Raw genomic sequence first — 72,089 nt, forward strand, 5'->3', positions numbered from 1 at the left:
GATTACAAGTGACTTTTGTTTATTTTTAGAGGATTCCACTTGAAGAAAAAGGACTGAATTTATTTTTGAGCCTACCCTTGCATTAATAAAATTGCACTACTTCTTAAAAATCTTTATTGCAACGTTAAAAGCTTGCACCAAAAGAAAAGACTCAAATGAGCTCTTTGTGATTTTCATATTGTGATATTTTTGCACTAATTGTACTAATTTACATTTTGTGTAACGTTCAAGAATAATGTGCCCATTGTGCAGGGCCGGACTGGCCATAGGGCAGACCGGGCATTTGCCCGGTGGGCCGGGCCGCCTCAGGGCTCGAGTGGGTGTGCCGTGACTGCCGGCCGGGTATGGCCTAATCACACCCCTGTGTGACTGCTCCGCCTCCTGCCAGCCCACAGACACATAGAGATACTGACTGTGACTGCTCCGCCTCCTGTGCTCCGCCTCCGTGCTCTGCCTCCCATCTTCCGGCGGCCGGCAGCGTAACGTCGCTCACTCTGACGTCACGCGCCTGCTCTGCCTTCATTAATAAAGTGGGAGGAGCATGCGCGTGCGGCGTTACGTAGTGAGTGACGTCACGTCACGTTACGCTGCCGCCGGCCGCCTAGTTTGAACTTGAAGAGCGGGACTGGACTGGAGCCACCCACCAGCTGCCACCTGCCCACTGACTGTCCAAGGGCCTTGGACCAAGGTAGTAAGTTAGTGATGATAGTGATTGATAGATTATTAGATAGTAACTTATGTAAGTGAGCTATTGAGCTTGTAAATAAACTTGTGCAAAGTATATGAGTAGTTAGTAACTACTCATATACTTTGCACAAGTTTATTTACAAGCTCAATAGCTCACTTACATAAGGAACGGCGGGGTCTGTCTTACAATAGGGAGGGACACTGTTATGGGGGGGGGAGATATCTGTGGATCATGTGGATGATGACACATATATATAGCACAAGATGCTTGCGCTGCCATATATGTGTGTCATCCACAGATCCCCCCGGCCACCCATAACAGTGTCATCCACAGATGCCGCCATAACAGTGCCATGCAATCCACAGATATCCCTTTAACAGTCTATTAAGGGGATATCTGTGGATGACACTGTTATGGGGTGGGGTCTGTGGATGACGCACTGTTAATAACAGTGCATCATCCACAGATGCCCCCATAACAGTGCGTCATCCACTGATGCCCCCATAATAGTGTCATCCACAGATGCCCCATTAATAGTGTAATTCACAGATCCCCCATAACAGTACGTCATCCACAGGTCCCCCATAACAGTGTGTCATCCACAGATTCCCCCATAACAGTGTGTCATCCACAGGTCCCCCATAACAGTGTCCGTCATCCACAGATTCCCCCATAACAGTGTGTCATCCACAGATTCCCCCATAACAGTGTGTCATCCACAGATTCCCCCATAACAGTGTGTCATCCACAGATTCCCCCATAACAGTGTGTCATCCACAGATTCCCCCATAACAGTGTCTCATCCACAGGTCCCCCATAACAGTGTGTCATCCACAGGTCCCCCATAACAGTGTGTCATCCACAGGTCCCCCATAACAGTGTGTCATCCACAGATCCCCCATAACAGTGCGTCATCCACAGATCCCCCCATAACAGTGTGTCATCCACAGATTCCCCCATAACAGTGTGTCATCCACAGATTCCCCCATAACAGTGTGTCATCCACAGATTCCCCCATAACAGTGTGTCATCCACAGGTCCCCCATAACAGTGTGTCATCCACAGATCCCCCATAACAGTGTGTCATCCACAGATTCCCCCATAACAGTGTGTCATCCACAGATTCCCCCATAACAGTGTGTCATCCACAGGTCCCCCATAACAGTGTGTCATCCACAGATCCCCCATAACAGTGTGTCATCCACAGATCCCCCATAACAGTGTGTCATCCACAGATTCCCCCATAACAGTGTGTCATCCACAGATTCCCCCATAACAGTGTGTCATCCACAGGTCCCCCATAACAGTGTGTCATACTGTCATCCACAGATCCCCCATAACAGTGCGCCTGCGCACTGAGGAGAGACAGAAAGGAGGGCACATAATCAGTGGAAGCAAGCAGAGGACGGCACAGCAGACGACTGAATCGCTTCTTTTGTAAGTAAATTGTTTTATTATAAATGTAGTTTAATGTTTTTGTCTTTTATTATAGTCTGGCTTTTGCTTGGTTATGTATGATGCTTTTTGATAATAAGTAAATGTAGTGGTGCTATAATGTGGACCCCAGGCCTCTCTGATGTCCTGCAGGCTGGCGCTGTGGCAGCGTACAGTCGGTCAGGCAGCAGAAAGGCTCTGGGGCGGTCATTGTGCTCTGGAACTTTTCCCTTCACAGCCACTGCTCTCTCTCTCTCGTACAGTGCAGACTCCGCAAGAGGCTTTCCGTTTGCTCTCCGTCCTCTTAAAAGTCTATGGGAATCAAAACGGATCCATCTGGTTCCTGTTATGCAAGACGGAAAACAAAGTCCGTCTTGCATAAGGGGACCCAGACTGATCCGTTATGCTTTCTCATAAACTTCTATTAGGACAGAGCAAAACGGAATGCCTCTTAGGGTCCATTCACACGTCCGTTGTTTCTTTCCTGATCTGTTACGTTTTTTGCGGAACAGATCTGGACCCATTCATTTTCAATGGGTCCTGAAAAAAATCGGACAGCTCAATGTCAGATTTTTTTTCAGGACCCATTGAAAATGAATGGGTACAGAACTGGTCCAGATCTGTTCCGCAAAAAACGGAACAGATCAGGAAAGAAACAACGGACGTGTGAATGGACCCTTAAAGGTTTCCGTTTTGCATTCCATCTGGCCATTCCGTTATATTCCGTTTGAAACTGAACCTATAACGGAATGGCATAACGCAGATGTAAACCCACCCTGTACGGAATAGGTGGTATTTGCCAGAGTTGCTGGAGAACTGTGAGTGCAATTTCGGGGGCACTGACCTGTACAGGGTGGAGGATGGGGAGGTTGAGATCCACTGAGGATATTATAAGACTTTTCTGTAGCTTCCTATATTGTTGCAAAGCTTGTGTGTTGGCTGAAGCCTTCCTATCTTACTGGTGGCTGGCCCTGCCCATCAATTGTGCTTCCGGGTTTGGCTCCGCCCCTAGACTGCAAGGGGGTGGGGCCTGTCGGGGGTCATGTGATTGGGCTGCTCAGTCAAAAATGCCCGGGCCTATTTTTTGTCCCAGTCCGGCCCTGCCATTGTGTGTATTCTCTTTCAGGTGCCGCAATGTGACCCTCTTGCACTAGTTGTGACAATTGCACTTAACCTCTTCAGGACACATGACGTACCGGTACGTCATGTATGGTTCCGATCACTGCCGCCCGGCGGGCGGTGATCGTAACCCGGTGCCTGCTCAAATCATTGAGCAGGCACCTTGGCTAGATGCACCGGGGGGGTCCTGTGACCCCCCATGTCGGCGATCGCAGCAAACCGCAGGTCAATTCAGACCTGCGGTTTGCTGCGCTTTCTGCAGTTTCTGACCCCTGCGGTCCCTGACCGCGGGGATCAGAAACTTTAAAATGCGGGAAATGTAGATTTTTCACCCCCCCCCGCACCCCCGAATGATTTTTATGACGACGGGTGGTGCAGGGGGGGTGGTGCGGGAGGCGGGTGGTGCGGCAGGCGGGATCGCGATCCCCCGCCCGCTTCCTCTTGAATATTCATTGGTGTGCAGTGGGTATACCAGAGTGTCAGCACATTGCTGACACTCTGGTATAAATGGCTGACATCTGTGCTGCGATATCAGCCGTTTAACCCTTTCCATACTGCGGTCCGTACAGATAAATCACATATCTGGTGTACGCAGCCTAGGTTCTATCAATGCCATGCAGGCACAGGACCTTTATCGAATACATACTGCTTTAAGTGAAGCCAGAATTTTACCGACGACTTCCAGGTCACAAAGCAGATGCTGAAAATGCCTCACCGTTACAATCAGATTCCACTTCTTATATTACCACTAATGTTATATTAGGGTTTTATTGGTTATGCAATCACCTAATGTCATTTTTAAAGCAGATCTAAAGATTGTGGTTATATTGTGATTTCCATATTTATCATAAATGATAAACCAGTGATGTAAGGCTGTATTCACATTAGCCTTTGAATGTGGCCATCACATTAAATCTTTTATCAGCTGAACCTGCCAATTTCCATGCGTTAAGCCAACCATCTAATGTGTATGCAGCCTCTTGACTTTCCCCTAATGACTAATGTTGGGAGAAATAAGGATTGGGAACATTGGATTTCAACTGTCAATCGTTTTGTTCTCCCCTCTCCTCATTGGCTACTTATGCATTCTTGGCCAAGCTAACAATGCATATGTATGGGAGGATAGGGAGAGATAACTGTTGGCTGAATGATCCTTCAGCCGACATTAGAACTCAACAGAGTTACATCACACATATACAGTATAGTACAGTGATGCCCAACCTACGGGCTGTGGGCCAAATGCGGCCCGCGAAGCCGTGTCATGCCGCCTGCTCAGTGAACGAACTTTATCAGCGCAAAGCGATGCTGCCTGTGCCTGCAATCTCCCGCCTCCTAGCTAATTTATTCACTGCACTTGCATCTGTGAAATTGAAGAGAAGCTCCGTAATCTCGCACAGGAGCACTGGCAGAGGCCTTGAAGTGTGCATGCACGGTCTATCCTATAATCCATGTACCAGTTTAGTAGCTCTTCTCTGAACTCTCTCCAAAGTATCAATATCCTTCTGGAGATATGGTCTCCAGTACTGAGCGCAATACTCCAAATGAGGTCTCACTAGTGCTCTGTAGAGCGGCATGAGCACCTCCCTCTTTCTACTGGTAATTCCTCTCCCTATACACCCAAGCATTCTGCTAGCATTTCCTGCTGCTCTATGACATTGTTCGCCTACCTTTAAGTCTTCTGAAATAATGACCCATAAATCCCTTTCCTCAGATACTGAGGTTAGGACTGTATCACTGATTTTATATTCTGCTGGGTTTTTACGCCCCAGGTGCATTATCTTGCACTTATCAACATTAAATTTTAGTTGCCAGATTTTTGCCCATTCCTCTAGTTTTCCTAAATCCTTTTACATTTGGTGTATCCCTCCAGGAACATCAACCCTGTTACAAATCTGTGTGTCATCAGCAAAAAGACACACCTTACTATCGAGGCTTTCTGCAATTTTGCTGATAAACATATTAAACAATATGTGTCCCAGAACAGATCCCTGAGGTACCCCACTGGTAACAAGACCTTGGTCTGAATATACTCCATTGACTACAACCCTCTGTTGCCTGTCCCTCAGCCACTGCCTAATCAATTCACCAATATGGGAGTCCAAGTCCAAAGACTGCAATTTATTGATAAGCCTTCTATGTGGGACAGTATCAAAAGCCTTACTAAAGTCTAGATAAGCGATGTCTACTGCACCTCCTCCATCTATTATTTTAGTCACCCAATCAAAAAAATCTATAAGATTAGTTTGACATGATCTCCCTGAAGTAAAGCCATGCTGTTTTTCATCTTTCAATCCATGGGATTTTAGATGTTCCACAATCCTCTCCTTAAGTATGGTTTCCATTAATTTCCCCACTATTGATGTCAGGCTTACTGGCCTATAGTTGCCCGATTCCTCCCTACTACCTTTCTTGTGAATGGGCACAACATTTGCTAATTTCCAATCTTCTGGGACGACTCCTGTTGCCAGTGATTGGTTAAATAAATATGTTAATGGTTTTGCTAGTTCGCCGCTGAGCTCTTTTAATAGCTTTGGGTGTATCCCATCAGGCCCCTGTGACTTATTTGTATTCATTTTAGACAGCTGACTTAGAACCTCTTCCTCTGTAAAGACATGCATCAAAAGATTAATTAGTCTTCTTTCCTAACTGAGGTCCCTTTCCTTAATTTTCTTTTGTAAAAACTGAACAGAGGTATTCATTGAGGCAGTCAGCTAGTTCTTTATCTTCTTCCATATACCTTCATTCTTTTGTTTTTAATTTGGTAATTCCTTGTTTTAGTTTCCTTTTTTCAATCATGTATCTGAAGAATGTCTTATCGCCTTTATTCCCTGACTGAGCTAATTTCTCTTCTGCCTCTGCTTTAGAAGCTCTTATAACTTGTTTGGCCTCTCTCTGCCTAATCTTATAAATTTGCCTGTCATCCTCGTTTTTTATTTATTTATAATTCCTAAATGCTATCTTTTTGTTTTTAATGATTTTGGCCACTTCTGCTGAGTACCACAGTGGTCTCTTCCTTTTTTTGTTTTTACTGACAAGCCTATAGCAATTTTCTGTTGCCTTCAATAGTGCCACTTTTAAGTAGTCAAATTTCTCCTGGACTCCAATGAAACTGTTCCAATCTGATAGGGACTCGTATACCACTAATCTAATTTTAGAAAAGTCAGTTTTTCTAAAATCTAAAACCTTTGTTTTTGTGTGGTGTGACTGTACTTTTAGTAAACCACACTGACTGGTGATCACTAGATCCCAAGCTTTCCCCTACAGTGATATCATATACCAAATTCCCATTTGTGAACAATAAATCTAAAATGGCCTCCTTCCGGGTTGGCGCCTCAACTGCTTGCTGTAGAGATAATCCCAGTAGGGAATTTAGAATATCTGTACTCCTGGCAGAACTAGCTATTTTGGTCTTCCAGTTTACATCTGGAAGATTGAAGTCTCCCATAATGATAACTTCCCCCTTCAATGTCATTTTAGCTATTTCCTTAACTAGTAGATCATCTAATTATTTGACTTGGCTAGGTGGTCTATATATCTCACCTACACAAGTTACCTTATGATTATCAAGCTGCAAGGTAACCCAAACTGACTCTAAATTGTTCTCACTAACTTGTATCAAATTAGATTTTATGCTATCTTTCACATACAGGGCCACCCCTCCCCCACCTTGCCTTCTCTGTCTTTCCTGTATAGAGAGAACCCTGGTATTGATATATCCCAGTCATTACTCCCCTTGAACCACGTCTCAGTAACAGCCACTACATCTATATTCTCAGATGCCATTATAGCTTCAAGTTCATTGATCTTATTCCCTAAACTGCGAGCATTTGTAGACATGAGCTTGTCATTTCTTAACCTTTGTGCTACTGGCATCTTCTGGCATTGTTCCGTAGTTGGACTGCTGGATTATCACTCTTTTGCCCCCCTTTCCTAGTTTAAATACTCCTTAGCAAATACTTGGAACTGTAGCAAACTGGTATGGCTGTAATTCGAAGTGGATGGTACACTGGTTAATAAACCCACACATTTTTGGGGGATCCTCCTCATAGCATAAAGGAAGTGATAGGCATTAACCATTTCTTCCAGTGGGTGTAAATTGAGAGGGAGGAATTGGTACTGTAGTTGTGATTGCAGTACTGTTGCTGTAGTGGTCAGGACATTTAGGCAGGCAGATACATTGTGCATATAAGTCAATAATTGCTCCTGGGTGGCATGCTGTCGAGCCAATTCTTGAAATATCTCTGGTAGACTCATCAGAGATAGTTCAGTGGGTTCCATGGACTGAGCTGTTACAGGCAATGAGTATGGATCCACTGCACCAACCAACCGGTTTGACATTGGGTTGTTATCCTGGCAAACCCCTTGTATTCACCCTTTAAACCTTATTCAGCAATCTGCTCTTCACTGCAGAGACACCAGTGCGAAGCAGTGAGGGATCAGGCAATACTTGAAGTCAGGAAATAGGCCGAGGTCAGGGCAGGCAGTGTTCCTGCAAATCCGTGAATCCAGTCTGAGGTCAAGGTAGGCAGCAAAGGGTCAATATGGATAACAGCCTGTGGTCAGGACCTTCTGCTGGTCAGAGTCAATAAATATGCAGATGTTGGTACACAGACAGACAAACAAAATAGCACACCTTCTAGCAATCTAGTAAACCTTAAGCTCAGGCATCCTCTTATAGGTGAAGTAGCCTTAAATACCTAAAGTGACCAGCCATTGGCTGGAAGAAAACGAATGCTCTCACTGGCCCTTTAAGAGCCAGTAAGTGTGCGCACCTTAGAGACTAGCTGGAAGGCCTTCACAGAGAAGCACAGTCCACAACCTGTGGAAGAAATGTGGGACGTGTGAGTTGCGAAAATTATACTTTGATAGATCCTTGTTCTTTAAATAAAACAGGTCGCCCACTCACACCTGTCTGTCATTACATTGACTAAAAACACCTGTCTCTAATTTCACCTTCAAATTATCTGCTGATCCAAAAGGTTCACATACTTTTGCCACTTACAAACTTGGTATTGGATCATTTTCCTCAACAAAGTAACGACCAAGTCTAATATTTTTGACTCATTTGTTTTGGTTTGGTTATCTTTATCTAATTTTAGGACTTGTGTGAAAATCTGATATAGTTTTAGGTCAAATATATTCAGAAATATACAAAAATGGTTCACAAACAATCAAGCACCACTGTATATTACTATTCCAATAGAGTCCACTGGGGCATATTAATATTGTAATCGGCACAGATGGAGACATTACTACTGTATGGAGACATAAAGGGCAATATTGCTACTACATGGGGAAACAAAGGGACTTACTGTATGGGTATACACAGGGGGCATTACTGTTGGGGCACAAAAACAGACATTACAGTTGTATAGGGATGCAAAGAGGGTATTACAGGGACTTTAGCTTGGGTGTAACTACCAGGGCAACAAACACAACAGTGGCTGTGGGGTCCAACGATTAATGTGGCCCATTTCTACTGAGACATATAAGGCTGTTAGTAATGACATTAAATAATGGAAATTTACTGTGGCTCCATTCTAAGTTTAGACTCTTAGTTGACACTTTTTTTTGCATTATCCATTTACTGCAGCATTTTGGTTATTCCTCATCTGTGACATCGTCGTATACAGTCAGCATGATGACCATTCTTGTGTGCATTATCTTTCTTCTGTAACATCACTGTGTTTGTTATCCTTATTTTGTGACATCACTGTTTATTTCCCCTGCACTGTGACGTATCTGTGTTTATTGTGAAGAGAAAGATACAGAGGTGGCAGTGGCATACTGCCAATATAGGCAGACCACGCAACTGTTATGGGGCCCGCGGCACAGGGGGTCCCGGAGTGCATGGAAGGCCCTACCCCCTACCTATATCTGACATGTCTGCTCTGCTAGTTTATTCATAATTTACTCCCCACTGGTGTTCTGTTCCTAAGTTGCTATGCTCAGTCATGGCCCCCCTCTGACTCCGCCCACCCGTGGACACCCGATTCAAACCCCTCCCTTTCTGACCTGCTGTCTATGATCCAGGCTCCTTCCCAGGCACTGTGTCTGCTGCATTGCACACTAGCCAATCAGCATTTAGCAGGGCAAAGATCCTGCTGCTGATTGGCCAGTGTATCACTGACAGGCAGCAGTAGCAGAGCAGCAGCTCAAGCACACACAGAACTTTGAGAGCGGGCCCGGAGTGGTAGTTGTCCTCTGCGCTCACGTGCTGCCCGCCACCTGCCTCAACTCGAGTTTCAAGTCCCTGGCCCGGACTAAAGAAGCACTGCGGCTCCTCCGTTCACTAAACACATAGCAGACCCTGCCAGAATAAACAGTACTGCCCCTGTAGTGTGCCACAGGCAAGCCAGCCGCCCAAGTTATGGGTATTCTTTATGGCGGGAGGGCATCAGCAAACAGAGTTCCTGTAGGGTTGGGGGGGGGGGGGGCTGTAGGATTATAGAGGACTCAGGACAGTGTGAACCCTCCCCCATGAACTCTGCTTGCTGATAGAGGACAGTGTATCCTGCAGCACATCCCCACTCAGTCACCTTGCAGGGGGAAGGGGGAATATGATTGGTGGCTATGCACCAGCAGCAAGGAGTTAAAGGGGTTATCCAACCCCTATAATACCTCTCAAAATGCCAGGCACCTTACTTACCTTACTCCCCGACATATGCTTCGCTCCTGATGCTTGCAAAGCCACCACTGCATCCCCCCCGTCACATGGATGAAAACATCCAGCAATGTGGGGGGCAGTCAATAGAAGGCCACGATGGGAACAAGCCTCCCTAGTATTGCAGGTAACGCTAGGGAGCCTAATTTTCGACACGGCCTGCTATCGGCTGCACCCTCCCACCGGGCATAAGTATTATCTGTATGCAGTGCCCGGGCATTTTGGGAGGCATAATAGGGGTTAGATAACCCCTTTAACCCTTTGGATACCAGAGCTTTTTTTGCATTTTCATTTTCTATTTTCCCTATTTTTCTTGAGCCATAATTTTTTTTTTCCCGTTCACAGGGCTTATTTTTTGCAGGACAAGTTGTACTTTAATATGGCATACAATGTAGTGGAAAGTGGCCAAAAAAATTCCAAATAGTGTGGAATTGGCAAATGGGGGTGTAGCAGGGGATGAACCAGGAAAGGAGGTGGTATGGGCTAGGGGTGGGTAGTGGTGGAGTTAGGGGGCCCAATTCCGATTCTTGCTATGGGGGCCCAATGATTTCTACATACTATGCGTTTCAGAGGCGTACCACTTTTTAATATCCAGTATAGCGCCCTATACTTCCTTTTTATTTTCTGAACTCTCTATGATCACTGCTTTTATTATTTCAGTGCTAGAAGACAAACCTAGCAAAAAGCAGGATAAACAGGGTGCTGCACTGGATACTATACTTAAAAGTTATTTTATTAAAATAAATAAAACAATAAGAACAAGCGACGCGTTTCTGCTGAAAACCACCTCCTTCCTTGTGTGAATGGACCCTAAAGAAAAGCATAGCAGCGTTCTTTAAGAAACAGCACCTCTGTTCACTGTGTTGCAGGTCAGCTCTATTCACTTGCAGCAACAGTTTTATTCTCAATGCTTGTGGTTGTTTTGACCCGTCATATGGGACATTAGTGGGATACAACCAGTTACGCATATACACTAATTGCTATGTACCTAGAATCTGGGTCATATTGACAACCCCTTAAAGAAAGGCTCCAGACTAGAGCGAGTTAAAATGTTGCAGGGGTTAATAAAAGAGAGTTCACTTGGACTGCTGCCTGGCTCTCCATTTATTTGCTTTAAAGAGACTTTTGGATTAAGCACTACAACGCGTGTACCTTAATTAATTTAGGCTTTTGCTCCTGTGCTGCTTATTTCTTGATCAACCCATATTTCCTATTTTTATCATCCTTTTACAATTTCACTATAGATATAATATAAAACCACAAAGTATTATACACTAGTGTATGTTATAGAGATGAGAGAACTTGAAATTAGTTTCCTGTCTGATTCGTCAAAAATCTTTCAAAAAATGTAAATCGATTTTACACAAATCAAAGTTGCTCCAATTGCCCTAAAAATTGGTATATAGCACTGTGAGGTCTCCCCGGACTTTACGTTATCTCTTGTTAAATTTTTATTTGCCCTTTCTTTCCTCCCATTTTTTCTTGAATGCAATGACAGCAATAGAAAATAATGTTAGAGTGAGAAGCTTCGAGGAGGCAGTTGTGTTGCAGAACAGTTCTTAAGTAGAGATGAGCGAACTTCTGTTTTAAGTTCGGCGTCTAAAGTTCGGCTTCCGGTTAGCGGAGAATCCCGATCTGGAACCGGATATGGATTCCGACTTCCGTTGTGGTCCGTGGTAGCGGAATCAATAATCGGCCATTATTGATTCCGCTACCACGGACCACAACGGAAGTCGGAATCCATATCCGGTTCCAGATCGGGATTCTCCGCTAACCCGCCCCCGAACTTTAGACGCCGAACTTAAAACAGAAGTTCGCTCATCTCTATTCTTAAGTAAATCCATTGAAAATCAATCAGAATAGTTCTTGCAATGAACTGGCAGATGTTCACAAACATACTTTCCATAGATGTGCTGCACAGGTAGTTGATAGACCAAAGTGTCTCTTTAAAGTAGTCTTCCTTACTCTGCACTTCGCTAGCTGACTTGCACACATAAGCATACAATCATGAGGCCTATACTTTAGGGCGACCTATTGTCGCTGGGGTAGGGTCAGCGACTGAACCCATCTCTAGGTACATTGATTGGCTGCTGAGGCACTTGCTCAAAGGCACCCCCACATACCTTAAGGAAACCGGGGACTTCCTCCACGCCCTCGATAATTTCGAGTGGCGGGAGGAATTCCGCCTTGTGTCCTTGGATGTGGAAAGTTTGTATACGAGAATCCCTCATGATCTGGGATTGAAGGCCATCAGTTTGGTCTTGAGTCGTTCTGACAAGGGCCCTGTGTTCGCTAGATTCATACAGGAATCTTTGGATTTGGTGCTTACCAATAATGTGTTTCAATTCGATCGGCAGTGGTACCGCCAGATACTAGGTACAGCAATGGGCACACCGGTGTCGTGCACTTTTGCGAACCTGTATCTGGCGGTATTTGAAGAGATATATGTCTTTTCACTGGGCAACCCTTTCATGAGACATATTCACCTCTATCTGCGCTATGTGGACGATGTGTTTCTGGTCTGGTCGGGCAGCGAGGATTCGTGTAGACAGTTTGTGCATCATTTAAATAGTACGAACCACATGAATATGAGATTTACTCTCAATTTCGGCGGTGATTCCCTTGATTTTTTGGATGTAAGAGTTACCATAGATAATGGCATTCTCCATACTACAGGATACCGCAAGCCGACTGCAACAAACTCGCTGCTCCATCAGACCAGCTTCCATCCTTCTGCGGTGAAGGAAGCTGTCCCGTTTGGACAGTTTATCCGTCTCCGCAGAATTAATAGCACGGATGAGGGCTATTTTAGTCTGGCCCACCAACTTAAGGAGAGGCTTTTGGAGAGGGGTTACCCTCGGAGAGACGTAATTGATGCCTTGTACCGTGCCAGCCATTATGCACGTCAAAATCTCCTTATTGACAGGACAAAAGAAAGCAACAACGACAGATTTGCGTTTGTGTTTAAATTTTGCCCGGCGGCAGGCATAGTGAGACAAGCTGTGTTAAATAATTGGGACCTCCTTAAAGGCGAGTCTGTTTTAGGGGAGTTGGCTTCCAGAAAACCCCTTATTACTTTTAAAAAATGTCACACTTTGAGAGATAAATTGGACCACAGTGTGGTGAGGCAGTCTAGACAAAGTAATTGGTTGCAAAGTAGGAAACCGCAGGGAAATTATAAGTGTGGAATGTGCTCTTTTTGCCCCCACAATTCACAGAGAAAAACGTTATGCCTGGGAGGCGTCACTTATAAGGTCAAAGACTTTATTACCTGCCGTACTTCGTACGTAGTCTATGTCATGATGTGTGTCTGTCAGAGGATTTACATCGGTAAGACCATTAGACCTCTTTTTGAAAGAGTGCGGGAACATTTGAGTTCCATCACAACAGGACGAGGCTCTCTCCGCCTGATTGATCACGTCCGTGCAGTCCATGGTGGTGATCCATCGAGCCTCTCCTTTGCCGGCATAGAGGTCGTGGGACCCATCCCTAGGGGTGGTGACTGTCACCGCCTCTTGCTGCCGCAGGAGGCTCAATGGATCATTAAAACTTGTGCCATGGGTCTGCACGGCCTCAATGATAAAATTGACATGGCAGTATTCCTATGAAGTTGTCTAGCCTTTATCCGTCTTCATAATTGTTTGTAAAATGTAACTGCATTGTAGTCATTTGAGACTGTCTTGTCCATATACCTTGTAGTGCTCTTTGGATTGTGCATATTGTATCCTTTTCCTTGTTTTTAATTACATAGTTGCGCACCTGTGGAGCGTTCTCTGGTTACCTCAGTGATGATCGGGTGCCCGCCCATATAAAGTACGGCTGTGCGTGCCTATGTTGACAGTGGTCCGAGGAAGTGCAAGTCATGCGCGAAACGGCCGTCACCGCCTACTCACACTGAAAGGCCATTCCGCTCCCCAGCCTGTGAACGACCAGCAAAGAAATAAAGTCTTGAAGTTCCCTGACGCAGTGGTGAGTGCCGCGATTTATTTTATCTACGTCTATGTGATTTCAAGTTATTACTTGCCGCATCCTCGCTGAGCACCACGCTAACCTGCTATACTTGCTGGGCCCCGGGTTTGTGATATCGGGCAGTGCCGGGGTGAATGTGAGATGAGAGCAGCAGTGCCGCTGATCTTTCATCTCCTTATCTTGTGCATCACAAGTTAATAAAAACTAGTTCACTTGGACTGCTGCCTGGTTCTCCATTTATTTGCTTTAAAGAGACTTTTGGATTAAGCTCTACAACGCGTGTACCTTCATTCATTTTGGCTTTTGCTCCTGTGCTGTTTATTTCTTGATCAACCCATATTTCCTCTTTTTATCATCCTTTCACAATTTCACTATAGATATAATATAAAACCACAAAGTATTATACACTAGTCGTGAATGTTATAGAGATGAGAGAACTTGAAATTAGTTTCCTGTCTGATTCGTCAAAAATCTTTCCAAAAATTTAAATCGATGCTACACAAATCAAAGTTGCTCCAATTGCCCTTAAAATTGGTATGTAGCACTGTGAGGTCTCCCTGGACTTTACGTTATCTCTTGTTAAAAAAATGTTTTGCCCTTTCTTTCTTCCCATTTATTCTTGAATGCAATGACAGCAATAGAAAATAATGTTAGAGTGAAAAGCATTGAGGAGGCAGTTGAAAATCAATCAGAACAGTTCTTGCAATGGACTGGCAGATGTTCACAAACATACTTTCCATAGATGTGCTGCACAGGTAGTTGATAGACCAAAGTGTCTTTTTAAAGTAGTGAAGCAACCAGCAGAACAGTTCCTGTTCTCTCTTCATACACGTTCACATAGTGTGCAGTCTGACATTCATAAACCATTCCTGTCTTCCAAATAAGAGGACTGTTTTCTGTAGTTTATCTTGTTTATTGGTTAACAGGATTGTGAATTGATGTGATCAATTGTGTGGTAAAACTATAAGAATACAAATAACATTTATAAGTATAAAGCATAGAACAGCATGTATTATAACATCACATAAACACTGGGTACTGTGGCAATGTGAACATTGAGGTGTTGTTTGCACCAGGAGCGTGTCACCAAGGGGCCTGGCCTTGGTGGAGTAAAAGCCCTAGTCCAGGTGTCCACTAAAGTAGTTGGGGGACACCATATAGATAGTGTAGCTGGTTCAGCTATTTCAGGGTGGGCTTTTACTGGGAACGGGCAATGTGTTGGGTGGGTGCCTGTTCCCCATGCTTCAGTCCGGGACTTAGGGCATGCCCACGTCAAGGGATTCCATTTAATCTGGTTTCTGCAATTGGGTGTGTCTCACTTTGGAGTGTTGTGTGAAGCAGAGTACTGGTGAGGCTCTGTGTGAGTGGTCTCAGCCGGGTGGGCTGAGGGGCCTCGGGGCTAGGCGATAGCCTGAACTTTGGGGGACGCTGTGACGCCTGTGAAACAAGGATCACAAGGCCAGAGTCAGGAGGACTACTGGGCCACAATTCCCAAAAAGGTATTGAAGTGTCATAGCCTGGAGGTTGCTGGGCTGTATGGCTGAGGAAAGCCGCATTTGTGTTCCATGTGTGAACAGGGCTCTCTAGGTGAGTCAGGGATACGCTTATGTGTTTAGTTAGAGCCTAGCCGGGCAAGGGTTTGTTATTTTGTGTGGATGTCACAAGTGATAAGTTGAAGCTGCGACTTCATAACCTGTTTTGCTGAAACGTCCGGAAAAAAACACGAGTTTGGACATTCTACCCTTGTCTGGTGAAGTAATTTGTGATGGCGACCCCCTAAAAGTAAACGATCCCTTACAGTACCTATACATAGGAATGCATGTCTAGCTAACATCTAATAACAACTTCCCTAAGTAACATTTATACCTAGCTAAAACAGCACTGCATAACATACTGTCCCTGAAGCAAAGGTAGATGTCACTCACTAGATATACTTGCACAAGGATGGTGGAGTTTAAGAAGGAGAACTGCATGGAACAGCTCTGTTGATGTCCTGTAGTCTGTATATAGACTGGAGACTGGCTTCTCCTTCCCAGAATGTCTTGCACTACCCACGATACCTAGCATCTCCCACAAAGCAATAATCTTTATTAACAAGAAAACAAGGTGCAATACATTTTAAAATGTGTTGCTGTACTTACAGTGCACGTCCACAAAAGCCACCTTGGCATGCAGAGATTCCTTCACATGTGCCCAATCCGCTTCAGTGTGCATTCAGCTAATTACTGAATACATGTGCTATAGAACCAATAGAGTTATCTCTATTAGGCTTTCTCTACAACCTTCTCTCTCTTGCATCTGGCCTGCTTCTGTAGTTGTTCCGGCCTCTTCCTGGCTGGTACTTTGCTCAAGGAGTGGCTGAAATACCAGCTTCACATCTGTTCTGTTCACTGACTGGACACCAAGAATTCCAACTAAAATAGATCAGAACAGTTCTTGCAATGGACTGGCAGATGTTCACAAACATACTTTCGACAGATGTGCTGCACAGGTAGTTGATAGACCAAAGTGTCTCTTTAAAGTAGTCTTCCTTACTCTGCACTTCACTAGCTGACTTGCACACATAAGCATCCAATCATGGGGCGTATACTTTAGGCAATGCGATGCAACCAGCAGAACAGTTCCCCATAGTGGCAGGCACAAACTCTGCAATTTTTTAAATGTGTTGCTGTACTTACAGTACACGTCCACAAAAGCCACCTTGGGATGCAGAGATTCATTCATTTGTGATGAATCCCCTTCGGTGTGCATTCAGCCAATTACTGAACACATGTGCTGTAGAACCAATGAGTCTTTTTCAGACAAGTTATCTCTATTGGACTTTCTCTACAACCCTCTCTAGCTTACATCTGGCCGGCTTCTGTAGTTGTTCTGGCCTCTTTCTGGCTGGTACCTTGGTCAAGGAGTGGCTGAAATACCAGCTTTACATCTTTGCATCTTTTCTGTTCACTGACTTGACACCAATTAACTGCACCCACTTCCCTGACTGACTTGAACTGACTAGAATGTTCTCTCCTCTCCAAATATAGAGGGTGACACCAGCCCCATCAAGTGGTGGCCTTTAATATAGCGAATTATTACGTTGTGCATTCAAAATACAGTAAATGCATGTTTTACACAAAAGCACATTCTTTTGTACTTTGCAGTGTACCATGAATCCAGTGCAGGATGCTGCAAATGCAATGTTTGCAGTACGGAAAAATGTCCTTCTTTGAACTGTGCGTTCAACAACACAGGTATAACAATGCAATTTGTGCGGGGAAATGTCTTAGAACTACATGGTCTGATGCAGTAATGTGTTCACTTTCAGTAACACGGGTATGACAATGCAATGTTTGCTGTAAAATGTCTTTGATTTATGTGTTTATTAATACGGGTGTAAAAATGGCATTATTGCAGTATTGCTTTTGCTGTAACTACTCGTTGTCTTGAAGCAATATGCAAGGAGTTTAATAACATAGCATGGCTATAAAAAATGTCATTGCAGTATTGTTTTTTGCTATAACTACCTGTTAACTTATGAGAGCAATATGAAACACATTTAATAGCATACCACGGGTATAAAAATGTCACTATTGCAGCATTGCTTTTGCTGAAACTACCTTTTAACTTGCAGCAATATGAAATTCATTGGATAACACATCAGGGGTATAAATATGGCATTATTGCTTTTGCTGTAACTATCCGTTATGCTGCAATATAATGCAATGTGTTTAATAACACTGGTATCATGCACTGAAATGGATTTTAGAAGAAAATAAAAATGTGCAATTGCTCAGAATTTGCAGCAGAATGCTATTGGGGTGCCTGCTGGCAATAAAGCTTATAAACTGAGTTTTTTTTTTTAAGTTTTATGTTCATATACAGGAAAATAGGTTTATTTTTCTTGCAGGGAGTTTTGTAATGCAGAAGTAGCTGCCAGGATACAACTGGGCGACAGTCCTCACTCTCTCAAAGCTTTCCCGGATCAAATTCCCTAAAATCTACCCAATGACATCTTTCTGTTCTCTCCCTTTAGTGTTCGTATCACACTAAATTAGTGACTTGTGCCTGCAGTGGCTTTTTGTCAGACACTGCCACATGACACCCTTCCAGGTCGGAAGCTAAACATAGAATTCTGTTCTCTGACATTCTCAGCAAAATACCTAACCCAATTCTGCCCCTGATTGCCCCCCCCCCCCATTCTTCTCTTTCCCTCATGATTTTCTCCACCAATATTCACAGTAAATTGGCTTTGGGAGCAGTTTTTACATGATTCGTCAAAAACTAATTAAACCACTTCGGATTCGCTTTGCGGACAAATTATTGCAAACTTCTTAAATCTGATTTGTTTAGAATCAAATCACTTGTCTGTAGTATGTTGGTATAATTTGCAAATTAAATTACTGCATCATATGTGTGTCCTTGTAGTGAGTAATATTTGGATGCTGAATATTATTTGACTTCTACATTGTATTTTAATGTGGGCTATATACAATACATATGACAAGGCATTACATGGCAGTATTTTTTTTTGTGCCATTATTTGGGCACTGACTCGCTATATTGGGTGGTCATTATTTGGCATTATACTCAGGTATAAATGAATGAGCGATTCCTGTTTTGCATGTTGCTTAGGGCTCCAAAGATAAATATACCAACTGTGTAACTAGTTCAGCTGCAAATGGGCCCTGGAGGGAAGGGGGACCCAGTGTCAGTGAGCTTTAATAATTATGGGGCACAATTATTAAGACCAGCGTTTTGGATGCTAGGATATGCTCCCATTGTCTTATAGGTGCGGGTCCCACTGCTGGGACCCACACCTACAGTACAGACCAAGAGTTTGGACACACCTTCTCATTCAAAGAGTTTTCTTTATTTTCATGACTATGACAATTGTAGATTTACACTGAAAGCATCAAAACTATGAATTAACACATGTGGAATTATATACATAACAAAAAAGTGTGAAACAACTGAAAATATGTCATATTCTAGGTTCTTCAAAGTAGCCACCTTTTGCTTTGATTACTGCTTTGCACACTCTTGGCGTTCTCTTGATGAGCTTCAAGAGTTAGTCACCTGAAATGGTCTTCCAACAGTCTTGAAGGAGTTCCCAGAGATACTTAGCATTTGTTGGCCCTTTTGCCTTCACTCTGCGGTCCAGCTCACCCCAAACCATCTCGATTGGGTTCAGGTCCGGTGACTGTGGAGGCCAGGTCATCTGGCGCAGCACCCCATCACTCTCCTTCATGGTCAAATAGCCCTTACACAGCCTGGAGGTCTGTTTGGGGTCATCGTCCTGTTGAAAAATAAATGATGGTCCAACTAAACGCAAACCGGATGGAATAGCATGCCGCTGCAAGATGCTGTGGTAGCCATGCTGGTTCAGTATGCATTCAATTTTGAATAAATCCCCAACAGTGTCACCAGCAAAGCACCCGCACACCATCACACCTCCTCCTCCATGCTTCACGGTGGGAACCAGGCATGTAGAGTCCATCCGTTCACCTTTTCTGCGTCGCACAAAGACACGGTGGTTGGAACCAAAGATCTCAAATTTGGACTCATCAGACTAAAGCACAGATTTCCACTGGTCTAATGTCCATTCCTTGTGTTCTTTAGCCCAAACAAGTCTCTTCTGCTTGTTGCCTGTCCTTAGCAGTGGTTTCCTAGCAGATATTCTACCATGAAGGCCTGATTCACACAGTCTCCTCTTAACAGTTGTTCTAGAGATGTGTCTGCTGCTAGAACTCTGTGTGGCATTGACCTGGTCTCTAATCTGAGCTGCTGTTAACCTGCGATTTCTGAGGCTGGTGACTCGGATGAACTTATTCTCCGCAGCAGAGGTGACTCTTGGTCTTCCTTTCATTCCTGTTCTCGATATAGGTGCGGGTCCCAATGGTGGGATTCGCACCTATAATACAATATATTATAAAGCGATATGCCCCCATTGTCTGTCATGAGACAACCCCTTTAATAAAGCCCCATAGCTGGTGGAGAATTTGCCACAATTATGAAGAGGCGCCGGCCTCTCATTACATCAGAGCATCCAGCGCCATTTCTACATATAAGACAGCTTCCTAAAACAGAAATTAGTGACATGCTCTGTCCACTACATACTTTAAAAGGGTTGTCCCACAAAAAAAAAAAAAAAATACATTTTTTCAAACCAGCACCTGGACCTGACAATTTCTGTAACTGCATGTAATTAAAAATGTAGCATAGCCACGGAGTTATTCAATAAAATCATTCTGTATAGCGCTACCTGCTGTTTGTTCTTTCACTTATTTCTCTGTCCACCTCACTGAGGTGGACGCACATGCTCTGTTCCATCCTTCAAATGTCACTAACTCTATCCTGTGTGTGAATCTGTGACAGTTATAGGGAGAGAGCTGCAGCTGAAAGGACATGCCCATAAGCTGTGATAGGGAGAGCAGCAAGAGAAAAACCATGCCCTTCTGAGCTGCAAGCTTGGGTAAGTCTAGCAAAGGAATTGGAGCACTGATTGGGGAGATCTCTGGATCCGTGTGAGGTACAGGGTTGGTTCTTCTAGCTTTGTTAGAAAGAGATTGTGATGTACTGTGTAATTTAATTTTTTTACATTATTTATGGGATAACCCCTTTAAGCTGGCACCAGAGCTATACCCAAACAGTTGATTAGCGGTAGTGTGGGGTGTTAGACTCCCACTGGGTAGATGGTGAAGGCTTATCCTAAGGGTACTTTCACACTAGCGTTTTTCTTTTCCAGGGCTGAGTTCCGTCCTAGGGGCTCAAATCCGGAAAAGAACTGATCATTTTTACCCTAATGCATTCTGAATGGAGAGTCCGTCCCTCAGGATGCATCAGGATGTCTTCTGTTCAGTCTTTTTGACAGATCAGGCTTTTCAGAAAACCGTAGAATGCAGTATTTTTACCTCCGGCCAAAAATCCTGAACACTTTGACTGAACACCGGATCCGGCCTTTTTCCCATTGACTTGCATTAACGCCGGATCCGGCGCCGTGTGTTCAGTCAAACCGGATCCGGCTTTTGCATGTTAAACCCGAAAAATAGGAAAAAAAAGTTAAAGTCCATAAATGGCGGATCCGTTTTTTCCAATGCATTTTTCCATTGTGATCGAAAGCCTGATCAGGATTCAAATGTAATCAGTTTTCACACGTTTTTCCAGATCCGGCGGGCAGTTCCGGTGTCGGAATTGAACGCCGGATTCAAACAAGGCTAGTGTGAAAGTAGCCTAAGAAGAGGCCTTCATTTAGTAAATCTGGATAACCCCTTTAACACCATTAGACAATCGCCCCCCTCCCTCTCTCTCTTAAACGTAGAAAGTAAGAGTTTGGAGCGTGGGAGTAGGATTAACTTTCTACTATTTGGATCTCAGACAGGAGCCTGCCCCATCGTTCACTTAAAGGAGCTGCCTCATAGATGCTGGAGCTCAAACTGGCAAAAAGATTCACCCGTGCAGGACAGACTGACGGAAGGAGGGGGAAGAGAGAGACAGTGGAGGAGGTGCAGTCCCTGCTTTTCCTCTGTCGCTTCGTGCTGTCAGGAGAAGCTGCTGCGTTTAGTGATTCCTCCTCTGTGCCCCCCTGGCCACTGCTGCAGCTGAATACAGGATTCACGGGTGAGTATCTATAGTCTGCTGTATGCTGCCTTAACTACTGAAGTTACCAAATGGGAGAAAAATGCATGTAAATGGAGATACTGAGGGGCAGCACGGTGGCTCACTGGTTAGCGCTGGTGCCTTGCAGCAATGGGGCATGGAATTTGCATGGAGTTTGTATGTTCTTCCAGTTTTTTCATGGGCTTCCTCTGGTTTCCTTCCACACTCCAAAGACATACTGATAGAGAACTTAGATTGTGTGCCTCATTGGGCACAGCTTGATGCTAATGGCTATAAAGCCCAACGCAATATAATAGAGCTCTATAAGCGCATACAAAAATATAAAAAAAATATTAACTGCTAGCTGAAAAAGATGTGTACAGCCAGCATCTAAACAATGGGTATAGCATGGTCATTTTCATAAATCCTATATATTATGTAGATAGTATATGAGATTTGAATGTCTCCCTTGACTGTTATGAGTACGTCTAAATAGGGTTCTCTTATATGGGCCGATGACAGGTCAATAATCAGCTATATATAAGTTGATCAACGCTTGTTTAAAGGGCCTTTCACATGAGCTGATGCAAAGTGAAAGGTGATGAATGATCGTTGTTACGATCATCCGTCACCCATTCAGTTTGAATACTGTTGGCAGCATATCCTTCTTTACACAAGGTAATATGCTGGATTTTTGGTACTGCCTCAAAGATATGATCATCTAAGCCATCAACTCACTACTTTAGTGCGCTTCAAAGGGTTAACTTGCACTGTCATTTATGCTGTTCTGTGCGCGTATAGTGTTGAATTGCATTTTTTATGTGTATTGTAATATATCCTGTTCATTTGCACTGTTATTACACTATAGCTGCACTGCACTGTGGGAAGGGTTAAGGCACAGCCAGCTTATACTGAGAGACTTTATGAGGAAAAAACCTGAAAAAACACTGACATTCTGAGTGTCTGATTTACCTCTGTTGTTTATGTCTGAAGACTTGTTTATGAAAAAGGAGGGCAGGACACCTAGTTCAGTGAGCAACGGGTGCACGTCTCCAAGGGAGTGGTAAGTTCCCCTACAGGGATCAGATGATCAGGAATACTCGAAAAAAATCAGGTGGAGACAGCACATGCTCAAGTGGAGCTTTTATTCCAGATGCAGCATTTAGGCCAGTGAGGCCTTTTTCAAGCTGCTTAAAAGTGGCCGAAACATTGCATCTGGAATAAAAACTCCACTTGACAAAACCAGATTTTTTTTTCCAGTATTCCTGAAGACTTGTTTATGTCTAGAAAAACTCCTTAGTCATTCACATAGACTTTCACTTAAGCTCTGTATAAGTCTATGATAAACAGAAAGTGTAACACTGTTTCTGTTTAGGCTGTGCTTCTCCACTCCACCCCTCCCACTAGAAGGCTCTAGTTAATTTAAAAACTGTATATAATAAGAGCAGTCAGAGCCCTTTGTTGTCTGCAGATAGAAACCAGTGCTTAGTAGGAGAGTGCCAGACTGCAAGAGTGACCGTAAGAAGACACTGAGATGGGGATGCTGAGCCACAGACCCCGGGTTACCAGTCCATTTAACAGAGAGACAGCCGAACAACTTAGCAACAGACCCTGGGTCTCCAGCCTTTGGCCAGGGTACCAGGCTTCTGAGAAAGAGGGACAGCTAGCTCAGGCGATTCCTCAGTGTCAAACCTTCTTCTTCCAGGTTGGAGACTGGAGAATTCAGCTTAGTGCATTGCCTGTATTGTTTCGCACTTGAGTTCCTCCAGTAAAGAAGCACAGTCGTTAACTGCTGACCCTGACTCTTGGACTTATTTCTTATTGGGGTGCACCACACCTTACAATCCCTTCCGGAGAGCAGCACTGCATGGTGACACCTTGATGGTTTCTGAGCACCCAGCATAGCATTGGGGCCTCCCCAAACACTGCCACCGCAGTAACAGATTTGGTCATGCAATTGCTTACCTTATGCACATCTTAACCAATGCTTTTTCTTTTTCAGTTTCAATTCTCCTGACCTGTTTTCTCCATGTAAAGCAACCACTTACATTGGTTTTCATCCTGTGCAGTATGTAGAATATCCTGTTACTGCATCCAGAGGATAGGTCATCAGTTAAAAATAGTCAGAAAACTCCTTTAATTTCTCCCGTTATATAACATTACAAGACTTTACTTTTGTTCTACAGTGAAGTTGAGGGAATCATGCTGTGAGAGTGGTATCTGTGCAATGTGTTCCATTGTGTGCAGTGAGTGTGTGTGTGTATACTATATATCTACTGGAGGGGGTCCTAGACACACTTCATGCACAAATGCCCTCGGTGATCATTATCCACTCCTCCAGTAACATGTATGTGCCTCAACCCAAGCTTTATTCATGTTTTTACAGTGCACCATATGAAGTCAGACCAAGTAACTGCAGAACATTGAGATTGTATAAAAAAGGACTTGGCTCACCACCGACAGTAACTTGTTAAAACCAGTTCCTTTTGATCTATTTAGACCAGAGTTCCACTGAGGACACTTCCAGCAGGGTGACGGTACAGCCACTTCAGCAAGTATCTGCAGAGAAGAAACTATGTCGGACTTCACGGGGAAGGAGGAGTACCAGAATTTATTCAGCCCCAAGGCATATCTGGAGTCCTTTTTTCGGCTGGGTGCAGGATCTATGGGAGATGAGTATTTACAGTTTGTACTCAAAGGCCTAGTGGAGACATTTAATTCGGGTAGGTCAGAATTGTATTTCTTTATATGTAAACATTTTTTTAGAAACCTTGATTTGAGCAATATATCGGCATTGATGTACTCAGACAATGGATGATCGTGTGTGTAATAGCTGTTCGGTAAATGAGCATTCAATCAAGAGCTAACTAAGGCTACTTTCACACTAGCGTTAATATTTTCCGTTATTGAGATCCGTCATAGGGCCTCAAATACTTTAATACCGGAAAAAAACGCTTCCGTTTTGTCCCCATTCTTTGTCAATGGGGACAAAACGTAACTGAACAGAACAAAATGCTCCAAAATGCATTCCGTTCCGTTCCGCATGCTGCGGTTTGCTTTCCGTCCTGGGATGCAGAGCAAGACGGATCCGTCATGACTAACAATTCAAATCAATTGTTTTCTCTGACACAATAGAAAACGGATTTGTCTCCCATTGACTTTCAATGGATTTCATGACAGATCCGTCTTGGCTATGTTAAAGATAATACAACCGGATCCGTTCATAATGGATGCCGACAGTTGTATTATCAGCAGGGCCGGTGCAAGGATTTTTGCCGCCCTAGGCAAGATAAAAATTGCCGCCCCCCCCCTCCTTATCAGATGATCTGCCCATATCATGACATCACATATGTTCCACCCCTTTCTCAGCATTTAAATTAAAAGAACTGCTATGTTTCCCTTAGGGTTAATCAAGCTTCTTGTAGCTGTCTCCCTGACAGCTGCTAGAGGTGCTTCCGCGATTCTCACTGTGAAAATTACAGTGGGAAGACGCGGAACATAGTTTTGAATGCGTGCGGATGCGCAGTCGCAGCTGAGAGGAGGATCAGGGAGAAGAGTTCCCAGTGCCGGCGCTGGAGAAAGGTAAGTGGCTAAAGGGGTTTTAACCCCTTCAGCCCAGTGGGAGGGGGACACGAGGGTGCTCCACTCCTAACAACTATATAGTGCCAGGAAAATAAGTTTGTTTTCCTGGCACTATAGTGTTCCTTTAACACCAGTACTGCACAGTGTATTTTCTCTGCAGGAACAGGCTATAGACACCAGTACCACTACATTAACTGTACTGGTTCTGGGACTATAGTGTCCTTTTAGGCTCCATTCACACGTCCGCAATTTAGTTCTGAATTTTGCGGAATGGAATTGCGGACCCATTAATTCTTATGGGGCAGCACGATGTGCTGTCTGGACATGGAATTGCGGATCCGCACTTCCGTTCCGCAAAAAAATAGAACATGTCCTATTCTTGTCCGCAATTGCGCTTTCTGTGTTTTGCGGATCCGCGGCTCCGTGTATCCGCAAAACACGTTGCGGACGTGTGAATGGAGCCTTAATGTGAGGTAAATTTACAATGTAGTATTAATAACTAAACAATTAAATAATAACCATATTGCATTGTCTACTTACCTACAGGACAATAAGATGATCTGGTCTCTGGCTGCAGTCTGGCTCTTGGTCTGGATCTGGGGACTCCCTTGTCACTCTCCCCCCCCCCCCTCCCTTGTCACTCTCTTCTCCCCCCTTCCTTGTCACTCTCTTCTCCCCCCCTCCCTTGTCACTCTCTTCTCCCCCCTTCCTTGTCACTCTCTTCCCCCCCTCCCTTGTCACTCTCTTCTCCCCCCTCCCCTCCCTTGTCACTCTCTTCTCCCACCTCCCCTACCTTGTCACTCTCTTCTCCCCCCTCCCCTACCTTGTCACTCTCTTCTCCCTCCCCTCCCTTGTCACTCTCTTCTCCCCCCTCCCCTCCCTTGTCACTCTCTTCTCCCCCCCCTCCCTTGTCACTCTCTTCTCCCCCCTCCCTTGTCACTCTCTTCTCCCCCCTCCCTTGTCACTCTCTTCTCCCCCCCTCCCTTGTCACTCTCTTCTCCCCCCTCCCTCCCTTGTCACTCTCTTCTCCCCCCTCCCTCCCTTGTCACTCTCTTCTCCCCCCTCCGTCCCTTGTCACTCTCTTCTCCCCCCTCCGTCCCTTGTCACTCTCTTCTCCCCCCTCCGTCCCTTGTCACTCTCTTCTCCCCCCTCCGTCCCTTGTCACTCTCTTCTCCCCCCTCCGTCCCTTGTCACTCTCTTCTCCCCCCTCCATCCCTTGTCACTCTCTTCTCCCCCCTCTGTCCCTTGTCACTCTCATTTCCTCCCCCCTCCCTTGTCACTCTCATTTACTCCCCCCTCCCTTGTCACTCTCATTTACTCCCCCCTTCCCTTGTCACTCTCATTACTCCCCCCAATCCCTTGTCACTCTAATTTACCCCCCTCCCTTGTCACTCTCATTCCCCCCCACTCCCTTGTCACTCTCATTCCCCCCCACTCCCTTGTCACTCTCATTCCCCCCCACTCCCTTGTCACTCTCATTCCCCCCCACTCCCTTGTCACTCTCATTCCCCCCCACTCCCTTGTCACTCTCATTTCCCCCAACTCCCTTGTCACTCTCATTTACCCCCCCACTCCCTTGTCACTCTCATTCCCCCCCCCCCCACTCGCTTGTCACTCTCATTCCCCCACACTTGTCACTCCCTTGTCACTCTCCTTTACTTCCCCCTTGTCACTCTCATTTTCTCCCCTCCTCCCTTGTCACTCTCATTTACTCCCCCCTCCCTTGTCACTCTCATTTACTCCCCCCCCCTCCCTTGTCACTCTCATTCCCCCCCACCTCTAGTATAGCGTGGCCGAGCTCTGTTTGGTCCGCGGTACAGGAGCATTTGTCTCCTGTACCCGGCCGGACTGAAAGGAACTGCACACTAAGTGAGCACTTCCTGTCAGTCCGGCCAGGTACAGGAAACAAATGCTCCTGTGCCGCGGACCAAACAGAGCTCGGCCACGCTACATTAGAGGCGCTTCCCTCCTGTCGGTCCCTCTCTTCAGGCTGCAACCGCCCGGTGCGGGGGATGGCCCGCCGCCGTACTTTAAAAAAAAACTTTTTTTTAAACCGAACGGGGCCGGCGCCCCCTGTTAAATTGCACCCTAGGCGGCTGCCTAGGTCGCCTTACAGGTGGCACCGGCCCTGATTATCAGTAACGGAAGCGTTTTTGCTGAACCCTGCCTGATGCAGCAAAAACGCTAGTGTGAAAGTAGCCTTAAGGATATGGGTGCCCAGACATGTTCAGGTCTTCTTAATGTTTTATGATGCAGCTTGGCTTTTGCTGCACTATGCGACATGCTATCTAACTGCATGAAAACGCTGGATTTTGGTGTATTTTTTTTTTTTTAATTGCTGTTTTGGGAACGTTTTTATTTTTTATTTTTTAAATCGTTGATCTGACAGGTTAGATCATGTGCTATTTCTATAGAGCAAGTTGTTATGGTCGTGACAATATCAAATATGACAACTTTTTGGGGGGTTTTGTTTCAGTTTTACATAATAAAGCATTTTTGAAAAAAATTAATGTTTTAGTGTCTCCACATTCTGAAAGCCATATTATTATATTTTTTTTTAGGAGACTGTCTTATGTAGGGGCTCATTTTTTGCGAGATGTCGGTTTGATTGGCACTATCTTGGGGTGCATATGACATTTTGGTCACCTTGCTATTACACTTTTTGTGATGTAAGGTGACAAAAATGGCTTTTGACACCGTATTTACATATTTTTTTTTGCTGTGTTCTCCTGAGGGGTTAGCTCATGTGTTATTGTTATAGAGCAGGTTTTTATGGACGTGGCGATATCTAATATGTAATCATTTTTTTTATTTAAGTTTTACACAATATCATTTTTTGGAACAAAAAAAAATCATGTTTTAATGTCTCCATAGTCTGAGAGCCATATATATATATATATTTTTTTTTGGGGCGATTTTCCTATGTAGGGGCTAATTTTTTGCAGGATGATATGGTGGTTTGATTGGTACTATTTTGGGAGGCATATAACTTTTTGATCTCTTGCTATTGCACTTTTTGTGATGTGAGGTGACAAAAATTGCTTTTTTGACACTGTTTTTATATTTTTATTTTTACGGTATTTACCTGAGGGGTTAGGTCATGTGATATTTTTAAAGAGCAGGTTCTTACAGACGCGGCGATACCTAATATGTATATTTTTATTTTACTTATTTTACATAGTCTGAGAGCCATATTTTTTAAACTTTTTGGGCAATTGTCTCATGTAGGGGCTAATTTTTTGCGGGATGAGGTGCTGATTTGATTGGTACCATTTTGGCGTACACACAACTTTTTGGGTCATTTTTATTACCTTTTTGGGGAATTAAGGTGGGCAAAATTTCAATTTCATCAAAGTTTTTATTTTTTTATGGCGTTCACCGTGCGGGGAAAGTAACATGACCGTTTCATAGATCAGGTTATTACAGACGCGGTGATATCAAACATGTGTAGTGCATTTTATTTTTTACATTTTTAAGCAGTGATAAACGTGTTTATTTATTTTAACTTTTTTTTTTTTACCCAGACCTACTTGGTTCTTGAAGATCCAGTGGGTCTGATGTCTGTATAATACAATACAGTACACTATATACTGTACTGTACTGTATTTTCACTTTACACTTAGTCTGATCAGACTAAGTAAAAAATGTGGGGTGGCAGAAGCCCTTTAAGGTAGGAATGATGTGTTCCAGTCCCCCATATGCCAGCTTCAAGCCCTGGAGCTTTCTATGTCACCAAGAGCTCCAGGAGATGAAAGAGAGGACATTTTTAAGGATGATCTAGGTGGCCACAGTGAGAGTCTGCAAGATAATGCAGCTTGATGTGTTCCAGACCCTGTTGCTGCTAAGGGGATAACATGTTAAGACACCCTATGCACTCCAGATTAGTGGACACTAGAGCCATGGTTGCCAGATTGCAATTGCTACCAAGAGATGCCAGACACAGAGATTTTAGCCAAAAAGGAGTAATTAGAGGGTTGCTCATCTCACGTTTGAACATCTAGGAGAAATTTGCTTTGTACAGAAAATTTCTGGATGTACTATAACTCCTATTTAGTGCACAGTAAAGAGAGACTTTTGTTAAGTTTAAATTAGTGTTGCCACTGACTCTCCTAACACACGCTGGCCATTGCATCCATTTCAAGCCCTGCCTTTCACCCACATGGACAGGGTAGGAGTCCAAGCTACAGGGAGTGCCCAAGGGAATATAAGGTGCCCCTACTTGACTGCACTGACCCCAGGGAGCGATAGCCTGAGGGAGTACACTGTGACGTATTACCATCAGGATCAATTCCCTGAATCTGGGCCACCACCACTCACATCTTCTGCTCCAGCTCCCTCAGGGGCTCATTGCACATTCATCTCTGATCGTTGGCAGCAGGTCAACTGCATTTGGATGCAGCTGTCATATGATTGTTCATCCTCATACAGTTTCATTGGGGCAATGTGCTGTCGACACCATATTTAGTGTCACTTAAACAATCAGATCAGCTGAAAAGCAAAAATTTGGCCATTTGTTGGCTGATCGCTGGGACACTTTTGCAGGCCACTTTAGCTTTCATTTGAAAATTTTTCTCCATGATTTGCCTAATCCTTGTCCCATGGATAAAAGTATTTAGAGATGGTAATTGTTGTAAAAGTTTTCCTTGTAAGACCACTGGCTGGACTAGAGAAGAAATCAGTAGGTCTTATAAGTCAAGGAAAGGCACTGCTTAAAGGGTTGTAATAACAAATTTCTTATGCAGAGGGCATGCCTGGCTACCTGTGGCTTCTCGGATGCATATAGAAAGGGGTTAGCTCTGAAGGGCTCAATTAGCTGGTCTCTGTTCGCACATTTGGATCAAGGAGATCAGGATGAGGAGAAGCCACACAGCCATGCGTCAGATGGAGTGGTGTAAAGCATGCCGCCACTGAACTCTGGAGCAATGGAAACGTGTTCTGTAGAGTGATGAATCTGGTGTTGGCGAATGTCAGAAAAACTTTATTTGCCTGATTGTGAAACTGTAGAGTTTGGTGGGGGATGGATAATGCTAATAGGATAGTTTTTCAAGGGGTTGGACTCAGCCCTTTAATTCACGGTAAGAGAAATCTTAATGCTTCAGCAAGCCAAAACATTTAGAACAATTGTTTGCTTCCAACTTTGTGAGAACCCTTTTCTGTTCCAGCATGACTGTACCCCAGTGCACAAAGCAAGGTCCATAATGGCATGGTTGGATGAGTTTAATTTGGAAGAACTCGACTGGCCCTCCCAGAGCCCTGACTTTAACCACATCCAACACCCCTGGGGTGAACTAGAATGGAGATTGTGAGCCAAGCCCTCCTGTCCAACATTAGTGTCAGACCTCACAAATAGAGATTCGCCCGGCGGTTGTTTTGCGGCGAACTTTGCGTGTTCGCGATTCGCCAAACATGCGAACATATGGAGAAATTTGTGTCCGCCATATTCTTTTACATTGTGAAGAACTTTGACCCATGACACGTCCATCAGGTGGTACAGGACAGCCAATTGAGACATTTCAGCACATGGACATACCCCCTACCTTATAAATAAACCTGATCTGGCCACCATTTTACATTCAGTGTTTTGCCAGTGTAGGAGGAGGTTGCTGTGTGGAGCAGGGACACCAAATGCTAGCTAATAGGGCTACAAAAGTCATTTTAAGGACTGGTATAGGTGTGCTATCGATAGGTGTGATACACAGAGGGGTGCGATATACTTATAATATACTTTTATAATGAGTGAAAAACACATAGATCTATATAGGTGATCACATGGAAGTCAGGGGCCTAGGGACTAGGCACTTACTAGGGCCATTTTTATATAGCGCAAGGTTCCGGACGGGGTCGTTCTTTTCAGGGCGGCTGGTCTGTGGTTAGGCTATCAGGGCCAGAATAGCACCCCCCTGTAGGGCAATATCAGGGACAGTTCTTTGCCCATCCTGTCCTTCAATACCACATCATCATCTAGCCCAGGAATAGATGTTTTTTGCTTGCCCTCTGGGATTCATGGATGTGCACTAGAACCCCCCGGATTGTGGTAGGACATATGGTTTCTGATTTGGTGCCGCCGAGCACCTGATTTAGTGCCGCCGAGCACTTGTTATTGCCTACAGCATCTATACTTTTTGCTTAACTTTAATAATTTAATTTATTTTCATTTTGAGGGAAATCTTTTCCATTCACACGTTTCGCAAAATGGATCCGCATCCGTTCCGCAATTTTGCAGAACGGGTGCAGACCCATTAATTTTCAATGGGTCGGAATGTGCTGTCCGCATTTGCGGATCCACATCCGCATTTGCGGATCCGCACTTCCGCATCTGTGCTTCCGTTTCCGCCAAAAAATAGAACATGTCCTATTCTTGTCCGCAATTGCAGACAAGATTAGGCATTTTCTATTATTGTGCCGGCGATGTGCGGTCCACAAATTGTGGAATGCACATTGCCGGTGTCCGTGTTTTGCAGATCCGCAAAACACTTACGGACGTGTGAATGGACCCTCATAGTAAAATTATTAAAGGTTATGTTTTATCTTCATGTATATTCTAATGGATTGCCTTCCTTGTACAATGTTATAATATACTTTCTATGTTAGAAAGTATATTATAGTGCATTTGTATTGTGCGGCAGTTGTGTGCGGTTCTGCTGCGATACTGCAGTTATATACAGGGACAAGCGTTATTGGAACAAATAATTTCTACTGGTGTGATATACCAGTCGTCCCCCCAAAAAACTGATTGTGCATTTGGGTACTGTATAGTGCATTTGTGCATGCTTGTACGTGAAAATTATATTGCCGATATTTCGCATTAAAAAAATATTTATGGAGATCGCAAATTCGAATAATACATCTGGTATGTCACTGTCCATGTTGTGGGACTATTTGTGCACTTCTAGTAATTATTTCTTGGCTGCAAATATGAGCTGAAGGTTTTTCAGGTTCGCCTGCCATTAAAATGAATAGGACCCGCTGCGAACTTGCGGTTCGCGAGCATTTAATTGCGTTCGCGAACCGTCCCGGCAGATGTTCACCCATTACTACTCAGAAATGCTCTTCTGGATAGATGGGCAGAAATTCCTACAGATACTCCAAAATCTTGTAGAAAGCCTTCCCAGAGGAGTGGGCAATGTTTTAGCTGCAAAGGGGTGACCAACTGAATATAAATGTGTATGGATGTAAAATGGGATGTCATAAAAGCTTCTTTAGGTGTAATGTGTAGGTGTCCCAATACTTTTGTCCATATAGGGTATCATAGAGAAAGCCCACACAGCTGCTATGAGGAACAAGTTTGTATGCCGCTCAACAAAGAACATTTCCTTTAATTGCTTTTACTCAACTAATAGGAAATGAATGCGATTATTTTACTTAAAGTAAACCTCAAACTGGCTGCAATTATCATTTTGAATGACATTATTTAGCTATAGATCAGCAAGTGTTGGTGTAATGATCGTTTTTTTTCTATAAGGGAAAGTGAAAGGCGATACAATGATTGACATTGGAACGGGACCCACCATATACCAGCTTCTATCAGCCTGTGAATGCTTCAAGAACATCATTGTCTCTGATTTTACTGACAAAAACAGGGAGGAATTTAATGTGTGGCTTAAAAATCAGCCTGGAGCATTTGACTGGAGCCCTGTGGTGAAACATGTGTGCTGGTTAGAAGGCAACAGGTATGTGCAACACATGCTAAAACTTATCTTTTGCAAATTATATTGGCTGAATAGGATCAGAAATAATCACAATAATATAAAAATTTCAAAATGTTAAAAACTACAGTTTGAAAATCCTTAACCCCCTCAATGTCAAGTCATGCAAGATAAAGTGTGGTGTGCTTCTTCGTTGTAGAAGTCTAGTGAAGCAGTTATAGTCTGACATGTAGAAGCACATGCCTATGCAATGTTTTCAGAGGACCGTCCGCTTTCTAAGGCAGGAAGAGACTGAGGAAATTGTGGACTGGTTGGAACCTATTCTTAGGATTTGTGGGATTCCAAACTGATGGACCCCCACTGATCTGACTTCGACCCAAAAAAAAAAGCAGATATCTCATTGTCAAACGATAACCGACTTCAAATTCAAGGAAAACTTTGGAACAAATTTACAAGTTATACCTAATAGTTAGTGTAAATTTAGTCCAAAAATGTCTCAGATTTATCACAACGGCTGATGCTAAATAATAAATTTGGTCCACTTTTAGACCCTTTTCTCTGAGATTACACCATAATTTGGCATAATTTGTGCCTGCATTTTGTGCCAAAATTTGGTGCCTGGTTTTGCATAATAAGCTACCGTATTTTTCGCCCCATAACACACCCTTCCCCCCCCCCCCCAAAATGCCCCTGCATCTTATAGGGCATATGCTGAAATTTTTTACATCGCAGGCTGCGATGTATGAGCAAGCGGGAGGGGACTGGGAGGAGGAGCTTGGGGCCGGCAATTGGGGCGGTGCAGTCACTGTACTCCGGCCCCGCCACACCAGTGCTGCACTATACAAATATAAAATGTCTCATTCAATTAAAAGTGATTAAACATGCCCCCCCACTTTTAATATTACCATATACCCTAACAGCTTCTGTAGAATGCAGGCAGGCAGGCCGGGCAGGAGGCAGCGTTACTCCCTGATGTCACGTGCCTGTGCCGCCTACTTTATGAATGAAGCAGGCAGCGCAGGCACGTGACGTCAGTGAGTGACGCGCCGGCCGCCCGGCCTACCTGCGTTGTACAGAAGCTGTTAGGATGTACGGTAATATTAGGAGTGAGGGGGCATGTTTAATCACTTTTAATTTAATGAGACATTTTATATTTGTATACTGCAGCACTGCAGCACTGCAGCACTGGAGCGGTGGGGGGGGATCTGTGGATGACAGTTTTATGGGGGACATCTGTGTATGGCACTGCTAAGGGCTGGGGGGGTCTGTGGATGGCACTGTTATGGGGTGGGGCGGTCTGTGGATGGCACATATATAACAGTGCCACCCATAGATCCCCCATAACAGTGCCACCCACAGATCCCCCATAACAGGGCCATCCACAGATCCCCCATGTAAAAGTGTCAGCCACAGATGCCCCCTGTAACCGTGTCAGCCACAGATCCCCCCTGTAACAGTGTCAGCCACAGATCCCTCCTGTAACGGTGTCAGCCACAGATCCCCCTGTAACAGTGTCAGCCACAGATCCCCCTGTAACAGTGTCAGACACAGATCCCCCCTGTAACAGTGTCAGACACAGATCCCCCCTGTAACATTGTCAGCCACAGATCCCCCTGTAACAGTGTCAGCCACAGATCCCCCCTGTAACAGTGTCAGCCACAGATCCCTCCTGTAACGGTGTCAGCCACAGACTTTGACTGGGCCATTCTAACACATAAATATGCTTCGATCTAAACTATTTCATTGTAGCCCTGACTGTATGTTTAGGGTGGGTTCACATCAGCGTTATGGATTCTGTTTTCCATTATAACATAGTTATAACTGAAAATAATGGAATTCATAAGACGGAAGTCCAAACGGAAGCCTTTAAGAGACATTCCGTTTTAATCCATCATGATAAAAGTCTATGGGAATCATAGCAGATCCGTCTGGTTCCCGTTATGCAAGACGGAAAACAAAGTCTTGTCGACAGAACTTTTTTTTCCGGTCTGCATAACGGGAACCAGACGGATCCGTTATGCTGCCCATAGACTTCTATTATGAAAGATGAAAACGGAATGCCTCTTAACTTAGCAATGACAAGAAAGCCCAATGTTTCCTCTTATCCCGGTGTCCTGTCCTGTCGCCTGGTATGGTCTATGCTTTCAGATTCTAGGAATACGCATAGATAAAATGTTTTTAAAGTAATGATTCTTCTTCATTACAGGATACCTTGGCAAGAAAAGGAAGAACGGCTAAGAAAAGCCATAAAACAAGTCCTGATGTGTGATGTATTTAATACAAATCCCATAGATCCAGTTACTATTCCCCAAGTAGATTGTCTCCTGAGTTGCCTGTGTCTGGAGGGAGCGTGTAAAGATTTTGAATCCTATAACACTGCTCTAAAAAACATGACTACATTATTAAAACTGGGTGGTTACTTAGTGATGACGGGTGATCTGGGAAATAATTACTACATGGTAGGCGACGTGAAGTTCTCTGGCCTAAACCTTAATGAAGCCTTTCTTAGGGAAGCTATAACTGGAGCTGGATATGTAATCGAAAGCTTTCAGCAATCTGAGAAGACAGAAGATTCTGTAGAAGACAAAGCTGATTTCACAGCTTATTATGTCATTGTTGCTAGGAAAGAAAGAAATGTCTAAGTAGTGTGTAGCTTAAAGTGTGTATAAAAAATCTGATTAATAGTGCAGATTGAGATGGGAAATTGCATGGCCTGACTGATTACTAGGGGAACTACATCTATTGCACCATAATTCTTTCAAATGACTCAAGTTGCCATTTTAAGATGTTATAAAGGTTTAGAAGGAAAACCTGTCCAAAAAGTTGTGTTTTTTGAGGGCACATAGACCTATAACGAAATTTTTTTAACAAATGTTACTGCACATGAGTGTAGTCCTATGTTAACAAAAGTAAAAATAATAAAGAATCTTTAAAAAGCAGCTGATTGTAGCATTTAACCAAAAGATCAAAAGTATGCATGCTTTGATGTTTGTGGGGCGTGTTTTTCCCTCACCATCAAAAATGTAGGGCGTGGTTTTATTTTTTTGTTTTCCCCCTATACAGTAAGTATAGTTGAGGTATGGCATTGGTGATGTCAGTGCTACAGTCTTTAGCCACTAGGAGATCCCCTTCATCTTGGCCAATGACTACAATAAATTTTGTGTACACTAAATTGCATAATTGGTGGGTAGGTACATGGCAGTGGGTCTACTGTATAAGAACACATAGGGACACTACACACCTCACATAGGCCAGTGGGTAAATTATAAAAGGAGATGTAATTTTAGAATTTGGTGGATCTGTTAGGCTTATGCCCATATAGTTAACTCCTATATGATGAGCCAGGTTACACTAAAGGCTGAAGCCTGAAAGATTACATCACAGACTACAAACAGGTCCTATACAGAAACTCTGCAAAATATATCAACCATGCAGCTTGGATTAGGGAGATTTGGCAAACACTGTACAACATGTGCACCATCATTGTTGCATTTGCGAGATGGACTGTTTAAGAACTATGGCTGTCTTGTGAGATAAATTGTTAACCTGGTTAGGCTACTTTCACACTAGCGTTCGTCGGTCCGCTCGTGAGCTCCGTTTGAAGGAGCTCACGAGCGGACCCGAACGCCTCCATCCAGCCCTGATGCAGTCTGAATGGATGCGGATCCGCTCAGACTGCATCAGTCTGGCGGCGTTCAGCCTCCGCTCCGCTCACCTCCGCACGGACAGGCGGACAGCTGAACGCTGCTTGCAGCGTTCGGGTGTCCGCCTGGCCGTGCGGAGGCGTGCGGATCCGTTCAGACTTACAATGTAAGTCAATGGGAACGGATCCGCTTGAAGATGTCACCATATGGCTCAATCTTCAAGCGGATCCGTCCCCCATTGACTTTACATTGAAAGTCTGAACGGATCCGCGCAGGCTACTTGCGCACTTACGAAATTTTTTAAAGTTATTAATGCAGACGGATCCGTACTGAACGGAGCCTCCGTCTGCATTAATATGATCGGATCCGTTCAGAACGGATCCGATCAAGCGCAAGTGTGAAAGTAGCCTTAAGTGTCTGCCTGAATGCTGATCTGCTGTTTTGCAGTAAAGATAAATGTTGTTGTAGCCAGGGCCGTCTCTAACGCGGGGAAAAAGGGGCAGCTGCCCCGGGCCAAGTTGCTCCTGGGGGGCCCAAGGCAGCTGCCTCTTGAGCCCCGCTGGCCACTGCCCACAAATTCAATGACATTGTCGTAAAATATCTTGTCTCTGCTCTGCTGGCTCCATGTACCAATCCTATCCTTCACTATGTGAGTGGCATGGCTCGCATAGTGAAGGACTTGCTTGCTTGCTCCTCCTTCCGATCAACCCTGCCCTTTGCGTACGCCGTGACGTCACGCAGAGGCATTGAAACCTAGGGTGAGCCGAGCCCCGGTCACCTTCCTGAACTGCAGAGCGGTGCCCACTTCCAGCCCTGAGCACAGCTGCCCAGAGCACTGATCCTGAGCCTGCTGGAGTCTTCAGAACTGTAAGTATTTACATATACAGTACAGACCAAAAGTTTGGAAACACCTTCTCATTCAAAGAGTTTTCTTTATTTTCATGACTATGAATGTGGAAATATATACATAACAAAAAAGTGTGAAACAACTGAAAATATGTCATATTCTAGGTTCTTCAAAGTAGCCACCTTTTGCTTTGATTACTGCTTTGCACACTCTTGGCATTCTCTTGATGAGCTTCAAGAGGTAGTCACCTGAAATGGTTTTCACTTCACAGGTGTGCCCTGTCAGGTTTAATAAGTGGGATTTCTTGCCTTATAAATGGGGTTGGGACCATCATTTGCGTTGTGGAGAAGTCAGGTGGATACACATCTGATAGTCCTACTGAATAGACTGTTAGAATTTGTATTAAGGCAAGAAAAAAGCAGCTAAGTAAAGATAAACGAGTGGCCATCATTACTTTAAGAAATGAAGGTCAGTCCGAAAAATTGGGAAAACTTTGAAAGTGTCCCTAAGTGCAGTCACAAAAACCATCAAGCGCTACAATGAAACTGGCTCACATGCGGACCGCCCCAGGAAAGGAAGACCAAGAGTCACCTCTGCTGCGGAGGATAAGTTCACCCGAGTCACCAGCCTCAGAAATCGCAGGTTAACAGCAGCTCAGATTAGAGACCAGGTCAATGCCACACAGAGTTCTAGCAGCAGACACATCTCTAGAACAACTGTTAAGAGGAATAAGGCCTTCATGGTAGAATATCTGCTAGGAAACCACTGCTAAGGACAGGCAACAAGCAGAAGAGACTTGTTTGGGCTAAAGAACACAAGGAATGGACATTAGACCAGTGGAAATCTGTGCTTTGGTCTGATGAGTCCAAATTTGAGATCTTTGGTTCCGTAGATAGCCGTAATCTCGCGATGCGTGAGCTCGCACATGCGCAGTTCTTTCCCAGAGGCTGATGCCAGCACAGGGAAGGAACACTATACCGGCACTGCACATGCGCAAGCTTGTGCATCGCGAGATTACGGCTATCTATCATTGATGAAAGGAGGAGATTCGGAGGACATAGGCGGTGCTGGGCTCCTTCACAGGCGGGCATGGCTGGGCACGGCTGGGCACAAGGAAGGTTAGTACAGCCCCTTGGACACATACAAGACTCATTTACATATCTATAAAATCCTTTTTTAAAGAAATTAAAACCACACAGCCCTATAGGACAGATATATTGCGGACATGCTAGCGGCGATCTAGCCATGCATGTCCGCAGCTCTATAGCCCAAAACCTGGTGACAGAATCACTTTAAGATAGGTCATCAATATCAGATCAGTAGAGGTCCAATACCAGGCACCCCCAACTATCAGGAGCCAGCGGGACTAAAATAGGTGCAGAAAAAACAAAGTTTGTCAGAACATCCTGTAAAGCAGGGGTAGGGAACCTCCGGCCGATCATTTCATGTGGCCACCGGCTCCCTGCCAGAGCATATACTGCAAATGCTAATGGGCGCTTCCATTAGGGAAGTTGTGGGAGATGCAGCAGTTTCTGTATCAGGCTGTAACACTAAATGAGTGGCACGGTTTTCCCACATCACTTTATGGAGACGCTCTATGTGTTGACGCAGGGTTGTCGTGCCAATATTAGCACCCTGGCCACCCCTCACCTTCTGCCCACACATCCTGCATACCACCACGCTAATGTTCCTCAGTGGCTTTGAAAAATTCCCACACTGGTGAGTATGGCATTTTCCCTCCACCACTGCGTGATGCCTGCCTGCAACTGCTTTTATGGACCCGGGGCCGGCGCTAGGGGGCAAACTGGGCAATTGTCCTGGGTCCCCGTCACCAAAGGGGCCCCCTTCCAGTGGTCTTCCTCCAATCTTTAAAGAATACAATGTTATGGAACTCTGGAGGCTGGACTCAGGAGCAGAGGTGAACCAGAATCAGTCTGCCCCATCAATTAGCAGCTCACTGCCTCTAGGAAAGGTTCCTCTGAGAGCAGCTGATTTATTGCTTGTGCTTCCATCATACACTCCCCCCTCTCCCGGCACACACACAGATACCTCAGCCCAGAGACAGAAAGGGTAGGGGAGGATGTTTTCATCCACTCTGGATCCTGCCAGCTAACTCTCCCTCCAGATCTCCCAGCTATGCTGCATAAAAAGTAAGTGTATGTGTGTGTAAAGTGAATGTAATTATGTGCATATATGAGTATAAATTTGCAAATGTGTGTTATGTGTATATTGTAGTTTTTATGTAGGTATATGTAGATGTGTAGGTATATATATAAAAATGTGTGCGTATATATATATATATAACTGTGCCACTTGATGGGTGAATAAAGCACATTGACTCATTGAAAAGTCCTTTGGAGTGCAGTCCAATTTTTGTCTTCTACAAGTGGGTAATCACCTATTGCCATACTTGGGCCTTGCACCCTCCTTTTTTCCCTTTTTTCCTCCTGGATGGTGCTGCTGGTGGTTTTTCTTCTATCTATCTATCTATCTATCTATCTATCTATCTATGTATATATATATATATATATATATATATATATATTTATATATACACACACTGTATGTACATTCTTATGTATGACTGTTTATCTCTGTCTGTCTGGACGTCTGTCTGTTCTTTATGCGCGACCAAACGACTGGACCGATCTTCACTAAATTTGGCACACAGGTACATCAGGTGAGATATTCCCAAAGAGTAACCTGCATTAGCCAATGCAAGCCTGCAAGTGTTTCTCTTTATATTCTATCTGCCACACACACGGTCACATGTCTCTTATCAGCCAATAGAAGCCCACAGGTCCTACTCTAGGTTTCCATAACAACTGATCACAGGTTTTAGCAGTTTGCAGGTCCTTAAATATTCAGTCTTATGACTTATATATCAGCCAATATAAGTTTATATTTAATTTACCAGGTTTTCATAACAACACAGCCATAAATAGACTGTACCTGTAACGGACCGTTTTAGCAGACAAGGGGTTAAAATCCGTTTAGGCGATATGCCCCTTTATGAGAGACAGGCACAGCTACAGCAGAACACCAAACCCGAACTGGATACAAAATAGCACTCCAAACTGGAACCTCACGAATAGCTGCTAGCAGACGAACAGGAAAAGCATACAATCAGCTTACACTCCTGGCAATCAGTCTCTAACAGCATACAGGGAATTCCCCCAATAACGAGACAAGGCTTCGTGTTGAGGGTCAAGCAGTGGTCTGACTGTACTTCAAGTACAGCCTCTTTTATTCATAAAAAAACAAACATAGTACTGCCCACAGGGTTTTGAAATCCAACCAATCAATATCTTACAACACACACAATGCAAGTACAGCAACCAATTGTTCACGCCCCCCAGAGGACCAGAAGGCAGACTGCGACACAGAGCAGATACAACATATCCCCACAATGCATCATGGTTTCCTCCTCTCTGTCCTGGAGACAACCGAAGAGCAATCAAATTATCTCTCAGGACAAAGGGAAATCGCCAATACACATGTGGAGAAAACAGGACAGACATCACCATTTAAACACACAATGGGACAATGGAACACACCCAGCATTTTCCTCCCCTCTGTCTATCCACCCAACTGTCTCCCAAGCTGACAAGTTACACAAACATATATACGCTTGGTTCTTTAAAGTGATATACCCATATGCCCTAACATCATACGTACAGGAATTGCTGTATATAGTGGCTGCGTTTGCAACAGGGCCATAATCCCGAGGCAAGAGGCTTTTAAACAGGCCTCTCCAAAACCCAGTGGCGAGGTTGGTTTCGCCACAGTACCTATACTAAACTGCCATACTGGATATAAGCATTCTTATAAGGATTAGATATACAACTCAGCAGACAGTATCAAATAGGATAGGAATAGATACACAGCTCAGCAGCCAGTATCACACAGGATAGTATTAGATACACAGTTCAGCAGACAATATTACACAGGATAGGATTAGATACATAGCTCAGCAGACAGTATGACACAGGATAGGATTAGATACACAGCTCAGTAGACAGTATGACAGGATAGTATTTGATACACAGCTCAGCAGACAATATTACACAGGATAGGATTAGATACACAGCTCACTAGACAGTATCACACAGGATAGGATTAGATACACAGCTCAGCAGGCAGTATTACACAGGATAGGATATTAGATACACAGCTCATCAGACTGTATCACAAAGGATAGGATTAGATACACAGCTCAGCAGACAGTATCAAACAGGATAGGAATAGAAACACAGCTCAGCTGTCAGTATTACACAGGATAGGATATTAGATACACAGCTCAGCAGACAGAGTCACACAACATAAGATTAGATACACAGCTCAGCAGACACTATGAAACAGGATAGGATTAGATACACAGCTCAGAAGACAGTATCACAAAGGATAGGATTAGATACACAGCTCAGCAGACAGTATCACACAGGATAGGATTAGATACACAGCTCAGCAGACAGTGTCACACAACATAAGATTAGATACACAGCTCATCAGACAGTGTCACACAACATAAGATTAGATACACAGCTCAGCAGACAGTGTCACACAACATAAGATTAGATACACAGCTCATCAGACAGTGTCACACAACATAAGATTAGATACACAGCTCATCAGACGGTGTCACACAACATAAGATTAGATACACAGCTCAGCAGACAGTGTCACACAACATAAGATTAGATACACAGCTCATCAGACAGTGTCACACAACATAAGATTAGATACACAGCTCAGCAGACAGTGTCACACAACATAAGATTAGATACACAGCTCAGCAGACAGTATGACACAACATAAGATTAGATACACAGCTCAGCAGACAGTATGACACAGGATATGATTAGATACACAGCTCAGCAGACAGTATCACAAAGGATAGGATTAGATACACAGCTCAGCAGACAGTATCACACAGGATAGGATTAGATACACAGCTCAGCAGACTGTATGACACAGGATAGGATTAGATACACAGCTAAGCAGACAGTATCACACATGATAGGATTAGATACACAGCTCAGCAGACAGTATGACACAGGATAGGATTAGATACACAGCTCAGCAGACAGTATCACACATGATAGGATTAGATACACAGCTCAGCAGACAGTATGACACAGGATAGGATTAGATACACAGCTCAGCAGAGAGTATCACACAACATAAGATTAGATACACTGCTCAGCAGACAGTATGACACAGGATAGGATTAGATACACAGCTCAGCAGACAGTATGACACAGGATAGGATTAGATACACAGCTCAGCAGACAGTATCAGACAGGATAAGATTAGATTTAGATACACAGCTCAGCAGACAGTATCACACAGGCTAGGATTAGATACACAGCTCAGCAGACAGTATCACACATGATAGGATTAGATACACAGCTCAGCAGACAGTATCACATAGGATAGGATTAGATACACAGCTCAGCAGACAGTATCAGACAGGATAGGATTAGATTTAGATACACAGCTCAGCAGACAGTATCACACAGGCTAGGATTAGATACACAGCTCAGCAGACAGTATCACACAACATAAGATTAGATACACAGCTCAGCAGACAGTATCACACAAGATAGGATTAGATACACAGCTCAGCAGACAGTGGGACGGGGTGCCGTAGAAGTCACTGTTATGGGGGATACTGTCGATATCTTTTAACGACACACAGAAACATTAAATTAAAAAGATGAAATATACCCGTGCGAAGCTGGGTCCTTATACTAACGTAAGCTTAGTATACCCCCATGTATAGCTGACAGCCTGACACCCGGGGCAGTGCCCAGCAGGGCTCAAGAGGCAACTGCCTTGGGCCCCCCAGGAGCAACTGGGCCTGGGGCAGCTGCCCCTTTTGCCCCTTGTTAAAGATGGCCCTGCTCTGACATCACAGGGTGGTGGCTAACAGCGGATTGGTTGGCTGAATGGCATTATGGGTGCTCTCGTATTCCTGGGCTTCTTACTTCAACTGTGTAACACGTGAAGCCGCCATTTTATTAGTTACCATGAAGTGTGAGGAAATATGGATTAGTGGCGAATCTAATTTTAACTTTATATCGAATTCTACTTTGGATGCTTCAATTCACTCAACACTAGTTGACATTGCAGATCAGATGACCCATCATATGGGACATTTGTGGGATATAGCCAGAACATACGTGCTAATTGCAATCTACCTAGGAACTGGGTCAGGCTGTTGCAGTGTATTAACATGCTGTTATGATGGGAAACGCATTAGAGAAAGGTCTAAAACAATGCATGTGCAAAGGGCCGCCCCCTAGGGTCCTATAATATGGTTGGTACCCAGGTGTAGGAATGGCCAAGTGGTATAGGGTGGCCTACAATGCCCCTTAATTAGTGTTGATCGAGCATGATCGGCCACACACAAGTTCGGCCACATGTGCTCAAGCGCAATGATCGAGTTTCCTCCCCGCATATTTGTTGGCTGTTGGCTGACAGCCAATAAACGTGCAGATAAGTACTGCCTTTCACTGTAATGCTGTAGCCATGTTGGTTACTGGCATTACAGTGATTGGCTGGCCGGAACGCGTCACCGGGTGCTATATAGCACCTGATGACACGTGTTCAGCTCAGTGTTAGTCAGAGAGAGCTGTGCTGAAGAACGGAAAGATCCAAAAGTCCTTTTAAGGATTATTGTTGTGTGTGGCAGCAGCAATATATATTTTTAAGCACAACCTGCTCTAAATTGCTAAAACTTTACAGACCCAAAAGTCCTTTTAAGGACTATTGCATGTGGCAGCAATGCCCTCGCTCCTAGTGTTGTAGAGGGTCAGCTCGGCTGCAGGCCCTAGCAAATGTTTTAGAGGGTCAGCTCACCAGCAGGCCCTCACCTACAATCTTTTAGAGGGTCAGCTCACCAGCAGGCCCTCACCTGCAATCTTTAGGTCAGTTCACTAGCAGGCCCTCACCTACAATGTTTTAGAGGGTCAGCTCACCTGCTGGCCCTTGCATTTAAGGTTTTAGAGGGTCAGCTCATCAGCAGGCCCTCGCCATTTATTTTAATAATATGGGCATTTTCAGATATGGCGATGCTAATGATGTCTATTTTTTATTATTTTATTATTGTTATTTTAATTTTTGGGAAAGGGGGGTGATTTGTATTTTCATAATATTCATAAATCTGTATATTCGGATACTAGTAATAGGCCTAAAAGCCTTTTACAGGCTCTGGCCTATTACTACTAAGGACAGGGGAAGGCGTTCCTGCCCAGGAAGTGTGTGCTTCCCTTTGATTTTTACCTCTCAGATGCAGGGGTCACATTTGACCACGGCATCTGAGGAGTCAAATGTCTGCGATTGGCATTATTGCTGATGCAGACATTAGCCTTCTGTGTCTGCTGTGTGAAATAGGAGGCACCCAGTGGCTATGGCGCTTGCTCCACTCTGGAGCGGGCAACATCTTTAACCCTTTTACAACATCCATCGTACATTTACATTAGATGTCAGGTCTTTAAAGATGGCTCTTGCTCCGGAGAGGAGATAGCATGATAGCTAGCGGGTGCCTGGTGTTTCATGCCCATGATCACTGGTAATGCAGATCACAGACATTTAACCCCTCAGATGCTGTGGTCACATGTGACCATGGCATCTGAGAAGCCGGAAACCCAGAAGCGCCTGCTTCATGGGTAGGAACGCCTCCCCCTTGAGGGGATCGGAGAAGGCATTCCTTGAAAGTAGTGAGCCTGAGCCTGTACTAGGCTTCCAGGCTCATTACTTGTATATTACAATTCAGGTCAGCAGGTGGCAGCACTGAATTGTCATATAGCTATTACTGTATAGGTGTTACGGTCTCAGTGTGGTTCACTGTGACATATATCGCCTTGAGGGGTCATTTTATGACTCCTATTTTTCAATTCAGTAATGGTCTTTCCCCTTCTATGTTTACAGGTGTCTTATCTAGACTATATAACAATTGTACGTCTTAAAGAATCTCCACTGGTATGCCTAAGTCCTGGCTCTCTCTTTTTTGCACAAGTTTAAAATGCTTGTGCCACCTTAGTTTACTGGAAAATAGGTGGAGATCCTTAATCCACTGAAACAGGTTAAATCTGGACGTAGGGACAAATGACAAACCTTGTAGAAGTATATTCTCTTCTGCTGAGGTGAGTGGATGAGTAGACAGATGAATTGCCAGTTTGTCGTCAACAGGTGTTATTGTGTTGCTGTGGGTTGTGTGCTCCGACTGGGCAATGGATAGACACAGAAACACTCATTATAGCTCAGTTCTTATCTTACTGATGTGGCTTAAATAAGTGCTTATGACCTTTCAGTAGTTTAGAGATAAGAGTGATTAGATGACAGGCACAAAGTGAAAGTGAAAGTACCAGTCACACAGTTAGATAAACAGTTAACCCTTCATGACAGAACGGTTCAATATTTTTAATAAAGGGCGATTGAAAAAAAAAAATTTAGCCAAAAATGAGTAAATGCTATCTTGAACAATATTCACCACCCAACAAAAAAAATAACTTTTCGTCTGCTGATGGGCAAAAGCCATTTGTCCTATACTAAATCGAGTGTGCAGCTTACAAATACAAGTCAGAATTGTTGTAACACGTCATAAAAGTTTGCGTAGTAAACGGTGTATGAAAATGTAATGGAATAACAACATTTCAAAAAGTCTTGTTTTTACGTTTAAAAGTGTTACTTGAGCAAGGCCCAGTACTGTTAAAAGTCCTTCAGGCATCTGCTTTTGCATTTGTGAACGGTCATATTTTCCCATTGCAAAAAACAGCAGTAGTCCCCCATCATGTTGGGATTCCAGCAGGCTTAATACCTGTTCTCCATTGTAGAAATATCTTTATGGAGCCGTTCTCCATGTTCGTCACTTACGTATCCCAAATTGAGTGGGAAAAAGTCAAGATGGGAATGTAAGAAATGCACTATCAGTGACATTCAGCAGCCAAGTTCTTCATATGCTGTAAGCATGTTGTCTACTTATTCAGCATATGTAGTTTCCAGCTCGTCTGTTCCCAAGGAAGTTCTGCACTACTAGCACAAATGCATCCCAAGCTGCAAGACGCACTCGCTTTGTCAGATTCTTGCGCTGATCATAAGTAGTGTATTTGCCACATATGTAGCAGAAATTGTCCGTATCGTTAACACATTTGCGTTTATCCATCTTAAATTTCAAAACCGATAGCACTATAACAGATCACTTTATCAAAATCCGTCCAGCCTGCCTTATATACTTACTGCTGACATCAGCCTGAGTGTGTCCGGACAGGTCTGGACATGTCCATTGGAATATCTCCAATATAATGCATTAATATTATAACTGAATAGGCTTTGCATGTATAACTTAAAATCTAGACGTGTCGGGCAAATTCCGAGTTCATATTTGGAATTAGCACGCCCATCTTAGTATAAATCACATGTTTTTCTCTCAGCAGCAAAATCATTGTTGCGCGGTTATTGCCTCCAATGGTGTACATTTTAATATGTGTCCAAAAAGCAGAAGATACAATGAGGGAAAATTGATCTGAACTGGTGGAGAAGAAAAAGGAGAGGTTGCCCGTAGCAAACAATCAGATTTCATCTCTCATCAAGGCCCCTTTGAAGATGAAAGTAGTGATCTGATTGGTTGCTATGGGCGACCACTCCCCTGTACCTTCCCTGTATTCAGGATTATCTAGTAAGGTGCACGACCTGCTACTGGCAGATAAGAATGTGAAAAATAAAAAACGTCAAATGAGGAACTTTGGATCCTGGAGAGTGCGCCAGAAAAAGGCAGATTTTACACTTGTGCCTTGTTATTACCAGAAATCCTGATAAGCTGAACTAGCTGTATATCTGTACTATAGTGCTGTTTATGTATGTACAATGCATTCAGAAAATCTTCAGATCCTTTCACTTTCACCTTTCATATTTTGTTATTGTTGCGGCCTTGTGCTAAAGTAAAAAATAAATTTCAAGTTTTTCCCTATCAATCTGCACTCCATCACCCATAATGACAAAGTGAAGACAGAATTTTCTAAATGATTTCCTAATTTATTGAAAAGGAAAAAGTAAAATCTTGCATTGACATAAGTTAGGTTAGATGGGGAAAATCAAAGGGCAGCCATTTTTAGGTTTTAGGTTTCTCTAGAGATGTTCGATTCGGTTCAAGTCAGGGCTCTGGCTGGGCCATTCGAGGCTATTCACAGAGTTGTCCCTAAGCTAATCCTGTGTTCTCTTGGCTGTGTGCTTAGGGTTATTGTCTTGTTGGAAGGTGAACCTTCAGCCCAGTCTGAGGTCAAGAGCACTCTGAACCAGGTTTTAATTAGATTACTTCTGTACTTCAGCTCCATTCTGCTTCTCCCTCAACCTTGACCAATTTTCCTGTCCTAGCAGCTGAAAAGACCCCCACAGCATGATGATGCTTCACTGTAAGGATGGTATTGGGCAGTTCCTGTTTTCCTCTAAGCATGACACTTAGAATTGAGGCCAAAAAGTTCAATCTTGGTTTCATCAGGATCGTGTTTCTAACCGAGAGTCATCTAGGTGCTTTATTGCTAATTTTTATTTTATTTTATGTTTTACTGAAGAGAGGCTTCTTTCTGCCCTGGATTAGAGGAGTGATGTATTGATGGTTGATCTTCTGGACGTTTCTCCCATCTGCACACATGATCTTTGGAGCCCAGCCAGGGTGACCATAGGGTTCAAGGTATAGAAACATCTGAAAGGTGATCAAGAGAAATGGGGGGCCCCCCACAGCTAAATTTCAAGTGTCATAGCAAAGGGTCTGAATACTTATGTCCAGGTGAAATTTTCATTTTTGCTTTTTAATATGCAAACTTTTCTAAAATTTTGTTTTCACTTTTTGCATTTGGGGTGGTTGAGTGCCGAATGATAGGGGAAAACTGGATTTTTAAAATGACATTTTAGCACAAGGCAATAACATAACAAAAAAGTGAAGCGGGTCAGACATTTGGATGTCTATAGAGAACAGACAAACGGACATTCATTTTTGTAGTATAGATTAGTGTATGCTGGTATTCCTTCCAAACTGAATTACAGCATGTGAGAACTATACAGTATTGTGATATTGAGAAGCTCCATATTATTTTTCTAGTGTATTGGGTTTTAATGTGGACTATATACAGTACATACGACATGGCCCTAAATGGCACTGTTATGTTTGGTGGTATTATCTGGGCACTGACTTGTTGCATTGGGTGGGCATTTTTGGTATGGTACACAGGAATAATGGGTGCCCCTATTTTGCTTTTTGAGCAGTGCCATGTTATCTATAAAGTATCCAGTCCTGCCCAGTAAGTAATATGCTTTGTATACAACCCAGAATGATTGGTGTCCTCACAGTGCACTATGGGAGGTCAGAAAAGATAACTGCATACCATCGAGGTCATGTGAACAAGGACTTTGCTCACCACTAACAGTAAATTGGCAGAACAAGTTGTTTTTGAGTTATTAAGACCAGAGGTCCACTGAGGACATTTCCAGCACAGAGACGGTACAGCCACTTCTGCAAGTATCTACAGAGAAGAAACTATGTCGGACTTCACGGGGAAGAATGAATACCAGACATTATTCAATCCGAAGGCGTATCTGGAGTTCTATTATCAGCTGGGTTCAGGGTCTATGGGAGATGAATATTTACAGTTTGCACTCAAAGAACTAGTGGAGACATTTCATTCAGGTAAGTCAGAATTCTTTAGTAAAAATTTGTATTTGACCAATGCTAGTAAAACGGGCTATGGGTATGTGTACGGCGCTGGTGACTTAAAGATCAGCGCCGTACATGTACTGCGGGCTGATCGGGCAGGTGCAGGAGCTGCGTCCACCCGATCAACGGCACGGACCCAGGAGTCACTGACAGCTGACCCCTGCTGCATACGCCAGGCATCAATGAAAACACCAAAGCCGGTGTACAGGGAGTGCAGAATTATTAGGCAAGTTGTATTTTTGAGGATTAATTTTATTATTGAACAACAACCATGTTCTCAATGAACCCAAAAAACTCATTAATATCAAAGCTGAATATTTTTGGAAGTAGTTTTTAGTTTGTTTTTAGTTTTAGCTATTTTAGGGGGATATCTGTGTGTGCAGGTGACTATTACTGTGCATAATTATTAGGCAACTTAACAAAAAACAAATATATACCCATTTCAATTATTTATTTTTACCAGTGAAACCAATATAACATCTCAACATTCACAAATATACATTTCTGACATTCAAAAACAAAACAAAAACAAATCAGTGACCAATATAGCCACCTTTCTTTGCAAGGACACTCAAAAGCCTGCCATCCATGGATTCTGTCAGTGTTTTGATCTGTTCACCATCAACATTGCGTGCAGCAGCAACCACAGCCTCCCAGACACTGTTCAGAGAGGTGTACTGTTTTCCCTCCTTGTAAATCTCACATTTGATGATGGACCACAGGTTCTCAATGGGGTTCAGATCAGGTGAACAAGGAGGCCATGTCATTAGATTTTCTTCTTTTATACCCTTTCTTGCCAGCCACGCTGTGGAGTACTTGGACGCGTGTGATGGAGCATTGTCCTGCATGAAAATCATGTTTTTCTTGAAGGATGCAGACTTCTTCCTGTACCACTGATTGAAGAAGGTGTCTTCCAGAAACTGGCAGTAGGACTGGGAGTTGAGCTTGACTCCATCCTCATCCCGAAAAGGCCCCACAAGCTCATCTTTGATGATACCAGCCCAAACCAGTAATCCACCTCCACCTTGCTGGCGTCTGAGTCGGACTGGAGCTCTCTGCCCTTTACCAATCCAGCCACCTGGCCCATCAAGACTCACTCTCATTTCATCAGTCCATAAAACCTTAAAAAAATCAGTCTTGAGATATTTCTTGGCCCAGTCTTGACGTTTCAGCTTGTGTGTCTTGTTCAGTGGTGGTCGTCTTTCAGCCTTTCTTACCTTGGCCATGTCTCTGAGTATTGCACACCTTGTACTTTTGGGCACTCCAGTGATGTTGCAGCTCTGAAATATGGCCAAACTGGTGGCAAGTGGCATCTTGGCAGCTGCACGCTTGACTTTTCTCAGTTCATGGGCAGTTATTTTGCGCCTTGGTTTTTCTACACACTTCTTGCGACCCTGTTGACTATTTTGAATGAAACGCTTGATTGTTCAATGATCACGCTTCAGAAGCTTTGCAATTTTAAGAGTGCTGCATCCCTCTGCAAGCTATCTCACTATTTTTGACTTTTCTGAGCCTGTCAAGTCCTTCTTTTGACCCATTTTGCCAAAGGAAAGGAAGTTGCCTAATAATTATGCACACCTGATATAGGGTGTTGATGTCATTAGACCACACCCCTTCTCATTACAGAGATGCACATCACCTTAATATGCTTAATTGGTAGTAGGCTTTCGAGCCTATACAGCTTGGAGTAAGACAACATGCATAAAGAGGATGATGTGGTCAAAATACTAATTTGCCTAATAATTCTGCACGTAGTGTATTAACCCCTTTGTATACCACAGTCAAAGCTTTGCAGGGGGTTTGCGGAGGGTGACTGTGCCGCGCTGCAATGATGGGGACCTGATGGCAGAGAAGGCAGCCCAATGCCTTCCATAGGCATCAGAGCTTGCCTTCTATGGAAAACTGTGAGATCCTGCCCCTTAGGCTGGGTCTCACAGGCAGGCTGTCAGTGTAAAAGCCGACATGTAATGCATTACAATACAGGATGTATTGTAGTACATTGCAGAGGGGATCAGACCCCCAGAAGTGGGAGTCCCAGAGTGTGACTAAAATAAAAAGTTATAAAAAATAAAGGTTCAAGTAAAAAAAGGCCCTTTCCCACAATAAAACACACACAATTGTAAAAAAAGAAGAAAAAAAGAAAAAAAAAAAGACATATTGGGTATTGCTGTGTCCCTAACCACCGGCTCTATAAAAATATCACATGATCCACCCCACCACCTGAATGCTGTAAAAAAAAAAAAAAAAAACTCTGCTAAAACCACAATTTTTTATGTCACCTTACATCACAAAAAATGTAATACCAAGTGATCAAATAGTCATATGTACCCCAAAATAGTACCAATCAAACCGTCATCTCATCATGCAAAAAATTATACTCTACCTAAGATAATCGCCCCCCCCAAAAAAATATGGCCCCCAGAAAAAAAGCTTTTATTGTGTTAATGTGATTAAAAAAGAAAAAGTTGACCTATTAGGTATCACTGTGTCCGTAACAACCAGCACTATTAAAATAATACATGACGTAACCCCTCAGGTGAATGCCGTAAAAAATTACATTAAAAGGTGTCCAAAAATAATTTTTTTGTCACCTTACATCACAAAAAGTGTACTAAGCGATCAAAAAGGTGTATGCACTCAAAAATATATATAGCTTTATAGCACCCGATAATCCATGTTCGGCTCATTCTTAGTCAGGGAGAGCTGTGCTAAGGAAGGGACAGACCGTGTAGGGAGTGATTTAAGGATATTTTTACCACCAAAACTATTCAGAGATCTAAGTCCTTTTAATCACTTCAACCCCGCTAGCTAAAACCCCCTTAATGACCAGGCCACTTTTTACACTTCTGCACTACACTACTTTCACCGTTTATCGCTCGGTCATGCAACTTACCACCCAAATGAATTTTACCTCCTTTTCTTCTCACTAATAGAGATTTCATTTGGTGGTATTTCATTGCTGCTGACATTAGAACTTTTTTTTGTTATTAATCAAAATGTAACGATTTTTTTGCAAAAAAATGACATTTTTCACTTTCAGCTGTAAAATTTTGCAAAAAAACAACATCCATATATTTATTTTTCGCTAAATTTATTGTTCTACATGTCTTTGATAAAAAAAAATGTTTGGGCAAAAAAAATGGTTTGGGTAAAAGTTATAGCGTTTACAAACTATGGTACAAAAATGAGAATTTCCGCTTTTTGAAGCAGCTCTGACTTTCTGAGCACCTGTCATGTTTCCTGAGGTTCTACAATGCCCAAACAGTAGAAAAACCCCACAAATGACCCCATTTCGGAAAGTAGACACCCATAGGTATTCGCTGATGGGCATAGTGAGTTCATAGAACTTTTTATTTTTTGTCACAAGTTAGCGGAAAATGATGATTTTTTTTATTTTATTTTTTCTTACAAAGTCTCATATTCCACTAACTTGCGACAAAAAATAAAAAATTCTAGGAACTCGCCATGCCCCTCACGGAATACCTTGGGGTGTCTTCTTTCCAAAATGGTGTCACTTGTGGCGTAGTTATACTGCCCTGGCAATTTAGGGGCCCAAATGTGTGAGAAGTACTTTGCAATCAAAATGTGTAAAAAATGGCCTGCAAAATCCGAAAGGTGCACTTTGGAATATGTGCCCCTTTGCCCACCTTGGCTACAAAAAAGTGTCACACATCTGGTATCGCCGTACTCAGGAGAAGTTGGGGAATGTGTTTTGGGGTGTCAATTTACATATACCCATGCTGGGTGAGAGAAATATCTTGGTCAAATGCCAACTTTGTATAAAAAAATGGGAAAAGTTGTCTTTTGCCAAGATATTTCTCTCACCCAGCATGGTTATATGTAAAATGACACCCCAAAACACATTCCCCAACTTCTCCTGAGTACGGCAATACCAGATGTGTGACACTTTTTTGCAGCCTAGGTGGGCAAAGGGGCACATATTCCAAAGTGCACCTTTCGGATTTCACCGGTCATTTTTTACAGATTTTGATTGCAAAGTACTTCTCACACATTTGGGCCCCTAAATTGCCAGGGCAGTATAACTACACCACAAGTGACCCCATTTTGGAAAGAAGACACCCCAAGGTATTCCGTGAGGGGCACTGCGAGTTCCTAGAATTTTTTATTTTTTGTCACAAGTTAGCGGAAAATGATGATTTTTTTTTCTTTTTTCCTTACAAAGCCTCATATTCCACTAACTTGCGACAAAAAATAAAAAATTCTAGGAACTCGCCATGCCCCTCACGGAATACCTTGGGGTGTCTTCTTTCCAAAATGGGGTCACTTGTGGCGTAGTTATACTGCCCTGGCAATTTAGGGGCCCATATGTGTGAGAAGTACTTTGCAATCAAAATCTGTAAAAAATGACCGGTGAAATCCGAAAGGTGCACTTTGGAATATGGGTCCCTTTGCCCACCTAGGCTGCAAAAAAGTGTCACACATCTGGTATCGCCGTACTCAGGAGAAGTTGGGAAATGTGTTTTGGGGTGTCATTTTACATATAACCATGCTGCGTGAGAGAAATATCTTGGCAAAAGACAACTTTTCCAATTTTTTTATACAAAGTTGGCATTTGACCAAAATATTTATCTCACCCATTATGGGTATATGTAAAATGACACCCCAAAACACATTCCCCAGCTTCTCCTGAGTACGGCGATACCACATGTGTGACACTTTTTTGCAGCCTAGATGCGCAAAGGTGCCCAAATTCCTTTTAGGAGGGCATTTTTAGACATTTGGATCCCAGACTTCTTCTCACGCTTTAGGGCCCCTAAAAAGCCAGGGCAGTATAAATACCCCACATGTGACCCCACTTTGGAAAGAAGACACCCCAAGGTATTCAATGAGGGGCCTGGCGAGTTCATAGAATTTTTTTTTTGGGCATAAGTTAGCGGAAATTGATATTTTTTTTTGTTTTTTCTCACAAAGTCTCACTTTCCGCTGAACTTGGGACAAAAATTTCAATCTTTCATGGACTCAATATGCTCCTCAGCGAATACCTTGGGGTGTCTTCTTTCCAAAATGGGGTCAGTTGTGGGGTGTTTGTACTGCCCTGGCATTTGAGGGTCTCCGCAATCATTACATGTATGGCCAGCATTAGGAGTTTCTGCTATTCTCCTTATATTGAGCATACAGGTAATGAGATTTTTTTTCCTGTTCAGCCTCTGGGCTGAAAGAAAAAAATGAACGGCACAGATTTCTTCATTCGCATCGATCAATGTGGATCGATGCGGGAGGGGAAAGGCGGGGAAAGGCGTCTACCAGGACATAGGAGCTCCGCCCAACATCCATACCTACTTAGCTCGTATGCCCTGGCAAACCAGATTTCTCCATTCACATCAATCAATGTGGATGAATAAATCATTGCTGGGAATTTTTTATTTTATTTTTTATATACAAAGTGTTTGCCAAAGCATAGGAACACTGCCTCCTCCTCAGCTCGTATGCCTTGGCAAACGTATCTTTAACTGCAGAGTAGAAATCTCGTCTTGCAGCGCTGCATACACCGACTTGCGTGTAATCTGAAGAAAAATCTAAAAAAGAAAAAACAAGGCCGCAACGCAATAATTTTATTAACTTTGGAACAGAACATATAAACTTTAACTTTTTGTACTAAACATTAACCTTTTTGCTTACTGGTGTTTTTTTTTTTTTTACCTTTATAGAACAAACCTCTCCTTCCCCATGGGTCAATGTGCAAAGCGCAAATCGCCCAAAGATGTGGCGAAGTGCGTTATGCACTTTGTCCCAGGTGAAAGGAGACGTTTGCAGCAGCTGTGAGTGAATGGGCCCTAATAGCCCTGTGTGCCTGTCCTGGTGAGATGTGATCCCTATGCTAGGTGTACCTGTGTCTGGTACTTCCGGAAACACTCCCCTAAGCATAGGGCAGGGTGGTCAGGACAGTCAGGATAGAAATAGCGGGTGTCACGCCTTATTCCACTCCTGCTACAGACACGACATCTTTTTCGGGGTGACGGTTGGGTTGAGGTACCAGCAACGACATTGGGGAAATGTCGCTCGTGTAGACGGCTAACTACACTGGTGGATGGGGCCACGGAACCTCTCGATGATCTCTTCCTGAAATTTGAGGAAGGATCGTGTTCTCCCAGCCTTACTGTAGAGAACAAAACTATTATACAGAGCCAATTGAATCAAATATACAGACACCTTCTTATACCAGCGTCTGGTTCTGCGGGAAACTAAATACGGAGACAACATCTGGTCATTGAAGTCCACCCCTCCCATGTGATAGTCGTGGACTGAGAGGGGCTTTTCAATGACACGGGTTGCTCGCTCAATTTGTATTGTCATGTCTGCGTGAATGGAGGAGAGCATGTAAACGTCACGCTTGTCTCTCCATTTCACCGCGAGCAGTTCTTCGTTACACAGTGCGGCCCTCTGCCCCCTTGCAAGACGGGTGCTAACGAGCCGTTGGGGGAAGCCCGCGCGACTAGTTCGCGCGGTGCCACAGGCGCCAATCCGTTCTAGAAACAAATGCCTAAAGAGGGCCACACTTTTGTAGAAATTGTCCACATAAAGATGGTACCCCTTGCCGAATAAGGGTGACACCAAGTCCCAGACTATCTTCACACTGCTCCCCAGGTAGTCAGGGCAACCGACCGGCTCCAGGGTCTGATCTTTTCCCTCATAGATAAGAAATTTGTGGGTATAGCCTGTGGCCCTTTCACAGAGCTTATGCAATTTGACCCCATACCGGGTGCGCTTGCTTGCGATGTATTGTTTGAAGCCAAGGCGCCCGGTAAAATGTATTAGGGACTCGTCTACGCAGATGTTTTGCTCTGGGGTATACAAATCTGCAAATTTCTGGTTGAAATGGTCTATGAGGGGCCGAATTTTGTGGAGCCGGTCAAAAGCTGGGTGGCCTCTGGGACGGGAGGCGGTGTTGTCGCTAAAGTGCAGGAAACGCAGGATGGTCTCAAATCGTGTCCTGGACATAGCAGCAGAGAACATGGGCATGTGATGAATTGGGTTTGTGGACCAATATGACCGCAATTCATGCTTTTTAGTTAGACCCATGTTGAGGAGAAGGCCCCAAAAAATAATAATTTCGGAAACTTGGACTGGTTTCCACCGGAAAGGCTGGGCATAAAAGCTTCCCGGGTTAGCGGTTATAAATTATGTGGCATACCGATTTGTTTCTGCCACAACTAAGTATAAGAGCTCCGCAGTCAAGAACAGCTCAAAAAATCCCAGGGCCGAACCGATCTGAGCTGTCTCAACCCAAACTCCAGACTGGGCGGTGAAAGGGGGAACTACAGGTGCGGCTGAAGTTGGGGACTGCCAATTAGGGTTTGCCAGCACCTCAGGGATTCTAGGGGCTCTACGGGCACGTCTTTGTGGTGGCGGCGACGGGGTCACTACTGCACGTGCCACTGTACCAGCTTCAACTGCCCTTCTGGTGCTCGCTACTTCACCATGTTCTACGGCAGTGCTGGTACTAGGTCCAGGAAGGGCTGCGCTGCTCCAGCCCCACTCTGCTGCTCTTGAAGCGGATCCTGCGCAACCTGCGGTCTAGCGACACAGGGCCGGGTACGCCTGGTGGTATCAGGCTGGGTCAGAAGCCTGTAGGCCTCTTCAGAAGAATACCCCCTGTTTGACATTTGGGCAACTAAATTTAGGGGTATTCCCTGAGACTACCCAAGAAAAAAAGCAAGCCTGTCTTACAAATGGGAGGCTAGCGAAGTACTGGAGGCCGCTGCGTTTGATAAAAAATATCAAAACTGATTTTTTTTTATCGCCGCAGCGCGTGTAAAGTGAATGTGCAGTGATCAAAAAAAAAATATTTTTTGTCACTGCGGTGGGGCGGGCGTGGGTGAACGCACGTGTGGGCGACCGATCAGGCCTGATCAGGCAAACACTGCGTTTTGGGTGGAGGGCGAACTAAAGTGACACTAATACAATTATAGATCTGACCGTGATCAGTTTTGATCACTTCCAGATACTATAAAAGTAGAAATGCTGATAAGCGATACGCTAATCAGCGAATAAGGGACTGCGGTGCGGTGGGCTGGGCGCTAACTGATCCCTAAACTACCTAACCAAGGGGCCTAAACTATCCTAAAACCTAACAGTCAATACCAGTGGAAAAAAAAAGTGACAGTTTGCACTGATCACTTTTTTCCTTTCACTAGTGATTGACAGGGGCGATCAAAGGGGTGATCAAAGGGTTAATTGGGGTTCAGGGGGGTGATCTGGGGCTAGTATGTGGTGTTTGGTGTACTCACTGTGAAGCCTGCTCCTCTGCTGGATCCAACCGACGAAAAGGACCAGCAGAGGAGCAGGGTAGCCATATAACAGATCATATTTACTAATTGTCACGGTTTGAGGTGGGGGAAACCCCCAGCCGTTCGGTGCCTGGCAGAGAGCAACCTACTGAGCCAAGCCAGAGACAGAGGCTTTATAGGCCTGAGTGGCCACACCCACCGGTCAGAACACACCCAGTGACATCACACACACTGGGAAGGGAGTTAACCCTTCCTACACCACAGAAGGGAAGGGAAAACACCAACTTAAAGAGAAATAGCACACACACTCACTCACCTGTTACCGCTGACAACGGCATGCGTGGCAACAGTGTCCTGAAGAACAACCAGCAGGCCGAGACCCTGCCACCACATGCACACAACACCAGACGTTGCCGCGGACAACCGCAGGTGAAGGGAGGTGTCCAAGTGCATACAACCAACACAACCTCGTGCACAACAAACAGACAAGGGAGTGCACACAAAAACACGTTGCCAAGGGCAACACACAAAGTGCACACTGATAAAAGGCACACCTATAGGAGAGGTTGCCAGGAGCAACCGCATGCCTACCGCAGCAAGCTGCCTAACACCACTCAGGCTGCACTGCTGCCAAATACCAAATGTTGCCAGCGGCAACCACAGGTGAGGCAACATACTATAGCCCTCACCTGTGATTGACAACAACACCAAGACCGCCGGCAACTGCATGCGGCCACAAGAGTCACGACCAATGACCAAGGGTCGTGACACTAATATGATCTGCTATGTGGCTTCTGATTGTTTTTTTTTTTAATCAGCAACCTGCCAGCCGCGATCATTGGCTGGCAGGTTGCTGACGAAATGCTCCTTGAACTTTTGCCGGCCCACGATGCGCATGCGCGGGCCGGCTGTGACCGAAATCTCGCGTCTCGCGAGATGACGCACGGATGCGTCCAGGAGGAGTAAATCAACCACCTCCCGGACGCATCCGTGCATTAGGCGGTCGAGAGGTGGTTAAGGACTATTGTGCGTGGCAGCAGCAATCTATATTTTTAGCTCAACCTGTGTTAAATAGCTAAAAATTGACAGACCCAAAAGTCCTTCTAAGTGTGTGTGTGGCAGCAATATCTCTTGTTAGCACATCCTGCGCTAAAGTGTGTACAATAGTTAGGCCGCTGCAGACACATCTCCTGCGCCACATCTCCTGTGTAAAGTGTGCGCATCCCAAAAATATCTGTGACATATAGTGTACTTTTTCAATAGATGGTGTCCGCTTCTGACAGTGACATAACCAGTGCCACATCTGCAGTGTAACGTGTGCGCTTCAAAAATGTATCTGTGACATATAGTGTACTTTTTCAATAGACGGTGTCCGCTTCTGACAGTGACATTACCACACCCACATCTGCAGTGTAACAGTGTGACATACAGTGTACTTTTTTGCGTAGACGCTGCTTACAGTGACTTTACCGGTGGTACCTCTCCTGTATAACGTTTCCTCATCCCAAATACCTGTGACATGCCCTGTAATTTTTCATTAGCCGCTGGTGACAACATTGATATTATCTGCGGGATATCTCCTGTGTGATGTTTCCACATCCCAAATATCTTTTTAAATTTGTTTGCGCATACACTTCCAAATCCTACGCTACCTGTACGTGTGACAGACTTTCAATCATATAATAACATTTAATATGAAGAAGGCAAGCAGTAAGGGACGGGGCAGTGGCCGTGATGCTGATGGTGCACGCAGAGGCCGTGGCCCTGGGTGCGGTGAAACTGTGCCTGCTGCCAGAGCACAAGAAAAACAATCATCCACGATACCTAGCTTCATGTCCCAGTTTGCAGGGCAGCGCAGGGCACCACTCTTGAAGTCAGACCAGAGTCATGACCGGTGGTCAGATGGATTGCAGCAGATAATGCTTCCAGTCTATTAAGCACCACCCTGTCTTCCACCAAGTCCAGTCTCAGTAGCCAAGAATCTGCTCAACCCAATCCTCACCCTAATCCTTATTCCTCCCAACATGGAGAGTCTGGGCAAACAAGTGATCCCACACTTGGATATTCTGAGGAGCTCTTTTCAGCACCATTCCTTGATTTGTCCCTCTTGCCAAGCACACTTGAAGAGGGACAGATCTTGTGCCCTGATTCCCAAACTCTTGAGCATCCACAATCACAAGAAGATGACAGTGGGAAACGGCAATTACTGTTTAATGAGGTGGATGATGAGGAGACACAGTTGCCAATAACTCAACGGCAATTACTGTCTCAAGAGGTTGATGAAGAAGATGAGACACAGTTGTCAATCACTGAGGTAATGGTTAGGTCAGGAGGATGAGCAGCGTGAGGAAATGGAAGAGGAGGTGGTGGATGATAAAGTCACTGACCCAACCTGGAAAGCCGAGGTGGAAAGCCGAGCGAGGACAGCAGAACAGAGGGGGAGGGATCTACTGCACCGCAACAGGCTGAAAGAGGCAGTGGGGTGGCAAAAGGGACAAGGCGGGCCACACCAAAAAGGTCCGCAACTGTTCCATGGAGCACCCCCTTGTGGAAATCTCCCTTGCCAAGAGGGTAGGTGTTCCGCAGTCTGATGCTTTTTTGAGGAAAGTGTGGACGACAAAAGAATTTTGATTTGCAACCTGTGCCATACAAAACTGAGCGCAGCAAACAAATGTCCTTGCCACAGGCATTTTACTGGCCCTGGAAATGTTGCCATTTAGGCTTGTGGACACTGTGGCCTTCCACAGCCTGATGTCGGTGGCCTTCCCGAGTTATGCAGTCCCCAGACGTCACTATTTTTCAAGGTGTGCCGTGCCCGCCTTACACCAAAATGTGTCCCGTAACATCACACGTGCCCTGACCAACGCAGTTCCTTGGAAGTTCCACTTAACCACGGACACATGGACAAGTGCATTTGGCCAGGGACGATACATTTCCTTGAAGGCATACTAGGTGAATGTTGTGGAGGCCGGGATGAAGTCGTACCCTGGGATGGCACAGGTGCTACCGACGCCAAGGATTGCAGGCCCTACGTCGATCAGGGTTTCCACCAGCACCTATGTTAATGGCTACAACCCCCACTTCTCCTCCTCTGCCTCCTCCTCCACTTCCACCTCCGAATTATTCGCATGCAGCACCAGTCAGTCATCAGTCGGTAGCTTGAAACAGTGTAGCACTGCAGTGGGGAAGCGGTAACAGGCCTAGCTGAAGCTGATATGCTTAGGGGACAAACAGCACACCGCCGCAATGCTGTGGCAGGGGATAAGAGACCAGACCGAGCTGTGGCTCTCGCCACTCAACCTAGAACCAGGCATGGTTGTGTCTGATAATGGCCGTAACTTGGTGGCGGCTTTGGAGCTCAGCAAGCTCAGACACATCACATGCCTAGCCCACGTCTTAAACTTAGTGGTTCAGCGGTTTCTCAAAACCTACCCTAATTTTCCTGAGCTACTGGTGAAGGTGCGCCGCGTGTGTGCACATTTTCGCAAGTCATCGACAGCTTCAGCCGGTCTGTCAATACTGCAGCAGCGCTTGAAATTGCCAGCTCACTGACTGTTGTGTGACGTGAGCACATGCTGGAACTCGATGTTCCACATGTTGGCCAGGCTTTGTGGGCAGCAGAGGGCAGTAGTGGAATACCAGCTGCAACATGGTCGTCGCCTTTCCAATCAGCTTCTGCTATTCACAATTGAGGAGTGGGCATGGATGTCTGACCTCTGTGAGGTTTTAAGAAACTTTGAGGAATCAACACAGATAGTGAGGGGTAATGACGCTATTATCAGCGTAACCATCCCACTTCTGTGTCTACTCAAACGGTCGGTGCTCACAATTTAGGACGCAGCTTTGCATTTGGAAGAGGTGGAAATGGGGGAATACATTACACAGGGTGATAGCCAGACCAACCTCAGTTCGTCTTCTCAGCGCGAATTGGATGATGTAGAGGAGGAGATGGAGCAGGAGACGGTTGCCTCCGCTACAGAGGGTAGTACCCATGGAAGTTTAATTCCATCTGTTCAGCGTGGGTGGGCAGAAGAGGAGTGTCACGGCTGTAAGTGAGCAACTAGAGCCTACACAATGAAAAGCAACTGACCGGACCCAAACTAGGGAGGATAAAGGGTAACCCCTGTCAGACCCTAAAAGCTCTCCCTAAATTGCTCAGCCTATGCGAACACCCCAATGGTGGATGATCGCATATCCTCGTACCTCGACTATATAACACCTGAACACTCTACAATAGTGAGGGGACACGGCCACCGGCTCCCTACACTAGATACGGAGGGAGTCAGGGTCACCTGGGATCCAGCAAACAGAAAATCACAAATGAATGTACACTTAACTGAAGGAGCTGCGGCTGCAGTGAAAACAGATCCAAAGTCAGCAGACAATATCCGAAGTACTTGCTTCAGCAGAACACAGATCCAGTGAAAAGATATCACACAGGTGAAGATACTCGAGCGAGAGATACAGCTCAAATGAAAAGTATAATCTGCACCTGTACAAAGGAGGAGGGGTGATTTAAAGACAACGAAATCAAACACAGGAGTGACAGCTGGGAGGAAGGAAACAGAAAGTATAGACCTCATCACAGGGGCGGAGAAACAGGGCAGAGGGAACTCCTCCAAGCTCTAGTAGTGACATCATCACAGGGGTGGAGAAACAGAGCTGTGAGAACGTCTCAAAGCTCTGGTAGTGACAGTACCCCCCCCCTCTACGGGTGGACTCCGGACACCCAGGACCCACCTTCTCAGGATGAGCGAGTGGCTTTAATGTTCAACACCGGAACCCACATCCTCTCCTCAGGACCATAACCCTTCCAATGAACGAGGTACTGAAGAGAACCGCAGACAATGCGAGAGTCCACAATTCTGGAAACCTCAAACTCCAGATTGCCATCAACCAAAATCGGAGGAGGAGGCAAAGAGGAGGGCACCGTGGGCTGGACATATGGTTTTAAAAGAGCCCTGTGAAATACATTATGTATCTTCCAAACCCGTGGAAGATCAAGACGGAAGGCAACAGGATTGACGACTGACAAGATTTTATAAGGCCCAATAAACTTGGGACCCAATTTCCAGGAGGGAACCTTCAGTTTAATATTTCTTGTAGACAACCACACCAGATCACCCACATTCAGGTCCGGACCAGGCATACGTCTCTTATCAGCCACACGCTTATATTTCTCCCTCATCTTTCTAAGATTACTCTGAATCTTTTGCTAAATGATAGACAAAGACAAGGAAAATCTCTCCTCCTCAAGCAAATCAGAGGGAGCCCCTCCCGAGAATGTCCCAAACTGTGGATGGAACCCATATGCACCAAAGAATGGTGACTTATCAGAAGATTCCTGATGACGGTTGTTCAGAGCAAACTCAGCAAGAGGGAGAAATGAACACCAATCCTCCTGGTTCTCTGCCACAAAACAGCGCAAATATGTCTCCAGATTCTGGTTGACGCGTTCAGTCTGACCATTCGACTGCGGGTGAAAAGCAGAAGAGAAGGACAGCCGAACCCCCAGGCGAGAACAGAAAGCCTTCCAGAATCTGGACACAAACTGCGTGCCTCTATCGGAAACAATATCCGAGGGAATGCCATGCAATTTAACAATATGGTCGACAAAAGCTTGCGCCAACGTTTTAGCACTGGGTAAACCAGGGAAGGGTACGAAATGAGCCATCTTGCTAAAACGGTCCACCACCACCAGGATTACCGACTTCCCTGAGGAACGAGGAAGATCTGTGATAAAGTCCATGGAGAGGTGTGTCCAAGGACGGGAAGGTATTTGGTAACGGGAGAAGGGGACCTGAAGGCCGTGAATGAGGGACCTTAGCGCGAGCGCACGTCTCACAAGCAGCCACAAAACCCTCCACCGACTTACGAAGAGCCGGAAAACAGCGAGAGAGAGCATCTGCCTTCACATTTTTGATCCCAGGGCAGAATGTAATGACAAAACTGAATCTGGAGAAGAACAGAGACCATCTGGCCTGTCTCGGGTTCATACGCCTGGCCGACTCCAAGTACGCCAGATTCTTATGGTCGGTAAAAACGGTGATAGGGTGCCTGGCCCCCTCCAACCAATGGCGCCATTCCTCGAAAGCCAACTTGATGGCCAACAACTCCCTATCTGCCACATCATAGTTTCTCTCTGCCGGGGAGAGTTTTTTTTAGAGAAAAAGGCACAGGGTCGCCACTTGGCAGGAGAAGGGCCCTTGGACAAAACCGCACCCACACCCACCTCGGAAGCATCCACCTCAACGATAAAAGGTAAGGAAACATTGGGATGCACCAAGACGGGAGCAGATGCAAAACTCTCTTTAATCTTAGAAAAAGCTGCAAGCGTCTCCTCCGACCAAGAGGAAAAATCCGCCCCCTTTTTTGTCATGTCAGTGAGGGGTTTGACAACAGAGGAATAATTCAAAATGAACTTTCTGTAATAGTTCGCAAAACCCAGAAAGCGCATCAATGCCTTCTGATTCTCGGGAAGATCCCACTCCAGCACAGCACGGACCACCTTCTCTGGATCCATGCGAAAACCAGAAGCAGAGAGGAGAAAACCCAGAAATGTAATCTCCGATACCATAAAAACACATTTCTCCAGCTTGGCGTACAATTTATTCTCCCGCAGAATCCGCAGAACCTGAAAAAGATGATCCTGATGGGTCTGAACATCAGGGGAAAAAATCAAAATATCATCAAGATACACCAATACAAATTTCCCCATTAAATGGTAGAAAATACTGTTAACAAAATGCTGAAAGACGGCCGCAGCATTCATCAGGCCGAAAGGCATAACGAGATTCTCAAAATGTCCGTTAGGGGTATTAAAGGCCGTTTTCCATTCATCCCCCTCTCTGACCCTGACCAGGTTGTACGCGCCTCTCAAATCCAATTTGGAAAAAACCTTGGCCCCAACAATTTGGTTGAAGAAGTCCGGGATCAGAGGAAGGGGATAGGGATCGCGAATCGTGATACGGTTCAGCTCTCAGAGAGCCATCTTTCTTTTTAAAAAAAAAAAAAAAAAACAGCGGCAACAGGTGATTTTGAGGGACGAATATGCCCCTTATCGAGACTCTCAGAGATATAAGATCGCATTGCGATTCTTTCCGGTTGTGAGAGATTGTAGAGGCGTGCTTTTGGCAGCTTGGCGCCGGGAATGAGGTTAATGGGACAGTCAAACTCCCGATGAGGAGGTAGCTCCCGAACACCGCTCTCGGAAAACACGTCCGAGAAATCAGAGAGAAATGATGGTACCGTTTTAGTAGACACCTCTGCAAAAAACACTGTGAGACAATTCTCTTTACAAAACTCACTCCACTCATTTATTTGCCTTCCTTGCCAATCAATAGTGGGGTTATGTCTAGTGAGCCAGGGTAACCCCAAAACTAGAGGAGAAGGCAATCCGTTAAGGACAAAACAAGATATATCCTCCACATGAGTGTCACCTACCGCTAACCGGATATTGTGAACAATGCCCTTCAGGGATCTCTGTGAGAGTGGAGCAGAGTCAATAGCAAAAACAGGTATATCCTTTTCTAATGTGCAAACCTGAAAACCATGCATGGCTACAAATTGAGTATCAATAAGATTGACGGCCGCTCCACTATCGACAAAAATTTCACAAGAAATGACTTTGCTCCCTAGCGCTACCCTGGCAGAAAGGAGAAAACGGGAACTGCAGGTCAGAGGAAAAGCATCAATTCCTACATCAACTTTGCCCAAAGTAGCAGATGAAGCAGAGTTTGATGATTTACCTATTGAGGTTTTTCTCTTATTATAACTCTTTGTACAGTTCAAGAATTTCCTAGATGGACAAACATTTACCAAATGACCTATGCCCCCACAACAAAAACACACCATACTCTGAGGACTAAATCCTCCTTTATCAGGGGCAAGTCAACCTAGCTGCATGGGCTCCTTTATAGAGGGAACCGAGAGAGGATAAGGCCCCTGCACACTGAATGAGTCCGCACCACTGCCCCAAGACTGAAAATGACTGGACAGAGAGGTCTTGTTTCTTTCTCTTAGACGCCTGTCAAGGTGTACCGCCAATGACATGGCAGACTCTAAGGACGTTGGTCTCTCATGAAAAGCAAACGCATCTTTCAATCTCTCTGAGAGACCATGAGAGAACTGACTCCGGAGTGCAGCATCATTTCAACCTGAATCAGCTGCCCATCTCCGAAATTCAGAACAATAAAGCTCCGCAGACAGTTTGTTCTGGCATAAAAAACGTAAGTTAGATTCGGCCAGAGCAACACGATCCGGGTCATCATATATCTGGCCCAGGGCCACAAAAAATCTTTCCACGGATCGAAGGGAGGGGTCCCCGATGGCAACGAAAAAGCCCAAGTCTGAGCACTACCCCTGAGCAGGGAGATGACAATCCTCACCCTCTGTTCCTCATTACCAGAGGAATGGGGACACAAGCAAAAATGGAGTTTGCCTGCCTCTCTGAAACGAACAAAATTCTCACTGCCCCCGGAGAATGTTTCCAGAAGTGAGACCTTTGGCTCGCAACAGACTCCATGGGCCGGAGCAGAGCCCAATGCTTGAAGCTTCATAGATTGACGGAGATCCGCTACCTCCAAAGAAAGACCCTGCATGCGGTCAACCAGGTCAGAAAGCGGATCCATGTCAAAAAAAGGACGGTTTGGCGGATTATAATGTCACGGCTGTAAGTGAGCAACAAGAGCCTACACAGTGAAAAGCAACTCACCGGACCCAAACTAAGGAGGATAAAGGGTGACCCCTGTCAGACCCTAAAAGCTCTCCCTAAATTGCTCAGCCTATGCGAACACCCCAATGGTGGATGATCGCATATCCTCGTACCTCGACTATATAACACCTGAACACTCTACAAAAGTGAGGGGACACTACCACCGGCTCCCTACACTAGATACGGAGGGAGTCAGGGTCACCTGGGATCCAGCAAACAGAAAATCACAAATGAATGTACACTTAACTGAAGGAGCTGCGGCTTCAGTGAAAACAGATCCAAAGTCAGCAGACAATATCCGAAGTACTTGCTTCAGCAGAACACAGATCCAGTGAAAAGATATCACACAGGTGAAGATACTCAAGCGAGAGATACAGCTCAAATGAAAAGTATAATCCGCACCTGTACAAAGGAGGAGGGGTGATTTAAAGGCAACGAAATCAAACACAGGAGTGACAGCTGGGAGGAAGGAAACAGAAAGTATAGACCTCATCACAGAGGCGGAGAAACAGGGCAGAGGGAACTCCTCCAAGCTCTAGTAGTGACATCATCACAGGGGTGGAGAAACAGAGCTGTGAGAACGTCTCAAAGCTCTGGTAGTGACAAGGAGGAAGAGGATGAGGAGATTGAGAGTGATCCTCCTGATGACGACAGCGAAGTCTTGCCTGTTGGTACTCTGGCACACATGGCTGACTTCATGTTAGGCTGCGTTAAACGCATTTTAGACAACACGGATTACTGGCTGTTCACCCTTCTTGACCCCCGCTACAAAGAAAACCTCTCATTCTTCTGGTGGAGAGGACGAACAAAATGGTACAATACCAGAAGATCCTTGTTGAAAAATTGCTCCGAAAATGTATATCTGACAACGGCAGAGTCCGTAGTTCCTTGGCCAACCAAGGAAGGGAGACAAGGGGAACACACAGCAGTTCCAAGAGAGGCAGGGCAACACTCTCCATGTCCTGGAACAGTTTCATGACAGCCCGCCAGCACCCTCACCATGATGCATAGCCTAGTGTCACAAGGAGGTAAAAATTTTGGAGGATGGTGAAGGAGTACATAGCAGACCGTGTCAGCGTCCTCAATGATCCCTTAGTGCCTTACAACTAAAGGGTGTCCAAGCTGGACACATGGCACAAACTGGCGCTCTACACCTTGGGGGTGTTGGCCTGCCCTGCCGCCAGCGTTTTGTCTGAGCGGGTATTTAGTGCTGCTGGTGGCATTATAACCGATAAGCGTATCCACCTGTCAACTGAAAATGCTGACAGGTTGATTATAAAAATGAACAAGGCCTGGATTGACCATGACTTCTCGACTCCACCAGAGAAAAGCTGATGAACATAAAGGCACTTTAAATGTGTTGTTTATAATGTACTGAATACACTGTATTCCCATGCACCCCTTCCACCACAAACAAGGGTATATGGTTGAATCTTAGTTTTCTCCTCCTCCTCTTTTATATCAACATGCTTATTTGTCGCATATAATGCCCTAACATATATGCTCTACGCATATAATGTTTTACGGGGTCAGCTCAGCTGCAGGCCCTTGCATATAATTTTTTAGAGGTTAACATCACCAGCAGGCCCTCACCTACAATGTTTTACAGGGTCAGCTCAGCTGCAGGCCCACTCATATAATTGTTTAGAGGGTCATCTCACCAGCAGGCCCTCACCTACAATGTTTTACAGAGTCAGCTCACCAGCATGCCATCGCATTTAATTTTTTAGAGGGTAAGATCACCAGCAGGCCCTCACCTACAATGTTTTAGAGGGTCAGCTGAGCTGCAGGTCCTTGCATATATTTTTTTAGATGGTCAGCTCACCAGCAGGCCCTCACCTACAATGTTTTACAGGGTCAGCTCACCAGCAGCTCTATAAAAATATCACATGACCTAACTCTTCAGGTGTCACCTTATATAACAAAAAGTGTAATATCAAGCTATAAAAAAGTCACATGCACCCCAAAATAGTACCAATCAATTCTGCAAAAATGAGCCCCTACTTAAGACAATTGCCCCAAAAATTTAAATAAAAATTGTGACTCTAAGGATATGGAGACATAATTATTTTTTTTATGCTTTATGTAAAACTGAAACAAACAATAAAACATAAGGTGGCAACAGACATATTTGATATCATCGTGTTCCAGTTCCAGAACAGTCAATTGTTTGTTACTTTACCTCAAAAAAGCTTAATATAGGGCAACAAAAATCATATGTACCCTAAAATAGTATCAATGAAACTATCACCTTATCCCGTAGTTTCCAAAAAGTTCCAGAACAGTCAATTGTTTGTTACTTTACCTCAAAAAAGCTTAATATAGGGCAACAAAAATCATATGTACCCTAAAATAGTATCAATGAAACTATCACCTTATCCCGTAGTTTCCAAAATTGGGTCACTTTTTTGAAGTTTCTACTCCATCAGGGGGTGCATCAGGGGGTCTTCAAATGTAACATGGCAACTTAAAATTATCCCAGTTAAATCTTCCCTCCATAAACCATATATTGCTCCCTTTCTTCTGCGCCCTGCCAAGTACCCATATAGCAGTATACCACCACATATGGGGTGTTTCTGTAAACTGCAGAATCAGGGTAATAAGTATGGAGTTTTGTTTGGCTGTTAACCCTTTTTTGTTTGGCTGTTAACCCTTTTTTTTTACTGGAAAAATTGGATTGAAATGGAAAATCTGCTCAAAAAGTGAAATTCTGAAATTTCATCTAAGGTGTTACCACAGTTTGTAAAATCGGTTTTGGTTTAGGGGTGTAGTCTCTAAAATGGGGTCATTCATCGGTGGTTTCTATTATGTAAGCCCCACAAAGTGACTTCAGAACTGAACTGGTCCTTAACCCCTTAGGGACACAGCCTTATTTCACCTTAAGGACCAGGCCATTTTTTTGCAAATCTGACCACTGTCACTTTAAGTGCTGATAACTTTAAAACGCTTTGACTTATCCAGGCCGTTCTGAGATTGTTTTTTCATCACATATGTTACTTCATGACAGTGGTAAAATGAAGTCAAAAAAATATTTTTTTTTTGCACAAAATAATACCTCATTTACCCCAAAATTGCAAAAATTTGCAAATTTCAAAGTTTCAGTTTCTCTACTTCTGTAATACATAGTAATACCCCCAAAAATTGTAATGACTTTACATTCCCCATATGTCTACTTCATGTTTGTAGCATTTTGGGAATGATATTTTATTTTTTGGGGATGTTACAAGGCTTAGAAGTTTAGAAGCAAATTTTGAAATTTTTCAGAAATCTTCAAAATCCCACTTTTTATGGACCAGTTCAGGTTTGAAGTCATATTGTGAGGCTTAGATAATAGAAACCTCCCAAAAATGACCCCATCTAAGAAACTACACCCTTCAAGGTATTCCATTTTAACCCATTTTTTCCACTAAGAAAGCAAGGGTTAACAGCCAAACAAGACTGTATCTTTATTGCCCTGACTCTGCCGTTTACAGAAACACCCAATATGTGGCCGTAAACTACTGTACGGCCACACAGCGGGGCGTAGAGTGAAAGGTGCGCCGTTTGGTTTTTGGAAGGCTGATTTTTATGGACTGGTTTATTTACACCATGTCCCATTTGAAGCCCCCTGATGCACCCCTAGAGCAGAAACTCCCTAAAAGTGACCCCATCTAAGAAAGTACACCCTCAAGGTATTCAAAACAGATTTTACATATGTTGTTAACCCTTTAGGTGTTGCGCAAGAGTTATTGACAAATGGGGATGAAATTTGAGAATTAGATTTTTTTGTCTAATTTTCCATTTTAACCCATTTTTTCCACTAACAAAGCAAGGGTTAACAGCCAAACAAACTGTATATTTATTGCCCTGACTCTGCCGTTTACAGAAACACCCAATATGTGGCCGTAAACTACTGTACGGCCACACAGCGGGGCGTAGAGTGAAAGGTGCGCCGTTTGGTTTTTGGAGAGCTGATTTTTATGGACCGGTTTATTTACACCGTGTCCTGTATCAACCTCCCTGATGCACCCCTGGAGTAGAAACTCCCTAAAAGTGACCCCATCTAAGAAAGTACACCCCTCAAGGTATTCAAAACTGATTTTACATACGTCGTTAACCCTTTAGGTGTTGCGCAAGAGTTATTGACAAATGGGGATGAAATTTGAGAATTTGATTTTTTTTGTCTAATTTTTCATTTTAACCCATTTTTTCCACCAACAAAGCAAGGGTTAACAGCCAAACAAGACTGTATCTTTATTGCCCTGACTCTGCCGTTTACAGAAACACCCAATATGTGGCCGGAAACTACTGTACGGCCACACAGCGGGGCGTAGAGTGAAAGGTGCGCCGTTTGGTTTTTGGAGGGCTGATTTTTATGGACCGGTTTATTTACACCGTGTCCTGTTTCAACCCCCCTGATGCACCCCTGGAGTAGAAACTCCCTAAAAGTGACCCCATCTAAGAAAGTACACCCCTCAAGGTATTCAAAACTGATTTTACATACGTCGTTAACCCTTTAGGTGTTGCGCAAGAGTTATTGACAAATGGGGATGAAATTAGAGAATTTGATTTTTTTGTCTAATTTTCCATTTTAACCCATTTTTTCCACTAACAAAGCAAGGGTTAACAGCCAAACAAGACTGTATCTTTATTGCCCTGACTTTGCCGTTTACAGAAACACCCAATATGTGGCCGTAAACTACTGTACGGCCACACAGCGGGGCGTAGAGTGAAAGGTGCGCCGTTTGGTTTTTGGAGGGCTGATTTTTATGGACCGGTTTATTTACACCGTGTCCTGTTTCAACCCCCCTGATGCACCCCTGGAGTAGATACTCCCTAAAAGTGACCCCATTTTGGAAACTATGGGATAAGGTGGCATTATTTGGGGGACTATTTTTAGGGTACATATGATTTTTGGTTGCTCTATATTACATTTTTGTGAGGCAAGGTTACCAAAAATTGAGATTCTGAAATTTCATCTCCATTTGCCATTAACTGTTGAGGAACACCTAAAGGGTTAATAACGTTTGTATAATCAGTTTTGAATACCTTGAGGGGTGTAGTTTCTTAGCTGGGGTCACTTTTAGGGAGTTTTTACTCTAGGGGGGCATCAGGGGGGCTTCAAAAGGGACATGGTGTCAATAAAAAAGGTCATCAAAATCGGCCTTCCAGAAACCATGTCGGTCCTTTCCTTTTGCGACCTCACTTTTACTGATACAGCAGTTTACGACCACAAATATGGCATTTCTGAAAACTGCAGTATCAGGGTAATAAATATAAACTTTTGTTTGGTTGTTAACCCTTGTTTTGTTACCGGACAAAACGGATTGAAATGAAAAAGTGCCAAAAATTGCGTTTTTGGCACCGTTGTCATATTTTTTTTTTAACCGTGTTAATCTGGGGGGTTAGGTCATGGGGTATTTTTATAGAGGAGATTCTTACGGACGCGGCGATACCTAATAAGTCTACTTTTTTTTTCAATTATTTAGGTTTTTGACTATATTATCCTTTTTGATACCCAAACATTTTTTGGGTATCTCTAAAGTCTAGGTGGCTATTTTGGGGGCTATATGACTTTTTGATCGCTTGCTATTAAATTTTTTGTTATGTTTGGTGACCCCAAAAATCTTTTTTTGCACTTTTTTTTTTTTGGGACCGTGTTAATCTGGGGGGTTGGATCATGGGGTATTTTTATAGAGGAGATTCTTACGGACGCGGCGATACCTAATAAGTCTACTTTTTTTTACATTTATTTGGGTTTTAGACTATATTATCCTTTTTGATACAAAAAAAATAATTTTGTATCTCTAAAGTCTAAGTGTCATTTTTTTTTTTTTTCTTATCCGATTATCTTATGTGGGGGCTCATTTTTTGCGGGACGAGCGGACGGTTTTATTGGCACTATTTTGGGGGCTATATGACTTTTTGATCGCTTGCTATTAAACTTTTTGTTATGTAAGGTGACAAAAAAAAACACCTTTTTTTGCACCTTTTTTTTTTTCCTTGACCGTGTTAATCTGGGGGGTTAGGTCATGGGGTATTTTTATAGAGGAGATTATTACCGACACGGCAATACCTAATATGTATACTTTTAATAAATTATTTTAGTTTTTTGGGGTGTCTCAAGTCTGAGAACCAGTTTTTTTTAATCCGATGTCAGTCCTAAATTGGGATATAAATTTAGTACTCCATGGAAGTGTGATACTCCCTGAAGCAACCAATAATGCAGAGGCCCGGATGATCGGAGCACGTGTCACATTG

General features: G+C 44.2%; 2 protein-coding genes across 4 annotated transcripts in view; both read left to right on the plus strand.

Annotated features, from left to right (window-relative positions):
• The first annotated feature begins 13,723 nt into the window (after positions 1–13,723).
• On the plus strand, positions 13,724–35,622 carry LOC122941121 (nicotinamide N-methyltransferase-like). 3 transcript variants are annotated; one of them, XM_044298144.1, is made up of 7 exons: positions 13,724–13,874; positions 17,021–17,110; positions 20,235–20,331; positions 21,234–21,476; positions 23,955–24,178; positions 32,500–32,707; positions 34,890–35,622. In XM_044298144.1, exons 5-7 carry the CDS (start codon positions 24,031–24,033, stop codon positions 35,323–35,325), a joined length of 792 nt encoding a protein of 263 aa, XP_044154079.1. In that variant the 5' UTR covers positions 13,724–13,874; positions 17,021–17,110; positions 20,235–20,331; positions 21,234–21,476; positions 23,955–24,030; the 3' UTR covers positions 35,326–35,622. The 3 variants fall into 3 exon arrangements, with proteins under 3 accessions (XP_044154079.1, XP_044154080.1, XP_044154081.1); XM_044298145.1 differs by lacking the exon at positions 20,235–20,331; XM_044298146.1 differs by lacking the exons at positions 17,021–17,110; positions 20,235–20,331; positions 21,234–21,476 and having other exon boundaries at positions 13,742–13,874.
• A 13,029-nt stretch (positions 35,623–48,651) lies between these two features.
• Positions 48,652–72,089, plus strand: part of LOC122941012 (nicotinamide N-methyltransferase-like) — a 32,906-nt gene continuing 9,468 nt past the window's right edge. The window contains exon 1 of the mRNA XM_044297983.1: positions 48,652–48,860. Coding sequence (XP_044153918.1) covers positions 48,713–48,860 — 148 coding nt within the window. The 5' untranslated portion in view covers positions 48,652–48,712. The remainder of the gene's footprint in view (positions 48,861–72,089) is intronic.

The sequence above is a fragment of the Bufo gargarizans genome, chromosome 6, assembly GCF_014858855.1.
Source record: "Bufo gargarizans isolate SCDJY-AF-19 chromosome 6, ASM1485885v1, whole genome shotgun sequence".
Classification (NCBI taxonomy): Eukaryota; Metazoa; Chordata; class Amphibia; order Anura; family Bufonidae; genus Bufo; species Bufo gargarizans.

Excerpts from the sequence above, each read along its gene's own strand:
- LOC122941121 (XM_044298144.1), top strand. The coding sequence starts at position 24,031 with ATGTCGGACTTCACGGGGAAGGAGGAGTACCAGAATTTATTCAGCCCC. Across the intron at positions 24,179-32,499 it reads AGTGGAGACATTTAATTCGG|GGAAAGTGAAAGGCGATACA; the intron begins GTAGGTCAGAAT and ends TTTTTCTATAAG. Across the intron at positions 32,708-34,889 it reads TGCTGGTTAGAAGGCAACAG|GATACCTTGGCAAGAAAAGG; the intron begins GTATGTGCAACA and ends TCTTCATTACAG.